The sequence below is a fragment of the Equus asinus genome, chromosome 17 (assembly GCF_041296235.1).
Source record: "Equus asinus isolate D_3611 breed Donkey chromosome 17, EquAss-T2T_v2, whole genome shotgun sequence".
Taxonomy (NCBI): Eukaryota; Metazoa; Chordata; class Mammalia; order Perissodactyla; family Equidae; genus Equus; species Equus asinus.
In genome coordinates, this window is record NC_091806.1 from 44,114,707 (window position 1) to 44,179,801 (window position 65,095).

General features: G+C 59.9%; 6 protein-coding genes across 10 annotated transcripts; 4 read left to right on the forward strand and 2 right to left on the reverse strand.

Annotated features, from left to right (window-relative positions):
* Nucleotides 1–1,786: 1,786 nt before the first annotated feature.
* On the forward strand, nucleotides 1,787–12,222 carry KLC2 (kinesin light chain 2). 4 transcript variants are annotated; one of them, XM_044761971.2, is made up of 16 exons: nucleotides 1,787–1,901; nucleotides 2,752–3,027; nucleotides 5,388–5,618; nucleotides 5,773–5,842; nucleotides 6,437–6,659; nucleotides 7,344–7,431; nucleotides 7,540–7,641; nucleotides 7,730–7,903; nucleotides 8,019–8,118; nucleotides 8,795–8,844; nucleotides 8,935–9,002; nucleotides 9,455–9,563; nucleotides 9,669–9,821; nucleotides 10,451–10,575; nucleotides 10,815–10,872; nucleotides 11,244–12,222. In XM_044761971.2, the coding sequence occupies exons 2-16, from the start codon at nucleotides 2,800–2,802 to the stop codon at nucleotides 11,325–11,327; spliced, it is 1,863 nt and encodes a 620-aa protein (XP_044617906.1). In that variant the 5' UTR covers nucleotides 1,787–1,901; nucleotides 2,752–2,799; the 3' UTR covers nucleotides 11,328–12,222. The 4 variants fall into 4 exon arrangements, with proteins under 4 accessions (XP_044617906.1, XP_044617907.1, XP_044617904.1 ...); XM_044761972.2 differs by having other exon boundaries at nucleotides 1,797–2,049; nucleotides 2,789–3,027; XM_044761969.2 differs by lacking the exon at nucleotides 1,787–1,901 and adding an exon at nucleotides 1,909–2,049.
* A 702-nt stretch (nucleotides 12,223–12,924) lies between these two features.
* Nucleotides 12,925–20,100, forward strand: RAB1B (RAB1B, member RAS oncogene family). The gene is made up of 6 exons (XM_014844793.3): nucleotides 12,925–13,075; nucleotides 14,705–14,777; nucleotides 15,069–15,164; nucleotides 15,277–15,372; nucleotides 18,428–18,559; nucleotides 18,654–20,100. Exons 1-6 carry the CDS (start codon nucleotides 13,062–13,064, stop codon nucleotides 18,846–18,848), a joined length of 606 nt encoding a protein of 201 aa, XP_014700279.1. The 5' UTR covers nucleotides 12,925–13,061; the 3' UTR covers nucleotides 18,849–20,100.
* An 819-nt stretch (nucleotides 20,101–20,919) lies between these two features.
* Nucleotides 20,920–26,956, forward strand: CNIH2 (cornichon family AMPA receptor auxiliary protein 2). Its single transcript, XM_044761976.2, has 6 exons — nucleotides 20,920–21,198; nucleotides 24,966–25,034; nucleotides 25,451–25,498; nucleotides 25,753–25,865; nucleotides 25,965–26,108; nucleotides 26,303–26,956. The coding sequence occupies exons 1-6, from the start codon at nucleotides 21,118–21,120 to the stop codon at nucleotides 26,328–26,330; spliced, it is 483 nt and encodes a 160-aa protein (XP_044617911.1). The 5' UTR covers nucleotides 20,920–21,117; the 3' UTR covers nucleotides 26,331–26,956.
* Nucleotides 26,957–27,325: 369 nt separating this feature from the next.
* On the reverse strand, nucleotides 27,326–31,663 carry YIF1A (Yip1 interacting factor homolog A, membrane trafficking protein). Of its 2 annotated transcripts, XM_014844791.3 has the most exons (8): nucleotides 31,422–31,663; nucleotides 30,527–30,738; nucleotides 30,259–30,363; nucleotides 30,061–30,139; nucleotides 28,455–28,512; nucleotides 28,140–28,295; nucleotides 27,619–27,712; nucleotides 27,326–27,533 (listed from the first exon to the last, which is right to left on the reverse strand). In XM_014844791.3, exons 1-8 carry the CDS (start codon nucleotides 31,450–31,452, stop codon nucleotides 27,387–27,389), a joined length of 882 nt encoding a protein of 293 aa, XP_014700277.1. In that variant the 5' UTR covers nucleotides 31,453–31,663; the 3' UTR covers nucleotides 27,326–27,386. The 2 variants fall into 2 exon arrangements, with proteins under 2 accessions (XP_014700277.1, XP_070344312.1); XM_070488211.1 differs by lacking the exon at nucleotides 28,140–28,295 and having other exon boundaries at nucleotides 31,422–31,630.
* A 2,222-nt stretch (nucleotides 31,664–33,885) lies between these two features.
* TMEM151A (transmembrane protein 151A) lies at nucleotides 33,886–38,846 on the forward strand. The gene is made up of 2 exons (XM_044762389.2): nucleotides 33,886–34,146; nucleotides 36,378–38,846. The coding sequence occupies exons 1-2, from the start codon at nucleotides 34,072–34,074 to the stop codon at nucleotides 37,707–37,709; spliced, it is 1,407 nt and encodes a 468-aa protein (XP_044618324.2). The 5' UTR covers nucleotides 33,886–34,071; the 3' UTR covers nucleotides 37,710–38,846.
* Nucleotides 38,847–52,618: 13,772 nt separating this feature from the next.
* On the reverse strand, nucleotides 52,619–55,297 carry CD248 (CD248 molecule). Its single transcript, XM_014844783.3, has one exon. The coding sequence runs from the start codon at nucleotides 55,219–55,221 to the stop codon at nucleotides 52,900–52,902; it is 2,322 nt and encodes a 773-aa protein (XP_014700269.3). The 5' UTR covers nucleotides 55,222–55,297; the 3' UTR covers nucleotides 52,619–52,899.
* Nucleotides 55,298–65,095: the final 9,798 nt, after the last annotated feature.

Genomic DNA, 65,095 nt, shown 5'->3' on the forward strand with positions numbered 1-65,095 from the left:
GTCACCAGGAAAAAAATCATCGGCACAAGCACAGGATGGGGGAGAAGAACCTGGCTGGATATAACCTGAATGAGCGCAATCTAGGGTTTGGGCTGGCAAGCGTATGCTGAGCAGGCACAGCTCAGTGGCTGTCAAGGTCAGCCTGACATGCAACTTCACGGTGGACAGGTGGCATGCTCATTAAGGGGGGACTGCCCCTCTGTGATCTGTGCAGTTCACTCCCTGTCTGGATCCCTGGGCCATGGATTGAGCACCACATTCTGAGCGGTGTCTGAGCTGACATGTTAAACTATACCCAGAAAAGAGAAATCAGGATGGAGCAGAGTCAGGAAACTGGAGCAAGGGTGGGTGAAGGGACCGGGATTGTCAGCCCAGGCAAGAGGAAGACTGGATGGGGCCCCATTGCTGCCTCCAAATATCTCAGTGACAAAAGGGAACAGACTGCTCTTTCTGAAGACAGCTGCGGTTTGGTGTGGGTGAGCAATGCAGGAAGGGACTTTGGGGCTATCAAAGGAAAACGTTCTAACCTTTAGAGTAGCCACAGCAGAATGTAGTAAGCTCCCTGTCACAGGAAGTACTCAAGCTAGGGGCACCGGACCATTTCTCCGTCAGAGATGATGCCAAGGGGATTCTCGCACCCACCAGGACACAGAACCTGGGGAAGCCTGAGTCTGAACCCATCCTGACTCATGAGGAACATCCCAGATCCCTGGTAGCAGTGCCAGGCCTTGTCGTGCAGGTTTTGTCCCTTGGGGTGGTGATCCTGCTGTCACCCACTAGTGACATCGACCTAGAAGCAGTGGGGGCAGTGCCAGGTAGCCACTAATCCAGGGCTGCAGAGCACCAGGTCAAAACTTGGCCCTGGCAGGGACTCGGCAAGGCCCACAGGTACACCCTTCTGCCCTGCTTAAAACTAGCATTTACTGAGTGCTATTATGTAGCTGGCCAGGGGCTCCTCTGGGAGTGAACAAGACTACATTCTAGGGAGGAAACAGAAAGCCGCAAGAAAAATGTTGGAAGGGATAAATGCCATAGGCAGAATTAAATGGGTGCATGACATGGACTGGAGAGGTGCTCTCCACGCGGGGTCGAGAATCAAGGAAGGGCGTGAGCCCTAAATGACATCACCTGCCTTGATCCTCGGTCAGCAGCATTTGTTGTGGTCTTCACCCACAGGGGCACGAGTCTTTGTTTCGGCAGATGCCCAGCTGCCCTTTGCCACTCTCATGTCCCTTCCGGCCGGAAGCCTCCGTCCCTTGCCCCAAGAAGCAGCCCTAAGATGCCATGAATCCCCTACAGGAACATGGACAGCTCCGAAAGAGGTGAGTGGGGGCGTAACCAGCCTCTAAAGACAAATGAGCCTGGGATCAGATCTGTGAGATGCGGATAATAGCAGTGCCCCACTTCATAGAGTCTTTGTGAGCATTGAGCGAATTAACGCACGTAAGGCACCAAAGCGCCCACAACGCACTTTAAGCGCTCAGAAAGTGGCAACTCTCTCAATAAATGTCAGTGTCAAAGGTTTCGCTCTGGACTCCGAGGAGGCCGGGCCTGCCCCCTGAGCCTCAGTTTCTCCCGCCATCTTCTCTGGCCGCGGCACTGGGTGCGTTCAGGTTCACAATCTCCGAGCCTCTCCCCACCTCTGTGGCCTGGGGGCGGTTTACAGTCGAGGAATCCGGCGCTGCCAGAGCGTGCGAGTCGGCTGCCGGGAACCTGCGCCTGGGGCCAGCCCACGCCTGGTCCTCGGTGACCACGCCCTCCACCTCGGATGGCCACGCCCCTATACCTCGAAGGCCACGCCCCCGATTTTCCCTCTAGCCTGAAGCGGCCGGGCCAGCACGCTCCTTTAAGGCAATCCCGGGCAGGGAAGAGCGTGTTTCGCCCCCTCCGACCCTGCCGAGGTAGCAGCTTCACCTTTAAGGCGGCGCGGGGACTGCTGGGAAGGCCGGCGGGATGGAGGCTGCGGGCCCGGCTCACGGCTGCCGGTCCGGGTGAAGCGGGGCGGGAGCCAGAGCCGGAGCGGGAGCAGGGCCCGAGCGGGAGGCGCAGGTCCGCGCGGGCCGATCGGGCCGGGAGACGGGGCTCTGGGTCAGCGCACGGGAGGGGTCGTCGTGGGCGCGGCCTGTGGGAGGACTGGGCCGGCCCGCGGGGAGGGGTCGCCGTCCTGGGTGGCCGGGGCCGGGAGCTCGGCCTTTTCAGGGGAGGGGTCCGCAGGGCCTCGCGCCGGCCTGTGGGGAGGGGTCATCGTGGGCGCGGCCTTGGGGGGCAGGGGACGGAGAACCCGAGATCTCAGCTCCTCTAGGGGAAGGGTCTCCCAGGGTCGGCCTGCCCAAGAGGAGGGGCTCTGTGGGCTCTGTGGCTCGGCCTGCCTGTTGCCGAGGGGGCTGCCCCAGGGGCTGGAGCCGGATCTCCGGAGGGGCCGGGGTCTCCCGCACGGGAGTGAGCCCCCAGGAGCCCCCTAGGACCGTGCTCCGGCGCACCCTGCCCCGGCTAAGGGAGTCCCCGGGGAAGCCCCGAGATCGGGCCACCTAAGCCGGCCTGAGCCGGTGGTCTGGGCCGAATCCGGGTCCAGCCTCACCGGCCTCACCGCATTGCGTCTCCCGGGCCGAGAGGAGTCGGGCGCGCCCCCTGTAGGCCGAGCGCGGGCACGGTGCGGGCTGCCGGCTGGGGGACCTGGGCACCCTGGGGACCCAGGCGTCTTGGGACCGGAGGTGTTTACCTAATCCGGGGCGGACGGCGGTGTGGTCCCAGGCCCGGCACCCGCCTGCCCGCCCCCTCGCCTTCACAGGTGGCGCGGCCATGGCCACGATGGTGCTTCCCCGGGAGGAGAAGCTGAGCCAGGATGAGATCGTGCTGGGCACCAAGGCCGTCATCCAAGGGCTGGAGACCCTGCGCGGGGAGCATCGTGCCCTTCTCGCTCCCTTGGTCGCTCACGAAGCCGGCGACGCTGAGCCAGGCTCACAGGAGCGCTGTGTCCTCTTGCGCCGCTCCCTGGAGGCCATCGAGCTGGGGCTGGGGGAGGCCCAGGTAGGCGCGGCTGGGGTGCTGAGGTGGGAGGTCATGGGAGGGAGGGAGCGTTCCAGAGGAATCTTGGCAATATACGAACAGAATCTGAGCAGGGAACCGTCTGTCCCCTGGAGCCCTGTGATGGGACCCCAGTAAATATCTGTGGAAGAAATGAATGGGATTTGGCGAACCCAGTCATGCCTTGCTGCAGGAGAACCTGATCATCCTTTAGCTCCCACACAGAACCTTGTTCCTGCCTTCTCTGCTAGGTAGCAGAGAATGAATGGTCTAGGAGATTAGAGGGGAAATCCTGAAGGAAACACCCTTCTCCCCGGTTCGTTTTTTAATTCATTCGTTAACAGGTAAGTTATCAAGTGCCCACAATGTGCCAGGGATACAAGTCCAACAAGACAGACAAGATCCCTGCCCTAGTCCAGTAGGAAGAGAGTCAGAAACACACATACATTTGTTACTCATTGTGATAAGTTCTCCAAAGCAAACAACAAAGTTTATGATAGCTTATGGCAGGAGGTCTTATATATTGCTCAGGCAAGACTTCTGAGGAAATGACATTTAAACAAGGACCTGAAGAAAAGAATGCAGCTGAAAAGGGAGGAGGGCGAAAGGTTGCACGTGCAAAGGTCCTGAGGTAGGAAAGATGTAGTGGAAGAATTGAGAGAAGACCTGTCTGACTGGAGCTTCATGGGGAAGGAGAGAGGGACAGAAGAGGCCTCTGGAGAAGGCAGGGCCCAGATCATGCTGCACCTTATTAGTTTGGGTTTATTCTCGGGAAATGGGGAAAGCTTTGGAGAGCTTTAAACAGGCAAGGAACACAGTATGACTTAGGGTTTAAAAGCTCCCTCTGGCTGAGGTGTGGAAAATGAATCATAGTGGTTCAAGGGTGGACACAGGGAGCACATAGTTTGGAAGCCGCTGTTGGAATTCAAATGAGGAATAGTGACTTGGAGAAAAGGAGTGGCCATGAGGGTGGAGAGAAGGGGACCAGTTCTAGGTGTTCTGGAGGTAGCTCCAGCAGGGATGGAGTGAGGGAGAGAGAGGAGGGCAGGGGAACTCCCAGGTTTGTGGTTTGAGCGGGTTAAGGGGATGGGAGAGCCTGCATGGTCAGGAGTTCTGTTTCGGCCTCTTAAGTTGGGGCTGCTGGGACAATGGGCAGATGGAAATATCCAGGAGGCAGTGGGGGTAGAAGGAGTTAGGCTCCGGGGGAAAGAGTCTTGGCCTCCTCAGATCCTGGCTGAGACACCGCCTGGCTCCGTGACTCCTGGGCAGGTGGTGTCATCCTGGTTTCCTTGTCTTTAAAATAGGGATCATGCCATCTGCTGTATATACCGCCAGGCTGTTCAGGAATTTTTTTAAAGCTAGTGGTTGTGAAAACACCTGTCACTTAGGCATTTGCTAATCAACTAGAGAGCGCAGGGTCCCAGACTGCCTGGCCCTCTGGAAGGGCAATGTGCTGGTCATTCACTCCTCGGCCAGTTGGCTGCCAGGTGCAGAGATGAACACACAGGGGCTCCCCTCCCGGTGTGCGCAGGCGCCGGCACAGATGGGCTACAGGATGGCGTGGACACGGGAAGGTGCCCTGCTCTCCTGGGGCGGAGGACATCAGAGGGAGGAGGCTTCACTGCAGACATGACCGTGACCGTGAAGGATGGAGGAAGGCCCCAAGGCAGGAAGAGCCTGGAAGCTCAGGAAAGGAGTCAGAGAGTTTGAGGAGAGGGGTAGGGCTGAGGCCTCTGGGTCCCCTTGCCATCTGGGGGTTTAGGACACACACACCTTCCCTCCTGGGAGCTGCAGAAGGGCAGGGGCAGCCCTGGACCCTTGGGCTGGACCCTTGGGACCCTGGACCCAGAAGTCAGGTTGGGGTCTTTCAGCCACCTCTTGGGTTCTTTGGGAAAGTGCTAGCCCTGGGGCTGGGGCAGTGGGATGGCAGCTGTGGCTGCAGAGGCTTGCGTACAGCCCCCAGGAGAGCCAGGGAAGAGAATGGCTAGCTCGGGAAAGCGCAACCAGCCTTTTCGTGATCAGCCCAACGAGCTGGGAACTGGACCGTCAATGTGGAGGGTTAGCTGGAGACCCAGGAAAGGGGATGGACTTTTTCAGAGTCCAGCAAAGCAGCCTGGGAGCCCAGGGCTTCTGACCCCAGAAGGAAGGAGATGGGGATCCCCGAGCCTTCTGGGCTTGGATCTTGGACTACGGTCTGTTTGGAGCCTTGGGGAAAACTCCTTTGATGACAGGAGAACTTCGAGGCCCTCAGCCCTGCAGTTCCTCACAGGGCCAGGCCTGGTCCTTGCTGGGCCCCAGGGCCCCAGGAGGCCCAGGCCGGGGGTGGCCAGGGCTCTGACCCTCATTCCTGCTGGCTCCCGCAGGTAATCCTGGCACTGTCGAGCCACCTCGGGGCCGTAGAGTCAGAGAAGCAAAAGCTGCGGGCTCAGGTGCGGCGCCTGGTGCAGGAGAACCAGTGGCTGCGAGAGGAGCTGGCAGGGACGCAGCAGAAGCTGCAGCGCAGCGAGCAGGCCGTGGCCCAGCTCGAGGAGGAGAAGCAACACTTGCTGTTCATGAGCCAGATCCGCAAGTTGGATGACGACACCTCCCCCAACGTGAGCCCCTACCACGGCCACCGCAAGGCTACTGGGCAGGGGGCCCTGGGAGCGAGGAGGGGCAGCACGGAGCAGAGTCCACTCCGACCCAGCCGCTGACATCTGGGCTGCCTCGTGCCTCCTTCCCTGACGCTCGTCCTGTCTTCCCCCCTAGGAGGAGAAGGGTGACGTCCCCAAAGACTCCCTGGATGACTTGTTCCCCAACGAGGAGGAGCAGGGCCCAGGTGCGGGGGGGGGGGGGGGGGGGACAGCCGGTTCTGGGAGTGGGGGAAGGGAGGGCTGTGTGAACTCCTTGGGACCCAGAGATCACCGGGAACGGGGACCAAGTGGGTGCCATGTTCTTTCCTGCCTCGTTTCTGATCATCACATCCCAGCATGTTCGAGCATAAAAGGCAGGTTTCACATGTGGCTTCTCTCCTCCCCCCAAGCTCTGTGAGGAGCAGGCATCATAGTTCAGAGCTCCAGAGCCGCCCAGCCTGGGTTCAAGTCTCGCTCTGCCACTAGTTGCTCTGTGAGCCCTGGTAGAGTTTCTTTTTCCTCTCTGAGGACGCATGCGCAGGCTCAGCCCTGGGCCGGTGCTCACCTTGCTGATGGTGTGGAGTGTGTCTCAGACGTTCCCTTCTGCAGATGCGGAGGCTGAGGCTCGGAGGTTGGGTGCTTGCTCGAGGACGCATAGCTTGCAGTACTGGAGCTGTGACTCTATTCATTCTTGGGGTTGCCTAGACCCACTTCACAGATGGGGATACAGAGGCAGAATAGTGACTTGCCCAGAGCCACATGTCAAGTGAGGCTCTGACCTTCTGCCCTTGGCCTTGCAGCCCCCAGCCCTGGAGGAGGGGATGTGGCTGCCCAGCATGGAGGCTACGAAATCCCGGCACGGCTCCGCACTCTGCACAACCTGGTGATCCAGTACGCCTCGCAGGGCCGCTATGAGGTGGCCGTGCCACTCTGCAAGCAAGCCCTTGAGGACCTGGAGAAGACATCAGGGCACGACCACCCTGATGTGGCCACCATGCTGAACATCCTGGCGCTGGTCTATCGGTGAGGGCTCCTCTGGCCGCAGCCATCCACGGGAGCGCCTGCACTCCTCCCGGAGGCTCTAGCCCAGGTCACAAATCCTCCATGCCTGCTGTGGACCAGGACTCAGGCTCCACGGGCACTTGGGTGGCAGAAAGAGAAGGAACTTGTGCCCAGAGGGGGCTGAGCCCACAGAAGGCCTGGCCACAGACGTGAAGAAGCCTCAGTGTAGTGGAGGAGAACAGCTTGGACATAACTGGGAGGGGGCAGCACATGAGGACTCCGGGGGCACCGGGAGTTGGCACAGCTTCTCCAGGGACCAGGCTTAAGTAGGGTCTTTGGTGCAAGATGAGTTTGCCTAGAACGTGAGAGGGTTGGAGAAGGTTCCCTGGCTGAAGCAGCATGAGCAGGGGCCCTGGGGAATCGAGAAGCAGATGCATTGGGCATGAAGCCTTGGAGGTGTGTCCTGGGGAGTCTGGGCAGTCCCGAAGCACGACTTGCCCTGGTGAGTGAGTTGAGAGTGAACTGCCCAGAGCCCCCGAGCTCCCGGAGGGCAGAGGCCGACCACGTCTCCCCACGCTTTGGGTCACACCCTGCCATGCCCGCTGGTCAGTAAATGCAGGAGGAGTGACCACAGGGATCTTGGGCCACTAGGGGGAGGGTCTTGGGCTGGAGGACAACCCTCACCATGCTCCTGCCTGCCCCCAGGGACCAGAACAAGTACAAGGAGGCTGCTCACCTGCTCAACGATGCCCTGGCCATCCGTGAGAAGACGCTGGGCAAGGACCACCCAGCTGTGAGTGAGGGTGGTGGGAGGTGGTAGCTGCCCCTGCGCCCTGCAGCTCCCAGAGCCCCTGCCCAGCTGGGCCCTAGGTCACGGAGCCTCCGTTCTACCACCCCTCAGGTGGCCGCGACACTCAACAACCTGGCGGTTCTGTACGGCAAGCGGGGCAAGTACAAGGAAGCTGAGCCGCTGTGCAAGCGGGCGCTGGAGATCCGGGAGAAGGTGGGAGCAGGTGGGGCTGGGCGGGCTGGGCGGGCAGGGGGCCTAGGCCGGCCCTCAGCCCAGCCACCGGCTCCTGCTCCCATCCCAGGTCCTGGGCAAGTTTCATCCAGACGTGGCCAAGCAGCTGAGCAACCTGGCCCTGCTGTGCCAGAACCAGGGCAAAGCTGAGGAGGTGGAATACTATTACCGGCGGGCACTGGAGATCTACGCCACACGCCTCGGGCCTGATGACCCCAACGTGGCCAAGACCAAGAACAACCTGGTGCCCTGGGCCGGGAGGGGCTGGAGGGGGAAGGGGGGGAAGAGGCTAGAAGAGGGAAGAAAGGAAAAGGCTCAGCTCCCTGCATCCTGTTCACCCTCTGGGCCTGCTCCTCCAGGCCTCCTGCTACCTGAAGCAGGGCAAGTACCAGGATGCAGAGACCCTGTATAAGGAGATCCTCACCCGCGCTCACGAGAAGGAGTTTGGCTCTGTCAATGGTGAGTCCGTGGCTGCCATGTGCCCCCAGCTCACCCAGCACAGGCCCACTCAGCCATCAGCGTGCAGGGCAAACACCTCAGCCCGGCAGGCCCTCACGCCTTGGGGCTGGCAGGTCCCCAGCCACTTGTGTGCACATGTGAGCAGACACACTGAACTGGCTTGGCCCCCTGGGCTCTGCCCCTGCCATATACACCCTTTGCATAGCCCACGCCCTTAGCACAGAGTCTTTTCCTCTTTCTCTACTGGGCAACTCCTGTCCACCGTGAGAGCCCAGCTCTGATGTCTCCCGCTCTGGAAAGCCACCTTCTGGCCCCCGACAGCCAGTCATTTCCTGCTCTGGGATCCCTCAGCCTGGCGCATCATTTAGGCCTAGCACATATCTCGGGCTGTGGGCCCGAGGTGTGTAAGCGTCGGCTCCCCGCAGCCCACAATCACTAGCCCCTCAAGCACAGGCCTGTACCACAGTCATCTCTGTGTTCCAGAGGAGGGTCAGTAATGTTTGGGGTCTGTTTCTTGTTCGTTCATTCATTCATTCATTCATTCATTCATTCAACAAAGCCCAATCCTGGTCCTGCCTGGGCACCTCTGACCCCCACCCCAGACCCCAGTCCTGTGTCCAGCCCAACTAGCAGAGGCCTACATGGGAGGCTGGTGACAGCCCCTTTCTCCCCCCAGGGGACAACAAGCCCATCTGGATGCACGCAGAGGAACGGGAGGAGAGCAAGGTAGCTCTGTGGGGCAGGACTGGGTTGGGGGTCCAGGGAGGGAGGGTGAGGCTGGGAGGTCCCACCTCCCCTGACCATTCCTTCCCCCAGGATAAGCGCCGGGACAGCACCCCCTATGGGGAATATGGCAGCTGGTACAAGGCTTGTAAAGTCGACAGGTGAGGACAGTGGGGCAGGGAGCAGGGAACCAGCATCCGGGCTGCGGGCCGGGGGCTGGGGACTGCACCAGGCTCCACTCTCCATGCTGCTCACCGCTAGAACACACTCCTTTTTTCTGTCAGCTTGTCTTTCAAGGCCCGGGTCACAGGCCACCTGTCCCAAGAAGGCTTTTTGCACCTGGACAGCCTGATTATCTTGCTCCTGGGTTTCCCAGCTTTTAGTCCTGGTGGCAACATCCTCCTTAGGGTCCTGGAGCCAGGTCCCCAACCCTGGGGTGATTCCGCCAAGACAGGAGAGTCCGCGCGGGCCTAGCACAGGGCTTAAGACACAGGAGGGGTGAGATTCTGGTTGGCTGGATGGTTCCTCAGAGCCCAGTGGGGGTCGGATGCCAGGAGGGGCCCTGGGTACTGGGGACCACGGAGTTTGAGACTATCCCATGTCTCACCCACAGCCCCACGGTCAACACCACCCTGCGCAGCTTGGGGGCCCTCTACCGGCGCCAGGGCAAGCTAGAAGCCGCACACACGTTGGAGGACTGTGCCAGTCGCAGCCGCAAGCAGGTGGGGCAACAGGCACGAGGGCTGTGGGCAGGGACCTGCGGTGGCCCTGTGTGTGTGCCACTAGGGGCACGTCGCTCCGCCTGACGCCCCCTGCCCCTCCCTCAGGGCCTGGACCCTGCGAGCCAGACCAAGGTGGTGGAACTGCTGAAAGACGGCAGTGGTGTGCGGGGAGACCGCCGTGGCAGCCGAGACGTAGCCGGGGGAGCTCGGTCTGAGTCCGACCTCGAGGAGGCAGGGCCCGCTGCTGAGTGGAGTGGGGTGAGTCTAGGGGTAAGGGTGGGCCACGAGGGGCCAGCCCAGTGGTGCAGCGGTTAAGTTCGCACGTTCCGCTTCTCGGCAGCCCGGGGTTCGCCGGTTCGGATCCCAGGTGTGGACATGGCACTGCTTGGCACGCCATGCTGTGGTAGGCGTCCCACATATAAAGTAGAGGAAGATGGGCCCGATGTTAGCTCAGGGCCAGGCTTCCTCAGCGAAAAAGAGGAAGACTGGCAGTAGTTAGCTCAGGGCTAATCTTCCTCAAAAAAAAAAAAAAAAAAAAGAGAAGTTGTATAAGGCAATACGAAAGAGACTTTAACATAAATATCTTCAAAATTTTGGGGCTGGCCCCGTGGCTGAGTGGTTAAATTCACACGCTCTGCTGCAGGCGGCCCAGTGTTTTGTTGGTTCGAATCCTGGGTGCGGACATGGCACTGCTCATCAAACCACGCTGAGGCAGCGTCCCACATGCCACAACTAGAAGGACCCACAATGAAGAATATACAGCCATGTACCAGGGGGCTTTGGGGAGAAAAAGGAAAAAAATAAAATCTTTAAAAAAAAAAAAAAAGGGTGGGCCACAAGTCCTGGCAGCCAGTGTAACAGAGGGACAAACCTGTCCCCCCTCACAGGACGGCAGCGGCTCCTTGCGGCGCAGCGGCTCCTTTGGGAAGCTCCGAGATGCCCTGAGGCGCAGCAGTGAGATGCTGGTGAAGAAGCTGCAGGGTGGCAGCCCCCAGGAATCCCCTAACCCCCGGTGAGCCCCTGCCCCCGAGGAGCCCCCCACCCAGAGGGAGCCTCTCAAAAACCCACCCAACAACCCAGCCACTCCAGACGAGCTCCTGACCCAGGGTGAACTCCCTCATCTCTCTCAAGCACCACCACCCACCAAATCTGCTCCCTGCCCACAGCCCCCCTCCCCAGCCCCAACCTGACCTCTCCCCCTAGGGTCCCCCAGTTCCACCAGGGGCAAATCTGGCTGTCCTTTCCCCTCAGGATGAAGCGGGCCAGCTCCCTCAACTTCCTCAACAAGAGTGTGGAAGAGCCAGTCCAGGTATGGGTGGGTGGGTGTCTGGGCACTGAGCAGCTGAGGCCCAGGCCCTGGGGCCCAAGGCCTGCATGTCCTGTGTACCTGCCCAGCTTCTCCTAAGCATGTCTGTTCATCCAGCAACATTTCCTGTCTCCGTCCCAGGCCTGGCTTTGGCCTGGACACTGGGGGAGACAAATGAGGGAAACCCGGCCCTTGCCTGGGGTGGACATGCAAGCGGCCAGTGCCCACCCAGTAACTGGAGGTAGGCGGGAGTGTCAGAGCATCAGGCTGTGGCCGTCAGCCCGGCTCAGAGACTCTGGCTGGTCTGGCCCCTTCAGGCCAGGGAAGCACAGCCATCAGCACGAGGCTGAGCCATCTGCCCCTTCTGCCCACAGCCTGGAGGCACAGGCCTCTCTGACAGCCGCACCCTCAGCTCCAGCTCCATGGACCTCTCGCGACGAAGCTCCCTCGTGGGCTAATCCTGAAGGGGCAGCGGGTCACCAGAGCCTCCACTCGGCACTGCCCTCACCCCCAGCCCTGCGCATGGGCCTGCTGCTTGCCCCCCTGTCTCTCTGAAGGACCCCTGTCTTTTCTGTTCAATCTCAGGGTAACCTCCTCCCTTGTCATCTCAGCCTGAGCCCTGGAGGCTGGGCACGCCCGCTCCAGCTCTACCCCTTATTTATTCCTTCCAGCAGGGCCCCCTCTTCCCTAGGTTCAGGGCTGCGAGAGGGGCTGGCTGGGCTCTCTAAGGTAGAGACTCGGTGGCCTGCCCTCCCCAGACGCCCGGGCCAAGAACACTAAGCACCTGCCGTCCTTTCAGCACCCTGCCCTCCCCACGGCCGTTGCTTCTGTATATAGAGAAATAAGTTATTGGCCGCGCCCCTCCCCTCAGTCCGCGGTACTACCGGACCTCCCCTCGCCCCGCCCTTCTCTAGTGGTACCGCCCAGGCCTTAATCACCCCCATTCCGCGCGGTGGTATCTCCCAGGCTCCACATCTTGGGACGGTGCCTCCCCAAAGGGTTCCCTGGGCCGCCTGGCGCCCCTGTCGGCCTCTGAGGGGTGCGGCCTGCCCCGCCATCGCCCCGTGTCCTAGGACGGAGAGCCCTCCCCTCGCCCGTCCGCTCACCGCCGGGCCCTGCCCTGCATCCCGGCCTTATGCACTGCCCCTCCCGCCCGGCTCTGCCCAGGCACGGCCTGACCCCGCCCAGGGCACCGCCCGTCGAGCCTTCCTGCCACGCCTCTCCCACGCCTGCAGCTTCTCCCGGGGACAGCGATGGCCCCCTGTGGCAGGAGGGGCTGCCCCAGGTGGGGGGTGAGGCGGTCGCTCTCTATTTTCAAATGTTGCTGTAGAAATAAAGACGGTTTGAAACTGAGCCGGGCTTGTTTTGGGGCGGAGGCCGAGGGCTCCTAGCGTCTCTAGGTTGGGGATGGGGTCGGGAGAGGTGAGCGCGGGGTGTGTGTGTGTGTGTGTGTCGCCCACGTCTGGTTCCAAGCAGTGGAGCCAAGATACTCTGCCCCTATCCCGGAACTGTTTGGGGGCCCCACAGGTTCAGGATGTTTTCCGACAACCTTCATCTCTGAAGATCTATAGACCGAGGGCTTTGATTGAGCTCTACCTCTCACTGAGCTGTTTGACCTTAAGCGAGTTACCGAGACTGGATTTTTTCATCTATAAAATGTGGGTGACCACATCTTCCTCCTGGGGCTTACGCTGTAAGTTAGGAGCGCCAGCACACGAAGAACTCTGGATAAATGAACTTCTACTAATGCTTACAACTCCGGGACCTGGCAGGGTAGGGATGACTACCTCTGTCAGACAGGCGTGAAACGTGTTAACCCTAGCCCTAAATTGAGTTTCCAACGCTGGGACGCCGTCAGGCTCCCGAGAGCTGTCAAGCTCAGGTACGTATAGGGAGCGAACTACAAGCCCCAGAGGGCAATGCGCTGCGACGATAGGGATTGCGCTAGGAGGCGCGGGCTCCTCGGTTTGCGCCTGCGCGGCCGGGGGGGGGGGAGGGGGCCGGGGGGGGGTGGTGAGCAGGATAACGTACCGAGACTACAAGTTCCGAGAAGCAACGCGGCGAGGCCCGAATCGGGAATGTTTGCGCCTGCGCGTCGCGGGCGGGGCCTCTGGGGCGGAGCAGCCACCATCTTGGAACGGGAGGCGGAGCAGAGCTGACTGGGAGCGACCGAGCGGGCCGCTGCCGCCGCCATGAACCCCGAATAGTGAGTGAGCTCCGCCCGCGCCGTCCGGCGCAGCCTCGATCCCGAGTACGGGGCTGTATGCTTACCGGGGTTGTCCAGCCTGGGTCAGGACTGCGCGGCGCCCCCACATCCGGGTCCCTCTTCCGCTGACCTCCCTCCCCCCACATCCGGGTCCTGCCCCTCCCCCTGGGGAGCCCCAGGACCCCAACTTGACACCCCAACTTCTTACACGCGGGGCGCAGAGACTGCAAGCCCGAGGGGCACCGCTTGGAGTCCGAGGCACTGGCCCTACCAGGCCTTATCGGTCCGGTGACCCCGCAGCCCCGGTCTCTCCAGGCCTCAGTTTCCCCACCTGCTGCTGGAGAGTGGCGGTCCGGGTGCTGACGGCGGTCCCGGCGTCTTGGAGCCCGTCACCAGATAGTTTCTGGTCTCGGTGCAGACTCGGGCCCTTTAGGTCGGGTCGTAAATCCTTCTGCTCTACCCGTTCTCCCGGAATCCAGTTCCGGGGCCGGCGCAGGGCCAGGCAGACGCGGGAGACCCCGAGGCGCCGCTCGGGGTCGCTCTCCAGCAGGTCGTCCCGTCGGGGGCTGTCGCTTTGCTCCGTGCCCGGGTCGAGCTGCCCTGCCGGTCCCTTCCCGCCCTTCCTCACCTTTGCGCAGGCCCCCGGCGCCACCGGCACACCCCTTCCCTTCGCCGTCACACTGCCGGTGAAGTTCAGATGAATGTGGCATTTGCTCCCCCTTCCAGTGGGATTCTCTGTTTCTCAGACTCTCCTCACTTCTTGGTCCCTTCCCCTCCGGGTAGATGGCCCACATCTCTGCCCCAGACTGCTCCTTGACGGTTTTCCCCAAAAGTCAGTTATCTTCTTCTTCTGCCCCTTCCTTTTTCTCCTCCAGATCCAGGCCTCACATTTCTTGGGGGAAGGGTGAAGCTCTGAGCTGGATCATAAGGGGAACAGAGAAGGGAACCAGCAGGCTCACAGAGACTGGAGTCTGAACCTGGTTTCCAGTCTTAAAGTTAACTTAGGGCAAGTCGCTTCCCTTCTCAGACTTCTGGTTTCCTCAGTCGTTGGAATAACAGCACGCACTTCATTGGACTGTTGTGAGGCTTTAAGATGATGCATTTGAAGTTCTTAGCACAGGGCCAGGCCCACAGCAGAACTCAGTGTGTGTTAACTGCTGTTGTCATTGCCACTTGTCGGCCGCCTCTTCTTAGAGGCTTTGTCCCAGGCTCTTTACGTAGACATTCACTTAACAAGCTGGGTACGCCACGGGGTGGTGTAGGAGGGGTTCCCTAAATAGCCCCTACTGTAGTCCCCTACAGTCTGGGGACTGTGGAGTCTGTCAGGAATCAGGGTGGGGTACCCAGCTCTGTCCCCTGATTGCGATCCTTGACAAGTCATGTCCCTTTCTGTGCCTCGGTTTCCTTCTCTGTAAAGTGGGAATTCAGACTCAGCCCTTCAGGCCAGCTGTGTTATGGGAGGTGGTCGGGCCCCCCTCTCCCGGGATTTGTGGGAGGATCTTGGGAGCACCTTAGTACTCTAAACGGAGGCCCGCCTCGCAGTGTGGGAGAGGGCTGTAGCTGTTACTCCAGGGTGACGGCGGGTGGGTTCCCTGCCTGCCTTCACGCCTTCCCATCCTTTCTCTCCAGTGACTACCTGTTTAAGCTGCTTTTGATTGGTGACTCGGGCGTGGGCAAGTCGTGCCTGCTCCTGCGGTTTGCTGTGAGTAAGAAGCCTCCCCTGGCATCCATCTGGGGTCCTGGCTGGTGGCTGGAGGGAGAGAGGGCAGCCCAGAGCACAGTAGTTACAAGACCTGGGGAACCAAGGATGAAGTTGCGTGACTTGCTGGCAACATATCTGACTGAAAAAGGGCAAGGGGCTGTCAAGCTGGGGGGCTGAGAACTGGCGCTCAGCAGTTAGGAGCGCTGCTGGGGCGGGGAACTGGAGGGAGATTTTCCAAATGGGCCTCAGGCCTGCTCAGTCAGGCCATTTCACTGGGCCACGATGTTGCAGGATGACACATACACAGAGAGCTACATCAGCACCATCGGGGTGGACTTCAAGATCCGAACTATTGAGCTGGATGGCAAAACCATCAAACTTCAGATCGTGAGTGTCACTGTCCTCAAAGGCCCTGGTGCAGAGGCATCTGCCTTGGGAGGGGAGGGGCTCTGGGCGTGGAGCCCTGGGCTGACCTGCCCTTTTTTCCTGCTGTCTTTAGTGGGACACAGCTGGTCAGGAGCGTTTCCGGACTATCACTTCCAGCTACTACCGGGGGGCTCATGGCATCATCGTGGTGTACGACGTCACTGACCAGGTACTCCTGGGCTCACCATCCCCAGCTTTGCCTCCTCAGCCTCAGGCCTTTGGCGCTTGCTTCTTTCTGCTCTTTCCGTCCTCTCTTTTTGGTGCTGCCTGGAAAGGAGAGTGTATTCGGACTCATTTCGCAAGGAGGGAAACAGCCGCAGAAGTGGATCCTCCCGAGGCCCTGCTGCAGGGTCTCGGCAGAACCAGGCGTTGCACCTCCCGCCAGACTTGCCGCCTTATTCTAGGCCTTCCAGACGCCTGTGTTTTGTAGGGGTTTAGTCAGCCGATTGGTTGCTGTGCTGGGTCCCTGGCCGCCTGTGTGAAGACAGTGTGGAGAAGCAGTTGGAGGGCTGTAGGCAAGGCGATGAGGGAGCCGTGAGCTCTGGGGCCAGTGTGCGCAGAGGACTGGGAGCCCTGTGTCTACTGCGGCAGCATTTGTCGTGTGTTCTTGGCAGCAATGGTGATGTTAACAGCCGGGAACAACCCCCCATACCCTGTAGTTTACAGAACGTGTGCCGGCTTTTTGATGTTCACAACACCCTGCAGAGGTCTGTACTGTGTTCCCATTTTACAGATGAGGGCATGGGTTGGAGTGGTGAGGAGACTTGCTTAAGGCCCAGCAAGTTAAGTGGCAGAGACAGAAAGCCTGGGACTGCTGACTCTGCCAGCTCTGTTCTTGGTCCTAAACCTTGTTGCTTAATGGGGAGCAGGCCCTGGAGACAGGGAGATGCTTACATCAGCCCTGGGCCAGAAGAGGGGTGACTGGGCTTTTCAGCTCACCGGGGACTTGTGATGGCCTTTGGACTACAAGCTGTGGGCGAACTGCACTCCTCTTCACACAAAGGTCACCGAGGACCTCTAACTGCCAAGTCTCGTGACCTCATTGCAGTTCTCGCCCTGACTGACCCCTCATGGCTTTTAACTCCATTCTTTTCCCTCTCCTTGAGAAGTTGACCATCTCCAGCTCTCCCATCTCCTGCTGCACTGGATTCTCTTTTCGGTGCCTTTTTACTGTTTCGTCCTGTGCTACTCCCCACGACTCCAAACTGTGTGCTTCCTAACTCTGCCCCAAGCCTCCTGACTCTCCCTGCCTGCTTCTGGCCACTTTGTGGTTTGGCTTCTGCCTGGTGTTCTGTGATTCCTGTGTCTAAACAGCTATCACTATGGATCTCCTCCTCTGTGCCCTGCATTCTGCTGGCGCTTTCTGTTTAATACAGAATAAATACGATTCTAGTGAATTAGAATTAATATAGTTCTGATCTTTGCAGCATCACCCAGTGAACTACCGGGTTGGGTCTCCTGTTTGCAGATGAGGAGACACTCTCCGAAAGGTGTTAAGTGACTCACCCGTGGTCTCGCAGGCAGGAAAGAGAAAGCCCATGTTTGAAACCAGGGTTCTTTGCTACTGCGTGACCCCTCTCCTGCTCCTAGACAGCCTCTCCTGAGCTCCAGACCTTTTGCAGAACTCAGCATGTCCAGCACTGGCCTCACCGTCTCTCCCCGATCTAGCTCCTCTGTCCTCATCTTTGTAACAGAGTCCCTATCGGCCTGACCAGAAAACTCCTCCTTCCCCCATCCAGTCAGTCCCAGGGCCCCTCTTTGTCCCCCTCATGATAACAGTAGCGATGAGGATAATAGCAGCTCCCACTAATTAAGCACTTGTTATGAGACAGGCCTGCATTCGTTAGCTCATGATCACAATGGCCCCACTGGGAGGTACTGTTTTGCAGAAGTGAGTAAACTGAGGCTCAGAGAGGTCAGGTGACATGTTTAGGGTCACACAGTAAATGGCAGAGTGGGGCTTAGCCCAGGATGGTCTGACTCTAAATCCTGTGCTCTTCCCTGCCTCCTTCCTGGCTCAGGGCACCTCCTCTCTTACCTAGATTATTCCAACTACCTCCCCGGTGGTCTCTGTCTTGCGGGTCTGCTCTGGCCTCTACGCCCCTGCTGGGCCTAGCTTCCCAGGGCATAGCTGCTCCTGCCGCTCCCTCAGGAAGCCCCCACTGGCTTCTATTGTCTAAGATCTAGCCAGGCTAAGGTCTTCCGTGCACTGGCCTGCCTCCTCTCCGTCTCCTTCCCTGCTCAGGGCCTGCCTCCCAGCAACGTCCAGTCTCTCCTCCCAAACACACCTTGCCCCTCCCATTCTGTGAACTGGCGTGTGTTGTCTCCTCCCCTTGCACTAGTTCGAGCCTCGCCTGGCAGGGGCGGTCCTCTTGCCTTCTGTCCCCACAGTGCTGGTCACCCTGTCTTGCCATTGTGTGGGTCCTGGTCTAGGCTTCCACTGTCTCCTGGGTGCTTTAGGGCAGGGCCCAGGTACGATTCCCATCTTTGTCCCGAGGGCCCAGGCTAGGACATGGCAGGAGGTGTAAGTTTGAAGCCAGTGTCATATCACCAGGCCTCCAGCTCCTAAGAAGGGAAAGTGGCTGTAGCTCAAGCACGTTCCTAAAAGTTCTGTCCTTTGTCCGCATGCCAGGGGTGGGGGGTGGGGCGTGGCAAGCTGCCGGGAGAGCCAGGCTGAGGAAGCAGGCTGTCGGTGCCAGAAGTAGGACGAATGTTAGGCTCTGTTCCTGGGATGCTCGTGTCTCATAGTCCAGGGTCTCCTCTGCGAAGACCCTCCACCTACCACTGGGCTCCACGACTTCAGACTTTAAAGGGATTTTGAGGCCACCGTGGGAACTTTGTGATTCCTGCTAACCTGTCACCCTGCGTTCCTGTCTTCCTCTCCTCTGGCTTGTTTCTTGCTCCCCACATTTGCTTAGTCCTTTTCTCTGTGTCAGGGAGAGAGGAGCAGCTGCAGGAAGCAGAGGCCGGCCCTTAGGCTTAGGCTGTTTCAGTGCTGGGGCTGTTGGCAGACAGCTGGGGCTGCACTGGGCCTGCCTTACTGGGGACCCAGATGGAGGAGAGCTAAGCCTGGAAGGAGAAGGGACTTTCCTCCGGGTCGCTGAGCCCAGCGCTCCCGCCTCTCAGGAGCCCAGGGCACCCCCTTCCCCTCAAAGCCCCTGATCTCCAGGCCTAGGGTAGGTGGGAGTTGGGAGTGAAACAGTTTTTGACCTTGGTCCCTCTAGGAATCCTATGCCAACGTGAAGCAGTGGTTACAGGAGATCGACCGCTATGCCAGTGAGAACGTCAATAAGCTCCTGGTGGGCAACAAGAGCGACCTCACCACCAAGAAAGTGGTGGATAACACCACAGCCAAGGTGAGTGGGGCCTGGGCCCGTCCGCCCAGGGTGGGCCGGGGTCTGTGTGCCTCACCTCACTCTCCCCTCCTCTCTTCTCCTCTCCCCTTGTCAGGAGTTCGCAGACTCTCTGGGCATCCCCTTCCTGGAGACGAGTGCCAAGAATGCTACAAACGTAGAGCAGGCGTTCATGACTATGGCTGCTGAGATCAAAAAGCGGATGGGGCCTGGGGCAGCCTCGGGGGGTGAGCGGCCCAACCTCAAGATCGACAGCACCCCCGTGAAGCCCGCTGGTGGCGGCTGTTGCTAGGAGGGGTACATAGGGTGGGACAGGAGGGGCACCTTCCAGATGATGCCCCTGGAGGGGGCAGAAGGGGCCTCCTTCTCCTGGGGCATTTGAGTCTGTAGCTTTGGGGTGTCCTGGGCCCCCCATATCCCTCTGGCCCATCTGCCTGCCGCCCTGAGCCCTGGTCTGTCAGGGCCCCCAAGGGAGGACACCCAGGACCTGTGGCTGGGCTAGGGGTAGGGGCTCGCTCTGCTGCTGCCTCTAGGTAACTTTAAAAGATACCCCACCACACACCTTTCTTTGGGATGAGGGCTTCTCTGTCTGTCTCCCTCCCCCTGCCCCCCATTATGCTGCAGTGGGTTTCTCTCCTTACCCTTCTTCCTTCTCGCCCCCGCCCCCCCGCCCCAACAGTTGATTGCCTCCCTGTCCTCTACTGCCCCTGGCTGCAGTCAGTGCCCAGGGCCAGGCATGGAACCAGGGGATCCAGGGCCCTGGGCCAGACCTCAGGACAGGCACGGGGGCCGCAGAGGCCTGGCAGCCCACCCTCTCCTCTCCTCCCACCCCTCCCACACTCACAGCTCGAGCCGTCCAGCTGCAGTGGGGTCTGAGCACATCTAGGGCAGGTGGGCGGGCAGCCGCGCTGGGCCTGTGTCTTGAGCCCAGAGGGAGCCTGCTCCTTGCCGCCCCCTGCCCTGCCAGAGCCAGGCCCATGTGCTGCCTGCCCACCGTGCCCCTTTGTCCCTAAGGCAGGCGGAGGCGGAAGGCCCACCGTGCCAGAGCCCGGGCACCAGCCTTAACCCTCACTCTGCCAGCACCTCGTCCCTTTCTCTGAGGCAGCACATCTGGCTTTGTCTCCCTTTCCGTCCCTTGGAGCCTGTGAGGGCAGATCCTCATCCCCTGTTGCTACTTCTCCTTTGGGGAGTGTGGGTGCAACCCAGGGTTGGAGGCCTCTCTGCTCCCCGCTCCCCCCAGGATCCTAGTCCCCTGCCCTCTGGCACAGCTGCTTCCTGCAGAAAAACAAACCTTTGGTCTCTACCTGAGAAGCCATGTTCCTTGTGCTGTCTCTCGCCTGTCCCACCTGTGCCCTGCCCTCCAGCTTGTATTTAAGTCCCTGGGCTGCCCCTTGGGGTGCCCCCCCCCCCACTCCCAGGTTCCCCTCTGGTGTTATGTCAGGCATTTTGCAAGGAAAAGCCACTTGGGGAAAGACGGAAAGGACAAAAAAAATAATAATAAATTTCCACTGGCGCTCGGATGAGCCGAGGGTTTTTGCAAGGAAGTTGTGGTGACTGAGTGTGGTCTGTGGTGGGAGCTGCCTTGGGGTTGGGGGATGGACCTGGAGCCCTGGGCTTGCTGGGCTGCACAGGGGTCCTGGTTTGGGCTGTGTGTCCTAGGGTTGCTGCTGAAAGTCCTTGACCCACTTCCTGAAGCCAGGAGAGCTGCCTGCTTGTGCTTCTGTGGTCTGTCCCCACGGGCCCAGCACGGTTCCGGCAGGGAGCGAGGCAGGCGGCCATCAGCGAGTACCTGGTGAGCAGCGCCAAAACCCACACAGGCGCACATCCAGGATGTGAAGTTGGGCGGCCGCCAGAGCCCAAGCCGCCGGGCCGCAGATATTGTGCCCCAACGCACTTGGCCCGAGTCCCTTCCAGCCCCCTCGTTCAGCCCCCTCTCCGGGCTTTGCTCTGGGTTCAAGCCAGGTGTGTCTGCTCCCTGGGACAGTGACAAGTGCTTTGCACTTAAGAGCTCAGTCCGGCTGGGCGCTGGTGGGTGAGGCGTGGTGTGTAGGGTAGGAGTGTGTGTGCCCGTCCGAGTGGACCAAGTGTGGTTGTCGGTTCGTTGTGTGATGTGGTGGGCAGGTGGTGGGGGGACATGCCAGGGGTGGGCGTCCACGGCTGCTTGTCCCCGAGGTTGGGGTGGGGGGTGGCGCCCGGGCCGGCGGAGGGGCGCGCGGAGACCCAGCCCCGCCCGGGGCCGCTCGCACGCCGGCCCCGCCCCCGGCTCCGCCCCGCCGGCTTCGCGGGCTGGAGAGCGAGGGAGCCGCGGGCGAGGGATCGCAGGATGAGCGATCGCGGCCCGGGCAGCCGGCAGCGGACGCGCCCCCCGAGCCCACCGGCCCGCGCCCCGCGCGCCCCACGGCCCCGCGGCCCCGGTCCCGGCCGCGCCGCCCGCGTCCCCCGAGCCCGCGCCCGAGCCTTGCGGGCCATGCCCGGCCGGCCCTGAGCGCGGGCCGGGGGGCGTCCCCTTGCGCCCGGGCCCCGCGCTGGCGCCCCCCGGGCCGCCGCCCGGCGCGGGGGCCATGGCGTTCACCTTCGCCGCGTTCTGCTACATGCTCACCCTGGTGCTGTGCGCCTCCCTCATCTTCTTTGTCATCTGGCACGTAAGGCCGGGCTGGGGCTGGGGCTGGGGGCGGGGTAGGGGGCAGGGGCTGCACGGAGCGGGAGGGGGCCGGGCGGATGGTCTCAGGGCGCGGGGAAACTTGGGGCCTCCTCTCCGCTATCCCCCGTCGTTCGGCCTCTGTTCGCCCCTGTTAACAGCCCCCATCGTAGGCTGCCTCCCCGGGCCCCCTCCCTCCGCCGCCCCCGCCTGTCTGTGGGTATGTCAGTCGGTCCCTGACCCACCTCCCTTGCCCCATGCAGCCTCGGGGTGTGGGGCGGAATTCTGGGATTCCTGCTGCTTCCCTTTTCCTACCCCCACCATCCAGTCGCCCCCGTTTGTCCGTCGGGCGGTTTGTCTGTCTGCCCCCCCCCCCCCACTTTGTGGGTTTTTCCAGCCAGAGTGATGGAGCGGGTTGCTATGGCAACTGCATCTGTTTACAAGACCCGCAGATCGCAGAGCCCATTAACCCTTTCCCTTCTTACCCCCCTCCCTGACCCAGCAGCAGTTGGCTCTAAGCGGCCCCAGAGACCTAGCCCCCACCCAGCTCGCCTTGGGTCCCCTACCCACTCGCGTCCGAGCTTCCCCCCACCAGGTTTCCTCCCCACTTTTCCTCTTCCTGTCGCCACTTTCCCCTTTGTCTCCTGTCCCCTTAGTCTGTCTCTCACTCTCGCCTAGACTCACACCTGGTCCTTCAGAATGTCCGTTTCTCATCCCACATCTCGATCACCTCTCCTTAGAGAGGGTCCCTCTCCCCCTTCTCTCTCTGGGGCCCTCTGTTCAGTGATACCCCTGCCCGGTTCCCTTCCTCTCATCACAGAACTGTCCACCAGCCTCAGGCTTATTGTTTGGGCCCCTTACTGCCCTGCCTCCTCCTCTGTCCCCCCGCCCCGATCCCTTCCATGCGGCCTGCCTGTCTCAGCCCTGGCCCCCTCAGCTCAGCATCCTCCGCTCCCAAGTCCAGCACACACCTCCCTTATCATCATCCCTCTGGGGGGTCCCCTTACCCCCCTGCAGTTTCTCCCTTGGTACCTCCATCCTTTCTTGCTCTCACTTCCTCCCTGTTGCCGCACCTGCTTCTTTCCTGGCTTCCCCACTTCCTCTCTCCTTTCTTTTCCTGGGACCTGCTGCCTGCATGCTCTGGGGCCTTCCCAGCTCTTGACCAGTCTCTCCGTCTGCCATACCCTGCTGCTCCCCTGCTGCCTGTCTCTTTTACATCAGGATTCCATGGACTCTGTGCCCCTTCTGTGAGGAGTGAGGCCCCACAGGCACCTTCAAACACAACCCACCCCCCCCCCCCCTCCAATCTCTAGCCCTCTCTCTCCCTGGCTTTGCCTCTCTCTCTCTGTGGGTCTCTCAGTTGCTTTTTCTTTTCTCGCCCCCTTTCTCTGTTTCTCTTTCCCTCTCTCCATTCCCGCTGGGTCCATCTTGACCTCTCTGAGCCTCCTATCTCATCCCCAGGCCTTGGCCGATCCTGTAGGGTGGGGGTAGGGGGGCTGGGTTCTGAGGACTGGAAGGAATTGAGAGTCACAGGCTGGGAACGCAGAGCTCACCAGCTCCTGGGAGAAAGACTCCTGGAATTCCAGAAGCACCTTTCCAGGCCCCTCCCTACCCAGGGGCCCCCCACAGCCGCTTTGGGGGTCCCTGTCCTTAGAGAATCTCAGAACAGTCCTCGTCCACACACCTGCATCCACGCTTCCTGAGAACCAGGCTCTGGGCGGCTTTGGGGGACCCGAGGATGAATGAGACTCAGGCTTTGCCCTTGGGGGCTCCCGGGCTGGGAGAAAGGGCCTCAGCTTTCTCGACAAGTATTTATCAAGCACCTACTACGAGTCAGGCGCTGTGCGCGCTCAGCTGTTTAGCTGGGTGGTCTTAGCCGGTCTCTCTCGTCCCGAGTGTGTTTCCTCACTGCTAAAGTGGGCTTGTACCTACATCAGAGTACCCACAGCAGGCCTGCTAAGGGCTGGGGCTGGGGCCAGGAGGTGTGCTCCTCAATCCAAATTGGTAAGACCTAGAACCTTCCAGGGCAGTACCCCAGATCCCACCACAGACCCCGAGCCCGGGCCCCACTGGTCGCTAGGCAACCCTGGTGGTGAGTGACGCGTGTCAGCTGTCACCATGGGGGGTTGTTTGTTCCAGGGGGCTGAGTCAGCGCCAGGCAGCCTGGGGGGTGGGAGGCGAGACACCCGCCACCTGCTGGTGGTGCCAGCTCTAGGGCAGACAGACGGCACCCTTCCGCTCCCTGCTGGACCCTGTTGCTGTGCCTGGCAGGCAGGCGGCTGCCCAGAGTCAACGGGGAGTTGGGGGGGCTGCTCCAGATGGCCCCAGCTCCCTCCAGGAAGCCCATGTTCTCTCCCTCTGAGCCGTCTGGGGTCCAGGATGCTTGGGGGTGGTGGGCCTGCTGCCTCATCCCAGGGCTAGTGCTGAGGAGAGGGGACCCAGGAAGGCTCCTTTGGCAGCCCTCTTCCCATGCCCCACCTCCCCCCAGGTCCGTCCCATCATCCCCTCAAACACCTGCCTCCCCCCTAGATTTCCCCATCCCAGTGAAGACATTGCCGTCCACCAGATGAAGGCACGTTGGGCCCCTCTGCCTCGACTCCGCCACCACTTAAGCCTTCTGCAACTTGGCTTCTAAATAGCTCTGGAATTCCTCTACACCTCTCCATCGCCACGGCCCCTCTCCTCACTCAGATCACCGTCAACCCCTCCTCCTCCACAATACTCCAGCGGTCCCCTCACTGGTCTGGCCTGAATATGATAAAGTGGTTAAGGATTTTGACTCTGGGGTCTAACTGGGTTAGAATCCTGGCTTGCCACTAACTAGCTGTATGGGCTTGGACAAGTCACTTAACCTGTCTGTCTCAGTTTCCTCATCTGCAAAACGGAAATGATAATACTAGTATCTATGTCATCAGGTTGTTGCAAGCATTAAATGAGTTAATAAATATATAAAGCCTGCTGGCATAGAGCAAGCATCATGTATGTTTTGGCTGGGACTATTAGCCAGTTTGTACTTCCTGCTCCATCAACCTGACCACCCCACTCTGCAGCTTTATATCCCTCAATGGCTCCCCATTACTTTTGTGTTAAAGTCCAAACATCTGGTCTGGCCTCACAGGGCCCCCATGTCTGGCTCTGCAGACCTTGGCAGCTCACCTTTCACCATTCCTTTCTCTCTTGCCCCTCACCTCACTTTCACTCTAGCCCTGAGGAACCTGCAGCTTCCTGAATGTCCCTTGTTCTTTCAAACTCTGCCTTTGTACCTGCTGCTCCGACTGCCCTTCCCCCATTTGTTCACCAGACAAACGCCTACTCAGAGTCCAGCCTGCACCCCCCATGACCCCCCATGCTGGATCAGGCACCTACCCTAGGCTCTCCCTGTACCTCTATCTCACCGCCCTGACCACCCTGGGATGCGGTTCACGGTTCCCCTCCCAAGCATGAGGTTCCTATCCGGGCAGGGGCTGTGTGCCTGTGTGCTCCAGGGCTCAGCTCAGGACCTGGCACAGAAGACACCATCTCTTGGGATGTGTTGGATGGAGGTGCAGTGGACATGGCCTGAATTGGGCATCAGCACACTAGGGTTCCATTCCAGACTGTTGGGTGACCTTGACCCAGGCCTTGTCCCTCCCTGGGCCTCAGTTTCTCCACTTTTGCAGCAAGATTCACCTGGCCCGGTCCCCATGTATGAATTCCTATCACACAGAAGGACGGGTAGGGGGGGCCATAAGCTGCTGCCCCAACCCTGACAGGCACACGCCCTTCCCCCAGATCATAGCCTTTGACGAGCTGCGGACCGACTTCAAGAACCCCATTGACCAGGGGAACCCAGCGCGGGCAGTAAGTGATACATGTGCTGTGCCGAGGTGTGTCCGTCCGTCTGTCTTTCCATCTGTCGCGAAGGGGGGTAGGGACGGGAAGACAGGGTTGGGGGCCCAGCGGCCGTGCCCCTTTCTCTGTCTGTTCCCGCCCCCAGCAAACACCTGGCGCGGGCTCAGGGCTCGGGTTCCTCCTGGCGGGGCGGCTGTTGCCAGGCTCTGGGCCGTTGCCGTGGAGACGCGGGTGAAGGTCCCTCCATGGTGACGGTCGCCATGGGAACGGCGCGGCTGCTTTCCTGCCGCGCCGACACCGCAGACACTGCTCTGGCGCCCCCTGGCGGCCACGTACAGAGCGGGAGAGGGCGCAGGAGGATGGTGGGGCGCCTCCAATGCCTGCTCCTCCGCCTCCCCCATCGCGGCTTTTTCCTTCCCCTACAGCGCGAGCGTTTAAAAAACATCGAACGCATCTGCTGCCTCCTGAGGAAGGTCAGTGTCAGGACTGGGGGCAGGAGGCTCCTAGCCCAGCTTAGCCTCACTCTCTGTGACTCAGAGCCAGGCCTTCTCTAGGACATTTGATCCACTCTGCTGCCTGGGAGGGAGTGGGAAGCTAGAGGCCCTTTTAGTCCCCAGAGGTCTCCGTGGGTGGACACCTCCCAAACCCCAGCTCCCCTATGTGCCCTTGAAGCTTGCTTGGGTCTGTCTGGGCACCAGGCCCCTGACCTCTCTCCTTCACTCCCCAGCTGGTGGTCCCAGAATACTCCATCCACGGCCTCTTCTGTCTGATGTTTCTGTGTGCAGCAGAGTGGGTGACCCTGGGCCTCAACATCCCCCTTCTCTTCTACCACCTCTGGAGGTGAGGGGAGCAGCTGGCCAGGGAGGGCCACATGAGGGGGCAGGGGCAGGATGGGGTGGGAGCCTTGATGGTGGGCACTCAGGCCCCTCCCTCGCCTAGGTACTTCCACCGCCCTGCGGATGGCTCTGAGGTCATGTATGATGCGGTCTCCATCATGAATGCTGACATCCTCAACTACTGCCAGAAGGAGTCCTGGTGCAAACTCGCCTTCTACCTGCTCTCCTTCTTCTATTACCTGTACAGGTGAGGCCTTGCCCACAGCAGTCATATATCAGAAAAGGGATGCTCCAGGCACCATGCCTCCAATCCCAGGAATCCTTGGGCCCCAAATTCCTGCCTTTGCCCTTGAGAACTGAGGGCAACCCAGGGTGTGATAGGGTGGGTGGCCAGTGGCTGGGCCTCCTCAGGACTCGGCTCACTGCCTCATCTTCCCACAGTATGGTTTATACGTTGGTGAGTTTCTAAGGGGGAAGCCGGCCAGGGAGTGAGCCCAGAACGGACCGGACGCCTGTGCACCCCCAGCCCTGCCCCTCGGCCACAGAGGCCTCAGCCCTGGGGAGGGAGGGGGCACTGGTGCCCCCAGCCTCCTCTCCACCCCCCAAACTGCTGCTGCGGGGACCTCCCGCCTTCAGAGCCCCCTCCCCTTGGACTAGGGCTGGGCAGAGCTCTAAATAGGGGCAGGGGCTCCTCTGCCAGCCTCTGGGCATGGCAGTCAGTCCTGGAAGGGGTGGGACCTCTGGCCTTGTCCACTTCGGGGGCACTTTGGGCCCTGCCAAGGGGCAGGGCTTGACCCTGGAAGTTCTGGGCCGCCCCTCTCCACCCCCACCCTGAGGCTCCCCCTGCAGGTGGGGGGGTACCCGCACCCGGAATGAGCAGGCTCAGCAGGGGGGCCCAGACTAGACCCCCACCCCTAGTCTGCCCTCTCCCCTCCCCCAGGCTCTTTCTCCAGACCCCCTCCTGTCCCCACTTGCCCCAAGCCAAGCCTACCCTGTCTCTTGGACCTATTTTCTATGTCGCCTGGAGGAGTCCGGCACCCCCTCCCCGGCCATTTGTGACAAAATATGAATAAACGACTGCAAACATGTGGGCCCCAGTTCTGCTCCTGAAAGGCTTGGAGATGAGGGAGGCAAAGGGACTGGATAGGGGGCACCTCTGAGCCCTGGGCAGCACAGCCAGGCTTGCCCCACTGGCCCACAGACCCCTCCAGGGACCCCCTCAGATGGATCAGAGGCCTTCAAGGTCTCCTTGGCAGCTGCCCCCTTCCATCCTCACTTTCCCGACCACAGATAAACAGCTATTCCTGCTGAAACACTTCCATCTGCCTTCCAAGGCAGTATCAAGGTCACCAACCCCAGGAAGCCCTCCCTGGGTCTCCCTCCTTATAGACAGTCCTGAGCCGGGTCACCTGGACAAGAAGGGGTGTCAGCAACTCCCCTCAGGCCTCAGAAACAAGGGTCAAATGAAACCAAGGAAATCAAATCTTCAATGTATGCAAAAATCAGTGCCAGTGGGGGCCAGGGGTCACCGGACCAGGTGGAAGGTCAGCCAGTATATGATGAGGGGCTGGAAGGCTGCAGCTCCCAGAGTCAGGTAGAGCTGGAGACGTTGCCGGGGGGCTGAGCCCCCCATGCTGTCGGGACCCAGGGCTGCTGTTCGCAAAGAGCGTACCTGGAAGAAAGGAGAGAGCTGAAGCTGGGCCAGAGGGGAGGCTCCAACCCCAGGGGAAGAGGGGGAGGGGACAGCCCAGACTCACAAGGAAGTACATGAGCGCAGACGAAGTCCAGGCCAATGCCACGTAATAGCCATCGCTGCCAAAGAGCAGCCCTGTGAGTACACTGAGGATCATCCTGTGGGGGGGGGGAGGAGGAAGAGAGGCTAGAGCCCTCAAGGTGGCCCACCTGCCACAGCCCAGAGTCCAGCCTACACCCCACCCACCACCACCAGGGCCCTTTACCCCCAGTCTGCACCCACAGGGACCTAAACTCAAAATGAATCTCGAAGGCCCAGGACTCAGTCCCTGGACCTGCACCTGAGACTCCCTTCACTGCCCCAGCTCAAGGCCCTTCTCTGCTGTGCTCCCAGGCGAGTCTGAATACATCCCTGACCTCCTGAACAACACTGCACAGTTCCTGAGGAGACTGTTGGACACAGCCGGTCCCTCTAATAAAGAGGGCCGAGAGAGGGGCAGAGGGCTGCCCAGGGTCACAATTCAAGGCTACAGCTATGCAGGCCCCTCCCCCAGGCCAGCCTCCCATCTAGCCCACAGGTGCTCACCCCACGTATTTGTAGCCGCTGTAGGCCAGCAGGTGGAAGGTGCTCAGGTCACTGCGCACGGTGGCCAGGTAGATGCCCAGGAGCAGGGCTAGCACCTCCATCACGACCCACACCAGCGCCGTGCTGGCACACAGGCCCAGCACCTCTGGGGAAAACCTATGGCCATGTCGGGGTGGGATGGGGGGAGTTCAGAACCAGTCATCCTGTGGCAGGGATGAGACTAGGGGCACGGGGTAGGCTGGGGACCTGGCACAGATCCCCTCAGGAGGTGAGGAGTGGGGAGGTGGTGGGAACGGGGAGGGGGTTGGCACTGACCTTTTCTGAATGCCCAGTGCTATCCCAGCCAGCAACACGTAGGTGATGAAGGCCATTGCTGCCAAGAGGCAGAGATGTGCCATCAGCCTGGTTTCCTCAACCAAGACCCCCCACCCCTACTACGCATTTGAGGCCACCGACACCCCCTACCTTCCCCCCATACCTCCTTCCCTGTGTACCCCAACATGGCCGACCTCCACTCTCAGCTCCCCAGTGCCCTGCCTGGGATGCCTTTCCCACTCAGCCCTCTCCCTGTGTAAATGCCACCTGACCCTTCTCTCAGGACCACCATGCCACCTCCTTCCCTGTCCCTGTGCTAGGAAGCTCACCTAAGTTTCCTGCTGTGTCTCAGAAACCACAGCACCGGCCAAGGCCATTGCTCTTCCTAGACCAACAGGCAGGGGCCAAATTGCTCTCAGGCCCCAAAATGCACAATACAGGAAGGACCAAAATGCAGGCTCAGGGGACAGCGAGGCTGTCACTGGAGCCTGGGCCGTGGGGATGACCTTGCCTCAGCCAGAAATTCTGAGTCTGGGCATTGGCACTGGCTCTGGCTCCGGCCGCTTTGCCAACGCAGAGAGCTCCACGTTTAACTCCATTGTTTGCACAAAAGCTCGGAGCCAGAGGGAGCTGGGCTTTCACAGCAATTTTAACTCGTCAGTCCTGTCCTCTGCCCCCCTGAAGCACCAGAACGGATGCGCCCGCCCGAGGGCACAGTGTCTGGAGTCAGGAAACCAGCTCTACCACCTAAGCTGCGTGGCCTCAAAGATACTCAAGTCTCTCTGAGCCTTGGCTTCAATATAAAATGGAGCTGGCAGTGCCCGCCTTACATGGTGGTTGTGAGAGAAAACGGAGTGAAAGATGGAGGAAGAACCTGTGGCCCTCCTGGGCAACTGGGCTGGCTGGCTGCCCTCACTCCCAGTGGCCACCGTCCTGGTACTCCTCTGAGGGCTGGCCCTGACACACTCACCTCCTCCAGGGTGTCCACCACGGCCTCACCTTGTGCAGGCCCCAGGACAAAGAGGAGTCCGATGCAGAGTCGGCCAGCCACAGCACAGTGTGGGCAGCCTGCCCAGTGCCATGTGGATGGGCAGTCGTGGGAACCCAGAAGGAGTGAGCAGATCCCCAGGGGAGGGGATGTAGGAGCAGGCCTTGGGGGCTGGGCAGGAACAATGATAAGAGCTGGTATTTTCGGTGTGCTTCCCGCGGGCCAGTGCTGAGCGCACATCCCCTCACCAAATCTCCACAACTCTCCGCTGAGGCAGGGACTCTCGTTATCGCCTTTTACAGAAGAGTGAAGGAGCCGGCCTGAGGTCCCACAGCTGGGAGCTGCAGGGCCAGGTCTAAACTCAGGGCTCCAGGCAGGGAGGGACACGGTCCAAGTCAAGAGGCAGAAAGGTCTCCAAGTGGGGTACCCTAAGGGCACTGAAGGCACCTCCGGGAGGCTCCTCCCTCGTCACCCTGCTCCATCCACCTGGTGTCTAGCGACCACCACGTACACAAGCACCAAGAGCAGGTGCTGAATCAACGCACAAGCCTCTCTCTTCTCATTGGTGCCTCAAGGCACAAGTGCCCACACGTCCCCCAGCCCAGGTCAGAGACTCACTAGGGATATAGAGGTCTGGGGCGTTGAGGTCTCGCCGCGGGGGCAGAGGCGCATCACGACTGTACTGCACTTCCCAGTTCTGGCAGTGGCAGCAGCGGCCAGGCCGGGAGGAAAAGACAAGAGAGGAAAGAAGGAGGTTGAGGTCTGGGGCCAGACTCTGGGGCAGCATGGGGGAGGCAGGGGAGCCTGCCCGCTCACCTGGTGTGTGTAGGGGAAGACCAGTAGCCCTAGCTTCTTCGCCACATAGGCTGTGTCCACAGCAAAAAAATACTTGAGTTTGTTCACAGACACAAAACGGTGCAGCTGGGAGGGGAGAAAGGAGGCTGTGGGCAAGCTGCACCCCAAACCTCTGGGTGCTTCTCTGTGTGCTCCTTCCCTGAGGGCTGCTGTGAGCATTAGGTGGGATCCCATGATGCCCAGCCCTGGCCAGAAATCCTGCCACCCTTGCCCAGGGGGCAGGCCACACCTCCTTGTGCACCATGTCCTTCCCATGGGATGCGATGGAGCTGCCATAGGCCATAGCCACGTTGGCCATTGGGTCCCCAAGCAAGTGGTTGACATTGAAGGCCACATCGGCTCCTGGGGCTGGGTATCCCCCTGGTTGGCTGGAGTAACCACCGCTGGTGTCATCGAAGAGGGGAGGGGGATCCGGAGCTGCGCGAGCCCTGTGCTTGGAGCCTGTGGGTTTGTAGGTATCAGAGTAGGTGACAGGAATACTAAGCATGAGCCCAAACCACCGCTCCCTCCCCAGGGTGGGTAGCCCTGTATGGGTCCCGCAGGCACCAAAGGGGGAAACCCTGGCCGGATGCGGGGTAGCTAACCCAGAAAGAACTTTGGTGAAAGATCCTTCTCGAGAGGTGCTAAATGTAGGCAAAGAGAGAGCCGAGGCAGCACCTGGAAAGTGGTTGCCCAGCTGGGGCTCCTGGGGGCCTTCTCAAGGGAAGTGATCTCTGAACTGAGCCTTGGAGAGCGAGTAGAAGTTTGCTAGGTGGAAAAGATAACTGAGAGGGCATCCCTGCATGAACAAGGGTGGGAAAGGCGACGGCTGGGTACCCAGAGGCCGTGGGCAGTGGTCAGGGACCCTGCCAGGGCTATGACAAGGAAAGGAAGTTCTGGAGGCAGACCCTGTTCGTGCTCGGGTCGGGCATGGGGATCCCAGCTGTGCTGTCATCGCCCGATGATTGGGCAGAGAGGGCGAAGTCCGGGACGCGTTGCACAGTCGCGTGGGGCAAGAACCCGAATGACATCCGCCGCCCGGGCAGCGGGAACGGCTGCCACCCTCCCATAGGGTGAGCGGGCTGCGCAGCCGACCCTCCATCGGCCCGTCGGACCGCGCCCCGCCCACCCCACGCCTCACGCACCATGGGCTCCGTAGCCCGAATGATAAGCCATGGCCGCGACGCTCGCTCTCCCCGAAGGCCCGCTGCGCCGCCTCGTGGGTACGAATACTAATGAGGCTGCTGTTCCGCTCCCTGAGCACCGGCCGAGGTTACGGAGCAGCTCGACACGTCCCCTGGCTGGCCGACCGTAGCCGCCATGTCCGTAGCGTCATCCTCCGCTGCCTGCTATTGGCTCCCCGGCGGCGCCGGCTCCCTCCTCCCCTCTCCCAATTGGCTACTGATGCGCCCTAGCCGCTGCAGATTCGGCGGTAGTCAACTTCCGGGGGGCAGTAGGCGGAGCAACTCGAGGCGCTCTTGGATTGGACAATGGATTGTTAGTTCGCGGCTAGAGCAGCCAATAGATGGGTTAAGGTAGGAGGGTGTTGAGAATTATTTCCGCGCCTGCGCAGTGAGGCAGTTGAGGCTTGCACTGCCACGACTACACCAGGCGGAGACCCGGCGGAGGCGGGCGGCAGCCGGAGTCCGGGAACGAAGCTTCTCTCGCGGGACGTACTCTAGGAGGGAATGTGGTGGTGGGGCTCTGACCAGGCCCTGCCCCTTGGGGCTTCTGCTCCTCCCTCTCTATGCTCGCTTTCCTCCTCTGTCCTCCACACTTTCCCTAGTCCTGGTGCGGAGCGCGTGCAGACAGGGAGGTGTTGATAGGAGGTCGGGCGGAACAGTGACAGCGAGACCAAGCGAGCCTCCGGATGCTGACTCCGCCTCCCGCCTCCCACCCCCTCCTTTCTGCGCGGGTGCTGTCCGTCGTCTGGTGCTGAAATGCCTTACTGGCACTGCAGCCATCCTGAAGACCCCAGGGGCCTGCTGCTGAGGGGTAGCGGGGGAGCCTGGGCTCTCGATCCATACACACACCCATTACATATATTGAAAAACTGAAGTCCAGAAGATCTGAAGTCCAGAGATTGGGTAGTAGAGTTGGAACAGGATCCTGCACCAGGCCTGCTCGGTGGACTGTCCCGTGGTCCAGCCGATTTGCGCGTGGAGGTGTGCTGATCCGCCTCCTGAAGCTGCGGTTGAAACTCCTGAGTCATTGTCAGCCCTGTAGTCATCTCGAAGTGAGACCCCCGAGCCTCACTCGTGATCCTGGAGGCTCCTTTCTCTCCACCCAGTTTTGACCACTCTCACCATCCCCAGAGACAGTCTTCAGGGGCCTCCCTTGTCAAGACCTTCTAGAGAGCAAGATCAGGTCCTCTGCCACCTGCCTCTAGTTAGCAGCCCAGTGTCCAGTTACACCGGGTGACTTTCCTGTTCTCCAGACTCAAACCACGTGGTCCAATCTCAGTGCCTCTGCCCAGAAGTCCCCTCCACCTGGGATGCCCTTCCTCCTCATATCGACTTGTCCAAAGGTTAGTTATCCTTTCAGAGTCAGTTCAACTTGTGCCTCTCAGAGAGACAAAGCGAACAGAGAGGCCTGACTTGGCTTAGGGTGGAGGCCACAGGCCAGGTTCTAGCCTCCCTTTGGGGCACCAGTTTGCCCTAGATGTAAATTCCATGAGGACAGAGCTTGTTGTCATTCTCGACTCCTACCCTTGTCTTCACAGTGCCAAGCACAGTACTTGCATATAGAAGACACACAATAAACATCTGTGCCCAATAAATAAATAAATAGGTGAAACCCTGGACCAGTCTTTTACTCTCTCTACCATTTCAGTTACCTCATCTTTAAATGGGTAGGGGTGTTGAACCGAATGGTCTTTGAGTTGCCCTTTGGGGGAAAAAAAAATCACAAACCAAAACCAAACCCATATAGCATTGCAGCTCCCTATGTCCCAACCACTGATTGTCTAGTTTGGAGGCTAGGCCCAGACTGGGGGTAGGTGTGGAGGTCTGAGGCCCCTGAGGGCCCGAGAACAGCACTGGGGCCATGGGTACCTGAAAGGGGATACTCCCGTGCAAGACAGATCCCACTCTCCTGTACGGCATGATGAGTACTTGCATACTGAATCCAACACCTTTCATCCCCATTTCTCAGGTGGGAAAATTGAGGTTGGGGATGGAGAGCGCCGGCCCAAGGTCAGGCAGCCGAGGGCTCCGAGTGTCCTGGCCGCGGCCTGCCTGCTCTTAAGTGGAGCGTAGCGCGTCTGTCCAGTTAATGAGGCTCATCACACCTTTCTGGGCTGGAACTAACCCCTCTCCTACAAGCGAGCCTTCTGGGGTGGGGTCTGGGTGGGTTTAGGCCCCGGCCGACTCCTCAGAGACGTGACCCCGCCACTGCCCACCCCCTTCGAAATGCCCCCTTCTCATTAGGCAGCGGGGGAAACGCAGGCCCCAGAGAGGAAGGACTCGCCCAAGGTTGCAAGCGCGAGAGCAGCAGGAGGGGACCCCAGGAGTGGTCTGCCCAGCCGGGGCTTCTCGGGGGCGGGGGCGGCGCCCGCGGTGCCAGGCGCGGCCGGCGGCGCCGCCGGTGCCGCGGGGGCGGGGTCAGCCGGAGGGCGGGGCGTCGGGCCCCGCGGCCGCCAACGCCGCCGCTGCCGCGCTAGGGCTCCAGCTCGGCGCACTCCCTGCGCGGCCGCCGAGCCGAGCGGACGCCCTCCGGGGCCGCGCCGCAGCCCTCCGCGCTCCCCTCTATCATGCCCCGGGCCCGGGCCGGGGCCGCCCGAGCAGCCAGGACACCATGCCCGAGGACGGCGGTGGCGACGGCGGGGAGGTGCCCGCGCTCATCCTGGACGGCGAGCCGCTGCGGGAGGAGGTACCGGTGCTGCGTGGTGGGGGCCGGAGCCCGGGCTGGAGCGGGGTGAGGGGGACAAGGGAAGGGGCGAACCCCAGGATTAGGGGGAGAAGTCCCGGAGCCCCTGCGGCCAGTGACGTCATGGGAGTAGCCTGCGTCCTGAGAAGGGTCCCGGGGCCCAGGGGCCCGCGTGGGGGTCGGGGTGGGGCGGCTGGGAAGGGATGAGGAGGCGACTCCCGCCCGCGGCGCCCCCTCATCCAGCCTCACCCTCCTGTGACGTCAGCCCCAGGCCCCTGCTCGTCCCCGTCCGCGTTCCGCAGCGCTGCCCCTCACCCCCGGGCCCGGGGTCAGGCCCCCAGCCCGGCCCCGCCGCTCACGAGGTGCCCGGGCGGCGCCTGCAATGCAGCAGCGGTAGCAGGGACTTGTGGGGGGGAGCGGAGGGAGGAGGGAAAGGAGGAAGGGAGGCGGCCTCTGGTACCCCTTCTCCCTGTCCCCGGAGTGAGGCCGGAGGGCCCATCCTGCTGGCTGGGACCCCCAGAATGGCCCCTCCTCAGCTCTTGCCAGGAAGAGGATCTGCAGGGTTGTGGGGCCCCGTGTGAGGTGTTGGGGTGATAGGTGGTGAGCGGATCTATGTGTGTGGGGGTGAATGTAGTGTGCTTGTGGGTGTGTGAATGCCAGTGAGTGCTCCCCACACCTTGGGTGGGATGTCCGCGTCCCATGGCCAGTGAGGGTCTGGTGGAGCCCTTGGCTTGGGTGAAGTGGTGATGTGTGAGTGCACATGAGTGCCTTCTGCCCTGGGTGGGTCTCTCCTGTAGAGTCTCTAGGGTGTGGGTGTCAGGTTGCAGTAGGGGTGGGGGTAGGCGATGTGCACCCTGGTCAGGTGAGGGTCCAGTGTGTCCTGGGCTTCAGTGAATGTGTAACAGGCGTGTGCATGTGTGTGTCCTGTGGCGGGGGGTCTGTGGGGTTTGTGTATGTGTGTGTGTGCACGTGTGCCTGCAACTGTGCCCCAGGTTATGGTGTGTGTGGGGGGGGGGGGTGCCCTGTGCACAGGTAAGGGTCTGATGTGTCTTAAATGAACAGGCAGCGTGCACATCGGTGTTGGGGGGGGGGGTGTGAATGGGTGTGTGCATCGGACTGGCCCTGCATGTCATGGTGGTGGTGTGCACCTGTGGTGGGTGATTGCAGGGGAGGGCAGGCTGCCCTGGGCTGGGGGCACTTCCTCTCCTCTTGGGTCTCTCAAGGTCTGGTGAGTCTGGGGTGGGAGAGGTGGCCCCTTAACCCCACCTCTGCTCTTTCCACCAGACCACCTGTTTCTTCTCCCCACGCCCTCCCCTCCTTCTCTCTCCATAGGCACCTGAGGGTGAGGTGGGGGCCAGGCTGGCAGCCCTGCCAGGGAGGGTGGGCCAACCCTCTGGGGCAGGGAGTGGCCCCTGTCACCCAGCAGCTGTGTCCCACCCCTTCCGTCCACACAGATGGGGAGTGGAGGACGACACTCCATCTGCTCCCCCTAGACTCACACCTCCCCCGTCCCCCGCTCTTCCTCTTTCTCACTGACTTTAAAAGCCTCTCCAAGTCTCCCACTGTCCCTAGTGGAACCAAAGGACCAGAAGGAGTCTCAGGGTAACAGTAATACTATTTATTCCCATGGCCAGACCCTGTGCCGAGACCTTCACACACACAGTCTCATTGAATCCTCACAGCAACCCAGTTTACAGATGAGGACTTTGTGGTCCAGAGAGGATGAGGGCCTTGCCAAAGTCAGGCAGTACGTGCTGGAGCCAGCACCGGATCCTGGGCAGTGGGGCGCCAAAGCCCATGCCCTTCACCCAGACCCCTGCCACCCTGGCCTCCCACACCACCAGCTCCAGGAATCAAGGCCCAGAGAGGGCAGGGATATGGCCAAGACCACACAGCAAACTAGGGGCAGAGCCAGGGCCAGAACTCGGTTTTCTCAATGGCCAGTCAGGGGGCCCTTCCTTCTCTTGGCAGAGATGGGTCTGTTTGTCCCAGGTGCCCTCGTCTGAGAGATGACAGGGAGGACGGGCGCGGGGTGCGTTTGAATCCCCGCAGCTCCACCGTGAGTTAGCCAGAAGGGTAAGACCTGGGGCGGGCTGCGCGGTTCCTTAGACGCTCGCTGCCTCTTCTGTAAGGTGGGGAGCGCAGCCCCACCTCCTTCACGGAGCTTAAGGAGAGTGGCAGGCACAACTGACCCGCGTCCTGACCCCCGCCTCCGCTCTCTGCGCCCCCTGCAGCAGCGGCCCCTGAAACAGTCCTTGGGAAGCTCCCTGTGCCGCGAGTCGCACTGGAAGTGCCTGCTCCTCACGCTGCTCATCCATGCCTGCGGCGCCGTGGTGGCCTGGTGTCGCCTGGCCACCGTGCCACGGCTGGTCCTGGGGCCGGAGGCAGCCCTGGCCCGCGGGGCTGGGGGCCCGCCACCCACCTACCCAGCCAGCCCCTGCTCCGATGGCTACCTGTACATCCCGCTGGCCTTCGTCTCCCTCCTCTACCTCCTCTACCTGGCTGAGTGCTGGCATTGTCACGTGCGGTCCTGCCAGGCGCCGCGCACCGACGCCAACACAGTGCTCGCCCTGATCCGCCGGCTGCAGCAGGCGCCGCCGTGCGTCTGGTGGAAGGCCACGAGCTACCACTACGTGCGGCGCACGCGCCAGATCACGCGCTACCGGAACGGCGACGCCTACACCACCACGCAGGTCTACCACGAGCGGGCCGACAGCCGCACGGCCCGGGGCGAGTTTGACTACTCGGCGCACGGCGTGCGTGATGTCTCCAAGGAGCTCGTGGGCCTGGCCGACCACGCGGCCACGCGGCTGCGCTTCACCAAATGCTTCAGCTTCGGCAGCGCCGAGGCCGAGGCTTCGTACCTCACCCAGCGCGCGCGCTTCTTCAGTGCCAACGAGGGCCTGGACGACTACCTGGAGGCCCGGGAGGGCATGCACCTGAAGGACGTGGACTTCCGCGACTCGCTCATGGTCTTCGCCGACCCCCGCAGCCCGCCCTGGTACGCGCGCGCCTGGGTCTTCTGGCTCGTGTCGGCGGCCACGCTGTCCTGGCCGCTGCGCGTCGTGGCCGCCTACGGCACGGCCCACGTGCACTACCAGGTGGAGAAGCTTTTCGGCGCCACCTCGCCGCCCCCGGGGGCCGTGCCCAGCGGGCCCCCGCTCTCCCGCGTGGCCACGGTGGACTTCACCGAGCTCGAGTGGCACATCTGCTCCAACCGGCAGCTGGTGCCCAGCTACTCCGAGGCCGTGGTCATGGGCGCGGGCTCCGGGGCCTACCTCCGTGGCTGCCAGCGCTGCCGCCGCTCCGTCAGCAGCAACTCGCTGCCCCCCGCCCGGCCCAGCGGGCCCCGCCTGCCCTTCAGCCGCAGCCGCCTCTCCCTGGGGGCTGGGGGCCGGGCCACGCCTGGGGTCTTCCGCAGCCTGAGCGGAGGGCCGCTGGGGCGCCGTGGGGAGGACACGGAGCCCCTGGAAAGCCCGCCGTGCTACGAGGATGCCCTTTACTTCCCGGTGCTCATTGTCCACGGTGACAGCGGCTGCCAGGGGGACGGGCAGGGTGCGCTCTGAGCCCCACGTGGCCCCCAGAGTGGCCCCTCCCCACCGTCCCACCATGGGCTTCCATGCCTGAGTAATTGTTGTCCAAAACGGGAGGGAAAACAGACCAGCACACACGGGTGGGGGTGGGGATGGAGTCCCTTCACAGACTAAAATGCAGTGACCCGTGGGTCACGTTGGGGGCGAACGGCCACCACTGAGGTTGAGTCTATGAACTGTCCCAGCATGGCGCCCCCCACCCCCGCCACCACCCTGTTCCACCCCCTGCCACGGCAGATGGTCTAGCTTGGGGGCTTCTCAGGCTGGGCAGGTGAGGAAGTTTCTAGAAAGCCCAAGATGGGGGAGGAGTCCTGGGCACAGCTGTTGCCTGCAGCAGAGGGCTGTCTGTGGGCTCTTCTCTGCGTGGCTGAGGTCACGTCTGGAGCAACCCTCGAGCAACCCAGAAGCACAAATTGGTGGTTTGGGGCCACACCCAGCTGGACTGGCCTCCATGAAGCTGAAGAGCTGGCTATGGCAGCACCACAGCCTGGGCCCCACTCCCCGCCCCAAGTCCCCATCTCCTCCCCGACAGGCCCCGCCCTGCCCACCCTCCGGCCTCTGCCCTGGGCCAGTCCCTGATCAGGCCCTGCGGGGCAGACCTTCTCGGGGAGCCTGGTTCTTGGAGCACAGCCTTGTCCCGCCTCCACTGTTTTCCCTGGTGCACCCTCCCCCCCACGTCCCGCTCCCCCTGTAACCCCGGGGTCCTTCTCAGGGCCCCGCCTCCATCCCATCCCGTGGTCCACGTCTGTTGTCTGTCCGTCCGTCCATCCGCCTCTGTCAGCCACACACACACCCTCTGGGTGTCGTCTGCTCATCGCTCCCCCGACTTCTCTGCTCTTTACCTTCCTGATGACCCTCGGGGCCTAGGCCCACAGGGCATCCGAGGGGCCTCAGCCTCGGCCACAGCCTCTTGGACGATGCCCTTGCTGTGAGATGGAGGCCCTGCTTCCTCATCAGAGGGGCCTGGCCCCGGGGACATCATCCCTCCCCAGGGAGGAGAGAGTAGTCCTTTCCTTTCCAACTGGGGCTTCCACCCCGCTCAGGGGCCGCTGGGGGAGGGAAGAGGCAGAGAAGATGCAGATAAAATAAAAAGGTATGAAATGGCTGGTCTGCTCATGTGCATTCCTGAGCGGTGGGTCCGAGGCTTCCACCACAAGTGCAGTGGGCCACCTGGGTCGGGGCGCGATGCTGGGTTGTGGGATGGGATGCAGGGTCAGGCTCCAGCGCGCCCAGGAGCAGGGTAAGCCAAGCAGGAACCTCTCTGCCTGGCCTGGGGCCTCTGAGGCTCAAGTTTGAGTCGCTCTGAGCAGCTGACTCCAACCGACTGGTATCTGCATCACATCTAAGGCATTGTCCAAGCGGCCCCTCTTCCAGCCCAGTGGGGCATTCCTTTCTGCTGCTGGGCGTGCTGAGGACTAAGGCAGTGGTGGCCGATGCCCAAAGTGGGGAGAAAGAGCTGTGGCCTGTGCCAAAAGCTCAGTTCCCCCCATGGCTGTTGGTGTTATGGATCCAGAGGAATGGGCGCTGAGCAGGTTGGAGGGCACAAAGCTGGAAACAGCCAGCCCCAAATCAGAGCATGGGATCCAAAGACAGAGAACAAGGCCAGAGGAAGGCCTCGCTCACAGATGGAGCTAGAGGGGTCCCTGGAAGTGGTATCCTCACATGTACAGCTGTGCAGGGTGTTCACTGTGCAAGGGCACTGGGCTGAGGCGGAATCCAGCCTGTGGGCTGCTCCTCAAGCCCTGGCATGAAGCTGCATCCACCTGGGTAACGGGCACCCTTTTCTAATCTGTGCAAAGACGCATTAAGGGCTAGTGGTGGCCCTGGAAGGATTTCCCCAGGCAGAGACTGGCAGAGGGTGCTCTGGGCAGTGGGAGCTGCCGACACAAGAGCCTGGATGCAGGCAGGAAGCAAGGTGCTATGAGCGGGCAGAAGCAGAGCCACGAAGAGTGGCTGAGGCCTTCATACCAAACCCCAGGATTTGTCCTTCAACTGGGGCAAACTGGAGGCAACTGGGGCAAACTGGAGCCACAGAAGATGGTTGAGCGGAGAAGCGATAAGGTCAGGGCTGTGTGTTAGGATTTTTAGCAGAAGTCCAGCTGCCTGCTGGCCACGTGGGGAGGGTGGCATTGGAGACCAGAACTTTCCCTCTGCATCCGCAGCCTCATTTTTCTGGGGGTGACATCAATTCCTTGTTCAGAAGCAGCTCAAGTGGAAAACTCTGTGGTGCCCAAGCACTCAAGGAGGCCGCAGGGTGCCAGTTGCTGCTCCAGCTCCTCCCCGTGGGGAAGATGCCCTCTCCCATCGTCCTGCTCGAACACCACACCCCAACTGCCCACCACCCACTCTCCACGCTCCTCCCCTCCTCAGTAACAGAATCCCAGTTTTTCTTCAGACGGCAATAAGCCCAGCTAAAAGGCAACATTTCCAGCCTCCTTTGCACATATGGTGTGGTTGCATGACTTAGTTTTAGGATGAGATATAAGCAGAAGGTGTTGAAAGGGATTTCTAAGAATGCTCCTTGAAATAGAAACAATATTGGTGAAGGCTAGTTCTGTCCTTTCTACATCATCCTCCATTCAGCCTGGAATGCAGATGTGATAGTTGGAACTCTAGCAGCCACTCTGGATTAGGAGGTGACCTTGAGAATTGTAGCCACGGGCTGAGGATAGCAGAACAAGATAAAAGACCCTGGGCTTCTAATGACACCATGGGAGCCTCCATATCATCCCTGGGTTGCTTACTTCCAATCTCTCTAAATGAAAAAGAGAAATGATCTTCTAGTTTGTTAAGCCGATGTTTTCTCTTGTTTCTATTACTAGTAGCCTATGTTATTATCGACTGCTGCTTAACAAATTACCCCAAAACTTAATGGCTTAATACATCAATAACCTTAATTATCTCTCCTGGTTTCTGTGGGTCAAGAATTCAGACAGGGTGTAGGGTGCATTTCTGCTCCAGGACGTCTAGGGGCTCTGCCCGAAGACTCGAACACCAAGGGTGGAGTCATCCAAAGGCTCATTCACTCATGTCTGGCAGCTGATGTTGGCTGCTGGTGGAGTGCCTAACAAGGGCTATTGTCTGGAGCAGCCAACGAGGGCCTCTCCATGTGGCTTAAGCTTCCTCATAACATGGTGGCTCCAAGGGCAAGTGTACCAAGAGAGGGGAGGCTGTATTGCCCTTTATGATCTAGCCTCAGAAGTCACATCTATCACTTCTGCCCCTTTCTCTTGGTCAAAGTGATTACAAAGGTCCACCCGGTTTCAAAGGTGGGGAGCATAAGATCCCACATCTCGATGGAGGCTTGTCAACATCACATTGTAAGATTCGCATGTAGCATAGGAGATATATTAGTGGCCATCTTCAAAAATGCCATCAGCCACTGAGCCAAAGCCATTCCTAACTGATCGACGTCTACAGAGTGGCCTGCAGAATGAACGCCAACTGTTTTGTGTTGCTGGTTTGAGGGAGGAAGGTGGCGTTACGTCAGATTAGGCCTACTGGGGGCAGGATGGCCTGCTCGGGTCGTTTATTGGAGCCTTCTGGCTTGTGGCAGATTAAATATGGCCACGAATTCTTTGCAGCTCCTCCCCTCAGGAGGTGGAATCTGGTTCTGCACTCTTTAAATCTGGCTTGGCCTTGTGACTTGCTTTGACCAATAGAATGTGGCGGAAGTGAGGCCGTGCAACTTTGGAGGCGAGGCCTCAAGAGGCTTTCACCTTCCACCTGTGCTTTCTTGGAACCCCGAGACCACCATGCTGTGAGGACGCCCAGCGCAGCCTCCTGACAGGTGAGAGGTCACGTGCAGGGGAACTGAGGCCTCCAGCCAAGAGCCAGCATCAGTTTCCAGACCCGCGGTTGAGGCCATCTTGGACATGTCAGTCCCAGTTGAGCCCCAGATGACCATAGCCACAGAGGCGACCCCAGCTGAGACCAGCAGATGAACCACTGAGCTGATCCCAGCCCAAATTGCTGATCTACCGAATAATGAGAAATAAGAAATCCTTGTTGTTTAAGCCACTGAGTTTGAGGGTGATTTGTTACATGTAATGAACAGCGGATAGAAGGCCCTGGACCCACTTCCACCTCATGATGGCCAGTCACGAGGCTGGGACAAGCAGGGAACCAGAAATCCCAGAGTCTGCTGGACAGCTCCCTTCTCCTGGTCTCCTGATGTCACTTGGTCACGTGTTTTGTCTCTAGTAGAGCCAGCATCCAGCCAGGATGCTCCATTCTGAACGATTCTCAAAAGGAGCATCACGCCTGAAGAAGGAGGCAGAGCTTTGCTCCGGAAGCCCAGAGGCCTCTGCCTCTGCTCTCTGATCGAGGCCTGACGCGGGCTCCGCACGGCATGGCCCAAAGAGAGCACCTGATTTCTAACCCCCGCCCCAGCCCTGCTCCCCTCTCCATCTTTTTCATCTCAGTAAATAGTGTCACCATTCATCCACTCACTTAAGCCAGACACCTGCCCGGCCATCCTCTTCTTTTTTGTTTTCTTAAACTCTGTATTGCTGTATGTGAGATTTCAAACACCACCAAAGTAGAGACATGGGTGCAGTGAGGCCCTTTGTCCTCAGCGCCCGGGGCTACAGCCGTGGATGGTGCGCCACGACCACTCTCCCTTCATCCGCACCCCCCTCCCTTCTCTGCACCCCCACTGGATTGTTTTGAAGATCTAGAAGTTGTAGCACGTCATCCATGCACAGCCCCCTCGCCCCCAACGTGAAACCCACCACCCAGGATTCTACCTACCACACGTCTCGCTAGACAGTCCCGGGTCCTTGCCACCCAAGCCACCACCTGGCTCCAGGCCCCCAGGGGTCCTTGTCCAGGGACTGCCGTGGACTCCAACAGGCCTCCTCCCCCTCATGCCCTCCAGCCCACGCAGCATCGCCTTAGGATGTAAATCTAATCACGATTCCACCTCGCTCATAACATGCCCATGGCTCCCAGCACACATCAGGTGAACTGCGGAGTCCCGCCCCTGCACGCAGGTCCCTGTGGGGTCCGGCAGACGCCCCTGAATTCCCCTTGAGCCCGCTCCCCTTTCCTTACAAGCCCAGCCACAGTGGCCTGGTGCCTGATCCTACAACAAGCCGAGCTCCTTCTGCCTGGAGGTCTTGGCACACGCTGTTCCACCTCCTGGAGCGCTCTTCCTTTCCTCAGCTCTTTCTGTGATCCCCTCAACGCTCGGCTGGGCTGTGTGTGACTCCTGACCGCTCTGTCTAAAGGCAACCTCAGGGGCCAGCCCAGTGGTGCAGTGGTTAAGTGCGCACGTTCTGCTTCGGCGGCCCAGGGTTCACCGGTTTGGATCCCGGGTGCGGACATGGCACTGCTTGGCAAGCCATGCTGTGGCAGGCGTCCCACGTATAAAGTAGAGGAAGATGGGCACGGATGTTAGCTCAGGGCCAGTCTTGCTCAGCAAAAAGAGGAGGATTGGCAGCAGTTAGCTCAGGGCTAATCTTCCTCAAGCAAAAATAAATAAATAAAAATAAAGGCGACCTCACCAACCACGCCACCCTTCTCTACCACAGCTCCCTTTGTGTTTCCTTTCTGCCACTCGCTGAGTGGCAACAATTTTTATTTACATATGTATGAGTTTATTCTCTCTTTCATCTCTTAGATCTAAAGTGATGGGGGGGCAAATGGTCACAGGCGCAGAACTTCGAGTCAGGCAGAGTCCCAACTCGCCACGACGACCCGAGTGGCCCTGGGCAAGTCACTTAGCCTCTCTCTGCCTCAGTCTTCTCAGCTGCAAAATGGGGATAAAAATAGAATCTCCTGACTTTGAAGGGTTGTCATAGGATTAAAGAAAGTAACGTGCTACTGTGCTTAGAACAGGGTCTCAAACGTGGTGAGGGCTCACCGAATTCAGCTCTCATCGCCATTTGTACTGTTATTAGTAGTGATAAATAGGCACTCCATACCACACACACATGCTCACCAGCAGCCAGCACAGTGCCGGGCACACAGTAGATGTCCGATCAACACGTGTTAGGTGAATGATTCCTCGGCTCCTACTGACACTGCCAATGTCCTGGGGTTGCTGGTCCTGCGGATGGAGTAGAGGAGCCCCTGTCCTGTGGCCCAGACCAGCCAGCGGAGCTCCACACGGCTCAGCCTCGCCTGAGGTGGAGCTTTATGATCTTTGGTTAATGGGCCTGAGAAGGGCACGCAGGGAGGTGTCTGCCGCCTCCCCAGTCCAGAGCGAACCAGGAAGTTTATGTCTCTTCCATGGATCCAGGCCCAGAACCACAAGACCCCTTGGAGCTTCCCCGACGTGGCAGGCCCCTGCATTTTTCAGGAGTTTCATCTTCCTTCGAATGTCACACATTCTGCCATCTGTTCTCCAGAGGCCAGGAGTATGCAGTCATTGCTGGGGGGCCCAGGGTGTATCTGGAAAGGGCATAGAGGATCAGGCGTCCAGCCAAACGCTGAGTGAGGGCGGCAAGGGCGATGCTGTCCTGCTGGGTGAGGCAAAGGCCCCCGGGAGACGGATTCAACAGAAACAAGGACAGGCGGCCCGGCCAGACTGATAACTGCTCACAGGTGCCAAAGGCCGTGCCACGTCTGCGCCACGGCGGCGTCTCCGTCCGGAATGTCAGCTGACACCCAAATCGGCTAGTTTTCCGTAACCCCCAGTGGTACTCCAGAAGACGGATGAATTTTTCTCCTCTTTCACTACTGCTTTAAAAACTTATGGAATGAAATGGACCAAAATTAAATACTGACTTTTTTCCGTAGAAGAGTTTCAATGTAGGTGTTATTGAGGCATGGTATGTTATAAAAGACAAAACAGTGTTATAAAAGGCTGCAATAATAAAGACAACTATTTTAGTAGCGATCCAGCTCAAACCTCTAGAAAACCTTATAAAACGAATATAGGGTCATTTAAAAATTCAAATATGGGCATTTACGAAGTAGGAGTCAGAGTTGCCTCCTGCACTCCCGGCCTCGCTCCATCTGTTTCTCTAGCCAAACTGGGAGAGCAAGACGTGGAGGGTGCTTGGACTCACCAGGTGAAGGTGGCTATGCTGGAAGTTACTGGAATCCCCCAGCCATGGGGTGTAAAGAAAATTCAAATCTCTATCTTCAACCTGGACCTCTGTTTTTTTGTGTTTTTTTTGGTGAGGAAGATTGCTCCTGGGCTAATATCTGTTGCCAATCTTCCTCTTTTTGCTTGAGGAAGACTGTCGCTGAGCTAACACGTGCCAATCTTCCTCTATTTCCTATGTGGGACGCCACCACAGCGTGTTTTGATGAGTGGTGTATAGGTCTGTGCCCGGGATCTGAACCCACAAACCTCAGGCTGCCGAAGCAGAGCGTGGGAACTTAACCACTACGCCACTGGGCCAGCCTTGCTGGACCTCTGTTTTGAGCTCTGGATTCAGGCACCCACTTGCCTTCTTGAGCAGTCTACTTGGTTGACCTCCAAACACAGCATACTCCACAGATCCCAAACTGACCACATCAGCCATCTCCCCAGAGTGACTTCTTCTCCTCACATCCCCACCTCCGTGAATAGCACCACCTGGGAGCCAGAACCTGGCCGCCATCGTTCCTCTCCTTCACATTGACCCACTGGGTCCTGTTCAAATCTACTCTCCAGCCACCTCTCAGTTTTGCTCTCTCCTCCCATCCAACTCTGCCTCTGCTTCGGTTCAGGTCACCATCATCTCCTGCCTGGGCAGGGCCCTGAGCGGCGTCACCTGTGTGTCCTTGCTGCTCTCCTATCTGGTTACCCTGTATCCCCTGATGCCTTGTGGAGTCTCTGACACATAGTAGGGTCTCACTAAATACTGGATAAGTGAGAGAACGGGTTATTATTTTAGTGGGCAGGAGTGGCCCCTGTTTGACTCTTTGTCCTGTAACATCTCTCATTCCGTGGGGATATGGGGCTCTGCGTGTGTCTAGTGTTCTGAGTTACACCCACAGGAACCAGGAAAACCATCCTGGGCGGGTTCTCTGTGAGCAGATCCCATAGTGGAACACCTACGAGGGCAGAAAATAAAATCTATTTTTTTATGATTTACTTAATAGCGAGAGAAACTGACACTTAAAAGTTGCCTCCCACTTTAAACCCAGCCGGTGGGTCTATAATTGGCAGACTTCCCCTCCTCTTCAACTGACAAAATTGCAGGCACATGACCCAAGAAACGCCAAATGGATGCTCCTTCCTTGGAATGTTCACTTTAGGCCAAGTCTCAAAGATTCTGAGAATGGTTGGGGACAAGGATCTGGCAGTGGCTTGATCACGCTATTCCGGAGTCCCTGCTCCAGGCTTCTAAGCTGCTCCAGCTTCTACGTGTCTCCAGGTCTGAGTTTCAGCCCATGTTAACCCCACAGCTCCCAATAGTCTACCAAAGACTCCTTTTTGTTTGTCTTGCCATTAAAGGACCCTGACTGGCTGGGGTCAATGCGCCCCTGGGAGACGAACATTGGCTCCTCTCCTTTGGGGTTTAAAGGATTCAATAGCTCCAGAAGGCTAGAGGTGGATGTGAATTGAGGTCAGATGACAGGAAAGAACCTCAGGAAGCCCCAAGAGAGGGACGGCCACGGGGGTTGGGGGGACTGAGCTAGACACACAGTCAGTAGCACGGTCTAGATGGTTCCTGGATGAAGGCTGAAGCTGGGAACGTCTCCTGACCCAGCCCCTCGCTGCAGTGGCTGTGACAGCTGTGGCAGCACACTGTCCCCTCAGCCACACGGCCACACGCGGGGAGACTCTTGTGTGATAATCAGCCGCAACAGCACTCCCGAGGGAGGCTCTCCCAGCCGGTGGGACTGCAGCAGGAAGTGGCTGGCAATTTTCAGGTGGCAGTTTCTCTCACTCATAAGCAAGCCAACAAGAAAAAGTCGATTTTATCTTCTCCCATGGGTGGAAACTGAAATCCAAGCCGGCCTGTGGGTGCTGTGCACAATCAGGTTAGGAAGAAGAGATCACATGCAGGATGAACGACGGAAGCCTGTGGAGAACACGCAAACGTGGATTTTGGTGAACATTCCAAGGAAGGAGCATCCATTTGGCGTTTCTTGGGTCATGTGCCTGCAATTTTGTCAGTTGAAGAGGAGGGGAAGTCTGCCAAGATTTTATCTTCTGTCCTACTGGGTGCTCCGCTGCAGGACCGGCTCCCTGTGGCTGGTGGGATCTCACACCAGCCGGGAACTATTTTCCTGGTCCCTAAGTGTGGTCGGCAGAATCATGGCCCCAAATATCCACATTCTAACCCCTGGAGCCTGTGAACACGTTACATAGAAAAAGGGTCCTTGCAGATGTGGTTAAGGTTAGGGACCTTGACGTGGAGAGATGATTATTCTGAAATGTCCAGGTGGAGCACCCACGGTAACCAAACTTCCAGAGGCTTCTCTGATCAGCCTATTTTCAATGGCCACCAAGGGTCGGAGACTCATTGAGACCTGGTGACACGCTAGTCTGTGGGTTGGGCAGTTAACGGGCAGGACAGACTGCTTTTACTGTTCCTTTCTCCTGAAACCTTGGAATTCTTTCCTCTGTATCATTCCAAGGGGAGTCTGACTCTCCCCAGCGTGGGCCAGTGCTAGATCCAGGCCTGAGCAAGCCCTCGGGAGAAAGCTGCCACCAGGTGTCTGTGTTACAGCAAGAAGATCCAGCGTCCCCTAAGGCCCCCCAACCATCCAGGTGTCAAGAGCTAAACATTCGCTTTCTGCTGCCTGGCCGTACACCCCAAAATCCGCGTTTGCACGTTCTCCACAGGCTTCCGTCGTTCATCCTGCATGTGATCTCTTCTTCCTAACCTGACTGTGCACAGCACCCACAGGCCGGCTTGGATTTCAGTTTCCACCCATGGGACAAACCCGGCAATGGAGTCGAGAAAGGGGGGAAGGGAGGGGTTATAGACATCCCCAATCCCACACCTTCTTCCCGGTCCTCCTAAGTGTCCTCCATCAGGATCCTGGGGTCCTACAAGACCCTTCCTTTGATGTCGGGCCCCATGCACTGCAGCAGCTTCACAGGGACGCCATGAAATAGTATAAAACTTTGAGAGAAACACAGAGATACTGGACATCTGTCAGACAACTGGCAAACCGCTAGCTGGAGGCAGTTCACAATTTCAACACTGGATTGCACTACGTTCCTTTTGATGACATAATATCTTTGCAAAGCCGGGTTTTTGGCAGCCTCGAATACCGCGGGGAAAGTCAATGTGGAACAGGAAACGAAGGTGATGATGTCCGGTCTGATTCCAAGTTTTGAGAAGTTGTGCAGTGCCCAACAGACACACACATCCCATCAGCAAGCTGTTGTGGTTATTTAAGAATAAAATAAAATATTCTTCTATCTTTCAATGTATGTGTATTAGTTTTCCAAACAACTACCGAGGTGTTAAGACACAAGTACTTCTTACATTGCTTGGATCTAACTCTTTTTAAATGGAACTGTCAGGTGTTTTCTTGGCCCAGGGGTGCCACAAAAAACTCACTGGGACACTCAGGATATGGTTGAACCATAGTTGTTTGAAAACCTCAGCCCCAGGGGCTTGTGGGTTTGGGACGTCAGTTTCCACAATTTGCCTCTCCCATGATCAGTTTCGGCTTCTTGTAGCAGGTTCAAGCAGCCGCCATGAAGGTCCTCACTGGCGTCCAGCAGGAAACCTGGACTCTCCTCATAGAGTCCTTTCTCCTGTCTAACAGATCACGGTAGCTGTAGTGGGCACTATAGGATGCCCGTTTTTGAAATGAGGAGGCAAACACAGAGTGAGTAAGGAACGTGCTGACGGTTCCCAGTCCTCAAGCAACAGAGCAGGAATCCAAGACAGTTGGGTACAGAGCGCCTGCTCTTAACGGCTGCCAGTTGGGCTCCCAGTGAGACATCTCTGAACTCAACAAGGCACGCTAAAGCGTGGCCATTGCCGGGTGCCCTAAGGCTGCACCTCGACTGGGCCCCTTGTCTGGATCTCACCAGGTCACTGCCAATGCCTCACTTACCAGCATCATTCACCCAAACCACAGACAACTGACTCCTCCTGGGTGAGGAAGGCTTCACCCTGCCCCCAAACCACAGCGTAATCAACCTGGGCATCCGCATCCTGCAGCCTTGTGCTAAAAACGAGCGCCCTGGGAGGTGGGCATTTTCTAGGCGGCCATGGCTATCGTTATGGACTGGCTCTGCTCTAGGGGTGAAGATTACAGATCTATGTGGGTTCAAACCTCCGCTGACTAAGGCAGTCAAATAAATCAGGAAGCTTAACGCCAGGCACTCAGGAAGGTACCTTCTGCTTCTTCACCTGTAAATTGTGGTAAGAAAGGTGCTTACTTCCTGGGGGTTGTTATGGGTTGTAAATGCATTAAGACATGTAAAGCCTTTGGAATAGGACCAGACATAAGTGCTGCAAGCATTCACTATTGTTTTCATTATTATTTGGCACCAAACCCCACTCTAATTGGTAGAGGCCAGGGCACCAGAGCTGGAATCTCATCTGGAAAGCGTCCCACTCCCGTAGGCCTGAGTTTATCAAGGTGGGAAGGCTGCCCAGCTGGGTGCTGGCACCTAGTTGAACTCAGTAGGTGTTGGTTTCGCCCCCCTCAACTGTCTCCCCAGTCTGTCCCAGTAATGGTTGAAAAACATTTTATTGAGCTCCTGGCACTGAACCCAGAGTCTCCTGGCTTCCTGGGGCCCCAGTCAGCGTGGGAGTGAGCAGGCTAGTATTTTCAGCAGTGATGAAAGTGATGTAGAGGTCTGCCCTGGGATCAATCCGGCTCCCCGACCTGTGACTTGCAGCTCCCACAGAGGGTCTCTGAGCCCAAACCCACCTCCGTCAAACACACCCCCCTCGGGAAGGTGTCCACGCTTTGGAGCGCTAGTTGGGGCAGGGGAAGCCCAGCCCTAAGAATTCTGGGCCACCAGGTGAGACGCTGTGCTTTCGGCCCTGCACCAAATTCGTGGGGAAGGGACAGCAGGACTTCCACCAGCCTGTGTAAAGACCGGCAGGGGCCGCCGCAGCTCACAGAGTGGCTCGAGGGCCGGTGTGAAGGCCCCTTGAGGTCTTCCAAATACGACGGAGGGACTTGCGAGTGGATCTGCTGTTTGGCCGGCAGGAGTCGGCAGATATTTGAGGAACACAAACATTTAATAAATTAAGCAACTATTTATTGAACAACTAATGTGCTTTGGGAGAGGGGTCGGACCGAGGCCTCCCAGGGGCTGCAAGCCGCGGCGCCGGAGGCAGGTGGCGCCAAATGCCCATTCATGGACGCCGTCCGCCGGGCTCTCGACTCCGTCTCGCAGCTCCCCCACAGAATCCGCAATCCAGACGAACGGAAACCGTGGGTAGGGAAGGAAAGAGGGCGCCAGAGCTGGGGTCCGGTCAGGGACGAGGGGTTCGAAGGACTGGCGGGTCTAGGCACGCCCAGAAGGTGGAGAGCCGCTCCAAGAGCCCCAGGCCCGGAGAGGGCGGGGCTTGCGTCCTAAGAAGGCGGGGCCTAATAGTGGGCGGGGCTATTCATTAGCAGGAGGCGGGGCCTGGGAAAAGAGGTTGGGTTACGTCTTTGCGTGGGCGGTACTTGTGCTCCAAGCCCCGCGCGAGGGGCGCTCTGGGTGGGCGGGACTTCAGAGACCGCCAGGGGCGGGGCTCGTGGGCATTCTTAGTGGGCGGGCGCGGAGGCTCCGCGTAGGTGGGCAATTACCTCAGCGCAAGGGGAAAGTGTGTCAGCCGCACGTGGGTGGAGCTCTTGCCCTTGTGAGGCGGGTCTGAGACTCCGCCCCTGCCATTTGGGACGCACGGTGAGGGGGCGTGGCTTGTGCTAGGGGCGGAGCCTGCAGAGGCGATTGAGAGGCAAGCGTAAACTCCTGGAGGGCGGGGTTTTCATCTCTCCCGGACAAAGTCTAATATCTCTGCTGGGTTCCCGGCACTCGTGGACCAAGTCCCGGCAAAGTGAGGGGGCGGAGCTTGTAGTTCTGTTAGGCGGGGCACGGAACTCTCAGCGTAGTTCATACCTCCTGGAAGCGGGAACCAATAACTCTGTCAATCTCTGCGCGAGCCGCGCTGAAGAGGCGGGGCTTATGGCACTGGTGGGCGGGGCGATAGGTACTGCCTCGGCCGGGGCGGGGCTGATAGGGCAGAGGGGCGGGGCAATAGGTCTGCGAAAATGTTTGAGCTGGCAGGGGGCGAGGCTCTGCGGCCTTAGTGGGCGGGGCTTCTGGAGAGCTCCGACGGGGCGCTCGACGGCAGTGGGTGGGCGTGGCTCGTAGCTCCGTGGGACCCGGCTGGCAGTGCCGGCGTCTGTGGGCTGGCCGGGTTCGCGCCTGAGTGGGGCGGGCCCTGAGAGCCAGAGGGCGGAGCTTGAGACGCAGCCCGGACCTGGGCGGAACGCCGGCTCGGCGCAGGCGGGGGCTCTGCCCTGGGAGGCCGTCTGTTTAGGCCCGCACGCAGCTCCGCATCTGGTGCTCATTACGGATGACAAAGAGCCGGCTCTGGGCCCCCTTCCCCACTCCCATCCCCTCCCTCCGACAGCAGTGCATTTAACTCCTTCCTGTCCTTGGGGCGCTCTGGATACCCTTCCCAGGGTCACAGGAGGGAGCTCCAGTCCTTCCCTTCCAGGCAGGCTTTGTCACCCCCCCCAGGCTGCGCCCCCACCTCCTCAGACTCAGGCCTCTGGGCCACCTCGCGACCCGCACTCCCATCCAGCGAACTTTTCCGGCAGCATCTCCGAGGTTAAAAGTTTGGGCAGGATCTGGCGGGGGCGTCTGGTTTGAGTTAGGGGAACGTGAGAGCGCGGGGGGGGGGGGGGGGGGGGGGGGGAGGCGGTGCATAGCGTTCTCTCCGCCCCCTCCGCGCCCCCCAGGTTAGTCCCCAGCTCCAGCCCCTCCTCTCCTGGTCCCCTGGGGCCCAGCCCAGGCCCAGTCCCTGGGGCCAGAGGGTGGCATAGGGCACCGGGTAGGGAAGGGGGCTCCGGGCCACCCCTCTTCCCTGCCCGGGTGGTCGTGGTGGTTCTGCTCCGTCCTAATTAGAGACCCCTTAAAGGCTGCAACTGAAAAATTACAGAGGCACTGGGAACTGGCGCCTCCCCCGCCCACCCGGGTCCCGCCTCTCCTCCTCGTCCCCAAGGCAGTGAGCCCAGGATGAGGGCGGTTGCCGGTTCCTCCAGGCTGTAATTTTTGACCATCCCCTCCTCCCGTTCATGGGATACTTCAGCCTTGAGCAGCCTGAACCCTCGGTCAAGCTGGGGGTCTCCTGTGTTCTCTCTGTCTCCGCACTAGGCACAGGGAGAAGGATAAAGTGTAGCCCAAGACTGGAAGGCCTTGCTCAGGAGGCTGCCCAGGGACCTGGGTTCTGTGCTCTCCCATCCCAACCTGCTAGGCTCTGACACCCACCGCCTCCCCAGAGCAGGAAGGAGGAGCGCCTTCAGAGCACCTACAACCCAGAGGGGTGGTGGCACCCTTAAGAGCCCCAGCCACCAACTTCTGAGCAGCCTGAAGGGATGGGAAGAAAAGTACCAGAAGAAAGTTAGGAGGAGCTCACCCACCAGACCCCCTTCACTCTCCAGAATCGCCAGGCCCAGAGCTTACCTTTGATCCCTAAACCCCAATTTGGCTCCTGTTCAGCAAAAGCCCTCATTCCAGAACCCTCCCCCAGATTCAGCCCCACCTTCTTGGAGTTTTGGTAAAAAGAGGAACAAATGTGGAATTCTCTCCATGCCAAACCTCCCACTCCTGGGCTCGCTGTGTGACCTGGGGCAAGGCTCTGCCCTCTCTGGGCTCCTGTTTCCCTGAGAATCCCTGAAGTATACCCTTCCTTAGGGGATCTTACCTTATTTTCTTGGGGGCCCAGACAAGCCGAAGGAAGGTCTCCTTTTTGTCGAGTCCTCCCAGACCCTCCCCTCAGGCACCAAAGAGGGTCAGGAGCTTTGGGAGAGGTTGGCACCCTGTTTATTGGAGCAGAGCCCAGCACCCACCCCCTGAGGTCCTGGGGGCCTCAGCATCTCCTCTCTCGTGAGTGCTGGGGCGGGGAGCAAAGTTCCAGAGAGTCAAGTCTAGTGGTTGACTGAGAGAGGAGCCTGGCTGGGCCCGGGGGAGCAGGAAGCCCTCTGTCCAGCTGGTCAGCCCCCATGGGTCCCTGGTGCAGCCTGACGCATGTGTCCAACACAGGCTCCTTACCTCCACCCCGCAGAGGGGGGCTGTGCCCCATCACACGCTGGTTCTGCAGGTCTGCACCCCTGTGAGGCTGCCCCGGTGGGGCGCGGGTTCTGTTGGGCCCTTGCCCCCAGCGTGGGTGACCCAGCGATAGCAGTCCGTGACGCGCTTGTTGGGCGCGTGGGGGCCACAGCGGGTGCAGTACACGATGCCCAGTGCGAGTAGGACCACCAAGAAGATGCATGTTGGCACTAGGAGTGCCACCAGCAGCCACCGGTCATCCCTCCGGCTGTGCCCTGCCAGACTGCCGTCTCCCAGGGCTGTGGGGGCTGCTGTGGGGGCCACTGAGGGCAGCCATGGGGCCAGCTTGAGGTCAGGGGCACCTTCCCTTGGGACTTGTGGGGCTTTGGAATGGGGGTGTGTAGGGCTGGTGAGGGAGGTCTGGTTAGTGGGGCTCTGAGAGGGCAGGGGAATGTGGGGGGCTGGGGGCAGGGTGGCAGCAGGCACAGGGACTTGATGGGCAGGGGGCACACGGGACCTGGAGGTAGTGGTCAGAGGGGGCTGGACAGCTGAGGTAATGGGAAGGTGGGTGGCCTGGGCTTTGAGGACTGGGACATCTTGGGTCACAGGGGCTTGATGGGCACTGGAGGTGGTGACCAGAGGGGTGTGCTTAGCTGGGATTCGAGGCAAATGAGTGGTGGTCTGGGTATCAGGGACCTGGGTGACTGGAAGCCTGGGGGGCTGGTGGGCAGGGGAGAGTTCAGGATATCTGGCTGAGCTAATGGGGAGCTGGTGGGCAGGGGGCCGTGCTGGGTGAGTGGCAGAGATGATGGGGGGTTTGTGGGCAGAGGGCAAGTCTGGATAGCTGGCTGAGATCATGGAGAACTGATGGTCACGGGGCAGAGCTGGGTGCACGGCAGGGATCATGGGGGGCTGAGGGGCAGGGGCCAGGGGTGGGCGTGTGACAGAGATAATAGGGGGTTGGTGGGCAGAGGGCAGTGTGGGGCGCGTGGCAGAGACCACCACGGGCCGGGTGACAGAGAGCACTGAAGAGTGGTAGGGGACCCTGGGGGCACTAAGCGGGGGTGGCCAGGTGGGGTCCAGGTAGGGCATCGGCGGCTCTCCATCCTCTGGGAAGCTGGGTCTGTAGGCCAGGCCAAAGTCAGGCAGATGCGTGGCCTCCATCCATGGGATCTCAGGCATCTCTGTCCAGCCACCATTGAAGGCCTCCCAGGCCTCATCTTCATCCTCTTCATCCTCCTCCATATCCAGCAACTTGTCCCCAAGGTCCTGGGAAGCCCGAGCACCCATGGCCCCAGCAGGACTGCAGCTGATGCCATCAGCCTCTAGCTCGTGGCCCTCACTGCAGTAGCACTCGAAGCCACCAATGTAGTTGACGCACATCTGCTGGCACACGCCAGCGATCTGGCACTCATCTGTGTCCACGCAGCGATGCGGCTCATCCTCGGCTGGCCGGAAACCCAGGCGACAGTGGCAGCTGTAGCCCTGTGGCCCACCAGGCTCACACTGCTGCTCACACGGGGCATGGGCACAGGGATCCTCACAGCTATGCCCGTCTGCTGCCAGCCGGAAGCCTTCAGAGCAGCGACAGGACACACGACCATCCACCTCCTCCACGCACTCGTGTTCGCAGCCCCCATTGTCCGGGCCGCAGCCGGTCCCCGGGCACAAGGGCCCAGCCCGCGACCAGCCCACGCCACCATCGGGCCGCTTCACGCAGAGCAGAGAGGCTTCTCTGCCAGCCTGGCATGGCACGGCAGCCACCGAGCCGTAGGGCAGCCACTCAAACTCGGTGGAGACCAGGTGGAAGGGTGTGGTGTAGACAGCTGGCCCGGCCTGGCCTGCCTCATCCAGCAGCGCTGGGCAGGAGCCCTCGAAGCCGAACTGACACAGGTAGCCGTCAACAGCCAGCGTGCACGAGCCCTCGAGCCAGCGATGCTCGCCGCCCGCCTCCAGGGCCGCACAGCGCTGGGCCGGGCAGGGCGCCCCGGTGGCCGGCTGGGCCCAGTTGGTGAAAGCTGTGTCCTGGTCCCCCGTGGTCCACGTGAAGCCGCGCAGGGGGCGCTGCGGCTGGCATTGCCGGGCCTGCCGCTGCAGCCCAATCCACAGCAGCCGGCTGGCCGGGCCGGCACCCACCAGGCTGTCCACGCGCTGGGCCTCCTCAGGGGTCCGCGGAGTGGCCAGGTCACCCCCCAACTCGCGGCAGGCCCGCCAGGCCTCCAGGAAGGTGCGGCGCCGCGGGAAGAGCGCGTAGCAGCTGCCCTGGCCGCAGGCAGCGCGGGGCTCGGTGGCCCAGGGGGCCTGGCCCAGCGAGGGCACCGCGGCCGCCCAGGCCAGCAGCAGGCGCAGCAGCATCGCGACGCCCCCCGACTGGCCCGGGCCCGGCCCGAGGCCGCTCTTGACAGGGGGAGGGACTGGGGCCTCCGGCGGGCGGGCCAGGGGCGGGTCCGGGCGGCTCGGGCCTTGTAAGGAGTGGGCTGGGGCTGCTGCCAGCTCCCTGCTCCCGCTCCCCCGGGGCCGCAGGAGCAGGAAGCAGGCGGGCAGGGGGGCAGGGGTGGGGGGCGCTGGGGCTGGGGGGCGGGGGAGGGGAGAAGGCGCAGCTCACGGGCTGGGCTCGGAGTCAAAGAGGGGGACCGCCTGCCTGAGGAGGCTGGACCCCCCTCAAAACCCCAGCATAGTCCGGGGCTCTGGGCGGTAGGGTGAGGTCGCTTCCCAGAGACTCACAGAGACCCAAATTGGGACACACCAACCTCATCAGACCCGTGAACAGTCTCACAGCCCAACTGCTTGTCATCCGTGTGGAAACACGCTCTGACTCATGCCCTCCACATCGCACATGTGTGTGCTCCTCTGCCCACGCAGGACCACTCTCTTGACACTGTCCATTGGTCCCAGATCTGCATATGCTCTGACGCGCTAAGCCCTCCCCCTCGCTGTACCAGCTGGCCTGCAGCCCCCTTCCCACATGTGCATATACAAAAGTGTGGCATTCTACATGCCCTGGCACAGGAAGTCCCTCACATTTGTGTGCAGGCCCTGAATGGGAACCACCTTGATCATGCAGGCATGGGCATCCTTAATCCCTTATTTGTATACTAAGCTCCTGCCTCAACCTCCCCTGCCAAGCCTCCCGGCTCCAGCTGGAGTGGGTGTGTGCAGAGAAGGAGAGGCAGGGGGCTGCCCTCCCTTCACCTCTGCTCAGCCTGGGGCCCTGGGAACCTGGGCTCAGAGGAGGAGGAGGCGGCCCCCAGACAGGAAATGCTTCTCTGGGCTCCTGCTGCAGGAGGGCAGGGTGTGTGGGGGAGGGGTTGGGGCAGGGGCTGGGAGCACTCAGGGTGGGCAGGGCTGGCTGCGAGGGGCCTGGTGAGAGGCCATGTATGGGCATGGGGCACACAATGACACATACGTGTGTGTGACACAGGCATCACATGTGTGGAGCCCTCCCTGCCCCCAGGGCCTGCTGCGTGGGCCTGGCCAGGGTCCTCTTCCCGCCCCTCCTGGAAGCCTCTGGAGGCATGTGTGCTGAGCCCATCATCCAGGATGGTCCCTGGGGAGCTGGTTGTCAGATTAACCCATGCACACCCACTGTACTCTTAGCAGAAGTTTGAGTCCGGGCTGGGGATGTGGAGGAAAGATCCTGCTTCTCAGTGCGCTGCCCTGGTCCAGCTTCCCATGCTGCCACAGATCGGCTGCGTGACTGCGGGAAAGTCACTGACCGTCTCTGTGTTTCCATTTTCCTTATCTACAAAATGGGGGCGATGTGTTGGGGCCTTTCAGCTCAGCAGGGCGAGTGTATCACAGTGCTCACTGTTTGCAAATGTGCTTTGTCAGCTGCAAAGCATGAGGCAAACGTTCCTTGGTCTTCTGAGCAAATCTGGGTGGGGGTGGGAACCGGGGCAGCTTTGCTAACCACCTTACAGCGCCAGGGCTGGCCATGAAGACACAGCCAGTCCTCTTGAGAACCAGGGCTTTTGAGGTGCTTGCTGTATGCCCAGAAGGTGGTTCTTTCAAGGTCTGCATCTGTGAAGCACAGAGAATTATCCCCTTTCTCCTGAGACGAACGTCAACATGGGGCAGTTCATCCTTCCGTTGGCTCAGACCCAAAGCCTTGAGATCATCCTTGACTCTTCTTTCTCCCACACCCCACACCGCACATCCAATCTCTCCCCAAATCCTGTTGGCTTCACCTTCAAAACAGATCCAGAAGCTGACTGCTTCTCACCACCTTCTTTGCCACCCACCTCTGGCCCATGTCATTATCATCTTCCATCTAGGTTCTTGCAACAGCCTCTCCTCTGTTCTCTCTCTTGCCTTCTTCATCCTGCCAGTGGGATCCTATTAAAACCTAAGTCAGATCCAGTCATTTCGCTGCTCAGAACCCTTGAGGCCCTCACCTCACTCAGAAGAAAGGCCGAAGTCTTCCCCACGGACTCCAGGCCTATGTGATCTGCCCCCATACTTCTCCTCCCACTCTCTCCCCCGGACTCCCTCTGCTCCAGCCACCCTGTCCTATGGCTCTTCCTTAAACTCACCAGGCACATGTCTACCTCAGGGCCTTTGCCTTGGCTGTCCCCCTGCCTGGAACACTCTTTCTGCAATAATCGAACGCTCTGCATCTTCACTTTCTTCAGGTCCCAGCTCAAGGGTCAGCGTCCCTGCCCACCTCTCCCCTCCACCATCCCCTGGGCTCCCTGGCCCCCTGGTCTTGTTCCACTTTTCTCCTTTGCACTGACCACCATTTTTACTTGTTGGCCTGAATCCCCCAGTCGCCAGGGTTTCTCAACTTCGGCATTGCTGACGTTCGCGGCTGGGTAATTAGTTCTTTTTTTTTTTTTTTTTAAAGATTGGCCCCTAGGCTACCAACTGTTGCCAATCTTTTTTTTTTTTCCTCCGCTTTATTCCCCCCCGCCCCCCCGCCCCCGGTACATAGTTGTATATCCTAGTTGCAGGTCCCTCTAGTTGTGGGATGTGGGACGCCGTCTCAACGTGGCCTGATGAGCGGTGCCATGTCCGCACCCAGGATCTGGACCCTGGGCCGCCGCAGCGGAGCACACCAACTTAACCACTTGGCCATGGAGCCGGCCCCGGTAATTAGTTATTGTAGGGACTGGGCTGTGCATTGTAAGATGGTTAGCAGCATCCCTGGCTTCTACCTAGATGCCAATAGGAGCCCTCCAGTTGGGACAATCAAAAATGTCTCCAGACATTGCTAAGTGTCATGTCCCCTGGGAGCAACATCACTCCCAGTGGAGAACTCCTGCTCTAGGAGACTGTGAGCTTGTTCCCTACTGTATCCCCTGAGCCTGGAAAGCTCTTGGCCCATAGATGCTGGTCAACAGGGTTTGTCCAAGGAATGAATGAGCGTCAGGTAAGCGAAGAACCTGGCTCAGGGTGATGCAGGTGGAAGGTGGGATTCTGCCTAGAGCCAAACCCCACCTGCTCCCCACACTCACCCAGCCTTCGCCAGGAGTTGGGCCATCCTAGAACTGGGCGATCCCTGGAAATCAGCAAGCCTTTTTGCAGGTGGGGACACCGAGGCCCAGGGAGTCTGAGAGCAGGTCGGTGGCAGGGCCGGGACTCGAACCAAAGCCTCCTGACTCTTATTCCAGTTCCCTTTTTGCTGCAGCACCCTGAGGAGTCTTGTGAGCACAGGCTGAGAGTTAGGCCTGATGTCAAGAAGTGAGGATGGGAGGCAGGCCTGACAAGAAGAAGGCACAGCCTGAACAAAGGTGTGAGGTAGGAGAGCTGAAGATGCTTTTGGAGAATACAAAGAACTCCACTGGGCCTGGAGTGAGGGACATCTAGAGGGACAGTGAGGAATAGAGAGAGAACATCAGAAAAGGAGTAGAGGCTTGGAAGGCAGTGAAGCTGGCTGGCCTCCATCATGGGCGCCATGGGGAAGAGGCATGACGGGAGATCCCTGTGGCTGGTGGTGGTGGGTGGAGGGGGGACCAGAGGCCAGGGACCAGTTAGGAGGTTGTTGCAATAGTCTGGGAGAGGCGAGGGAGCTGGCTGGAGAGCCGGGCAGCAGGGCGGGCCGGGCTGGGGGAGGCAGCCTCTGGAGGCTCCTTAGGGGCGGGCCGGAGCCTGGTCCAAGGGTGTGGCGGGCCCAGTCATGATTCGGGCAATGGCCAGTGCTGGGGCGTCTGAGGGGAGGCTGCAGGCCGTCTGGCGAGTGGGCGGGTCAGCTCAGAGGTCAGGACTCCAGCCCCAGTTGGGGTGAGGGGTTGGGGGGCAGGCAAGGGAAGCAGGAGGAGGAGGGTCAAAGGCCAAATTCCAGATGGTCTGGCTGGGCTTACTTGCAAGTAGAAGGAAGCCCGAGCCAGGAGGGGGGCAGTGTTAGGGAGGAGTGGGGCACCTCCGAGCCCAGCAAGGCTAAGGGTTTAGTAGGGAGAGAATGAGACTTGGAGACGTGCCTGGGTGCCCAGTTTGGGTGGGTGCCTAGCGCTCACCTGCCCCCATCCAAGTGGGAAGAGGTGGGAGTGAGGCTGCCTAGTCAGGACGGGAGATACAGTGGGCACAGCATCAGGGATCTGGAGGTGAAGGGATAGAGAAGGGCTGGTTGTGGTCTTACTCTTCCTGCCAGTTTCTTTCAGTCTCACTCACCTTGGTTCCCCCGTAGCACAGAGGATATGCAAATCAATGCAGTGAATGCTTGGAGGATGGGTGAATGGATGGATGGATAGATGGGTGGATGGATGGATGGATGGATGGATGGATGGATGGATGGATAGATGGATGGTTGGATGGATGGATATATGGATGGATGGTTGGATGGATGGATAGGTGGATGGATGGATGGTTGGATGGATAGATGGATGGTTGGATGGATGGATATATGGATGGATGGTTGGATGGATGGATGGATAGATGGATGGATAGATGGATGGATGGATGGATGGATGGGAGGGTGGTTAGGTAGGAGAATGGGTAGATGGATGGATGTAGGAATGAGTAAGTGCCTGAATGGATAGATGGCTAAATGGATGGGGGTGTGGATGAGAAGATGTTTAGGTGTGTGGGTGATACAAGGATTCAGGCAGAAGTGCTAATTCATAACTGGTCACCACCATGATGGATGGCATGCTCAGAATGTAACTGTGGGTCTGGAGGAGTGCCGCCCAGGAGGGTGGGACAGCTTGGGCTACTGCTGGCAGGGATGGTATGTGATGCTTCCCTGTTCCCACACAGCCTGTTTTCTCTGTGGGGGCCTGAGGTCAATGGGTCTCCCTGACTGAGGTGGGGACAGCTCAGGACACCAGACTCAGCTCGTGTCGGGGGGCAGGAGGATGGGGTTCCCCGCTCTGCTCATGGCCCTTATGGGGAGAGCTCACCTCAAGAGGGGCATGAAAACAGAAGCCCACTTCCCCAGAAGGAGCCTTGTCTTCCAGCTACCGGGACAAGCCAGACAGTGGTTTTGGATGCAGCGTGTGGGCCCGTGGGGGTGGGAGTGAAGGCAGCCTGCAGAGGGGCTGGCCCAAAGAGGAACAGCCAGGATGGGGGGGTCGAGTGGGATTGGGGGGCGCCCCCTGGGCAGGCGTCCTAGAGAGCCTTGGCACGCCCGGCCGCTGAGCCAGCACATTGCTTTGTGTACAAATCACCTCCTTTCCTCCTTTTTCTTTTGTCCCCATCCCCCCACCTCCCTCCATCTCTAAATTCTTCCCAAACCACCCGAGCCTTCAGGCTGTCGGGAGGAAGGGCCGATGGGTGGGCGGGAGGTGCCTGGTTTGGGTGGGAGCCTCAGGAGGGGAGGTGGGAGAAGTCCTAGGGCAGGAATGGGGAGGGAGGGGACTCTGGGAGGGAGGGCAGCGATTGTGCACCCCCCCAACATGCTGGTGCCGCACCCTGTGAGCTTCTGGATGGGAGAGCCCGCAGGAAGAGGGGTGGTGCTGGCGACTGGACAGGGTAGGAGAGAGGCTTGGGGAAGGTGGGGCCCAGGAAGAAGGGGTGTTGTCCAGGCCTGGCCCCTGGGGGTAAAGGATGCTGACAGCTGGAGGGGGCTGGGAGGAGTGTCTTTGCCATGGAGAGAGACTGTGTGTGTGTTCGTGGGTGTACCTGGGTGTCTGTGCATGTCCATGTGCACAGACGTGCATGTGTGTGCACTTGCACAGGCCCAGCATTGCTGTGAGTGTGCGCAGCTGGGTGATGTGTGTGTGTCTCCGTGGGCCCACACCTGTGCCCACAGCTGTGAGAGGAGACGCGTATGGCTGTCGCCAGCTTGCCCAAACTGGGCCCAGCTGGAGACCCAGTCGCTCTCCTGGCAGACACCTAACCTGAACATCTGCCACATTTGCCCACAAGGAAGGGAGTCCTGGAGCCCACATCAGAGCTAGAAGGGCCCAGCCCTTCCCCTCAGTGTACACACGGCCCAGAGAGGGACAAGGTTTGCCCCAGGTCACACAGTGGTGGAGGCAGAGCAGGGAGTGTACCCAAGTCTGGGGATCCCAGGCTGGGACAGGTGCTCTCCCCGGCCTCACCATTCGTATCCTCCCTCTGGTGCCCTTTGGCTGCAAGGCTCCATGGAGAGGCCAGGTGGCTGGCCCTGCCCCGGCCTTGCTGTGTGCTCCAGGGCGGTCCTGGCTGGCCCTTCTTGGGCCGCAGCTTCCTCCTCTGTGCGAGGGGTACCTATGGGAGTGGACTCTGGTCCCTGTGGTGGCTGGCAGAGGCCTGCTGCCCACGGTGACTAACTTGTCCCAGTTTGCTGAGGACTTTCCTGGTCTCAGCACTGCAAGTCCTGTGTCCTGGGAACTTCCTCAGCCCCAGGCAAACAAGGACGGTTGGTCCCCCTGTTGCCAGGGACATTTCTCTTTCCACCACGTCCTTCCCACTGCTACCCCAGTCTCAGCCTCCGCTGTCTCCACCCGCACCCTGGAACTTATCCCTTCTCTTCCTGTCCAGCGCCGTCTTCTTCCTGCCCCCTCGCTGTCCCCAGGGCTCTCTCACATCTCACTGTCCCTCCCTCTGACAGCAGGGCCTCTTTCTCCCTGTTCCTCTCTTCTCTCTCTGTGTTGGGGGTCTCTAGCTCTTCCTGCCTGTCTCTGGGGTCTCTCTGTCTCCTCTCCTGTCCCCAGGAGTGTTACCTTGTTGGTTTCTGGGGTCTGTCTCTCCATTCTCTGCCCACTTCTGTGTCTCCCCTCTCCATCTCTGGTGTCACACTCCCTCTGTCTCCCGGTTCCCGTCCCAGGGTCTCTGGCTCACCACCTTCCCTGGGTGGTCCAGGCCTCTCTCCTCTCCCCCGGCATGCACCCCCAGGGCTGGCTGGGGTGGGAGCCAGGTCTGGGGGCTGTGACCGGGCCGGGAAGGGGAACCCAAGCAGACATGATATTTATGTTAGGACTTCAAAGTGGAGCAGGGCCTGGAGCGGGGGTGGTGGGGGCTGGCAGGGGAGGGACGGGGGGAGGGTGGCGAGCAAAAGCCAGACTAAGGTCAACTCAGGCCCCTCCCTGGTGAAGGTCTCCTTGGTGACACACACCTCCCCCCGTGGGACACTGAGACCCAGAGTAGGGACAGAACGGGCTATTTTGGTGCAGAGTTCCAAGAAAGGCACTTCCTGCGCCCCCATCCTAGCCCCAGCCCCATCCTTTCTTCCTGTCGCCCTGCAGGAGCAGCTGGGTCCTCTGAGCATCAGCCTGGCCTGGGAGGCCGGGTTCCGGGGGTGGCAGGAGCAGAGGGCTCCATCTCAGCACGAAAATCTCCACGGCACCGGGCCAGCCGTGCCTTCTCCACTCTCTGGCAGAGGCCTCGCCTGGCAGTGCAGCCAGGGTTTGTAACCCGCTCAGCCCTGGCGGGCGGGCAGGTCCAGCCCCCCAGGGCCTCTGGGGTCCATTGAGGGCTGCCTGCCCAAGGGCCCGAGGGGCCAAGATGGCGGTGAAGGTCACTCCACCCCTGCCCCCACCCTTGGCCTAACCCTTGCTAAAGACACCCAGCTGCTAGGGCCAGGAAGGCATGGGGTCAGGGGCCCAGGCCCGGGGTGGGGTGGGCGGGAGGGCCCGATTGTCTCATCCGGCTGCTCACACTGTGTCCTAAGCCCCTCCCAGGAGCCAGGCCCAGCAGACACCCCTTCAGGCTGGGCCACCCCCTCGGAAGACCCCCTCTCAGACTAGAGGCTTGCTCTAGACCCAAGACCTTCTGGTCTGAAGTCCACCAGGCCCCCAAAGCCCCCGCCCCTGGGCCATTAACACCGCCCCCCCAGTCCCCCGTCCTCCCCAGGCGCTTGCCGTGAATCACTCAGGCTGGAATCTGATGAGCTCAGGCCTCCCCGCCCAGTGCTGCCGGCCTCGGCCTCCTGCCTGGCCAGTGGGGTCGCCACACCCCCTATGGGGGTCTTCTCAGCAACTCATAGCCCCCACCAGGGTCCACCACGGGGGTGGTGGCTGAGTGGTGGCAGAGACAGGCCAGGGCTGGGAGTGAGGTTAGTCAGAGGGCTTGGGCCTCTCTGCATGATCTAAAGTGTAAAAAGGTATGTGTGCGTCTTTGTGTTGTGTGTGTGTGTGTGTGTACACTTGCTATGCCCGTGCAGAGTGAGGAGGAAGCATGTGCCCTGTCTGAGTGGGGGACTTGGGTGTGTCAGTGGCAGTCCTGCATGGGTCGGTGTAAGTGTGTCGCGGAGTCCCTGTGTAGCAGGTCACCATGTCTCTGTGTCAGCCTGTCCCCATGTGTGTGTGTCAGGGAGTCATGTTCTAAGCCCGAGAGGGAGGGTGTTGAGGGAATATTTCTGAGTCTGTAGATCTACGGATGTGTGCGTCAGGGTGTGGCTCGAAGGCGGGGCTCAGGGGTGTCATTGTCCCATCCCGCAGGGCGTGAATGGCTAACAGTGTCAGGGTGTTCCTAACACCCTGGGTGTTCCAGCTAAGACTGGGGGTGTCCAGATGTACCATACATGACCACCGCAGGCCGGGTGTCACACACTGTGTGCAAATATGAGTCAGGATGTCTTTCAGTGTTAAACTGTGGGTGTGAACATGGGTCACAAGGTCATGGCAGGGTGTTAAATGCTGTATGTTGAAGGTGAGTCAGGGTGTGGTTGTGGGTCTCAGCGGCTGCCTCCCCCCACCACACACACACACACACACACAGGGTCCCCTCTCAGGCTACCCCACAGGCCCTGGCCCTGGGGGGAGGTGGCGCCTCCCTCACCCACCTTCCCAATCTCCATTCACAGGATCCCTGTTCGCAGGAAGGTCCCAGGGCCCCACTGCGGGCCTGCTTCCCTCCTGGCACCAGGCTGGTGCGGGTCCTCAGAGTGCCCTGGGTCCCTGGGTGGTCTCAGGCCAAAAGGGGACGTAGTAAGCGACTGGGAACGGGCACACTCGCCCCCTGGTGGCAGCGATGGAGAATGCGCCACTCGCACCCCGGGAGCTCGGAGCGACTGTTTAAGCCGAGTCATTCTGAATGGATCCTTCCGCGTATATTTACTAAGTGTCAATTCCGGCCAGGCATTGTTCTAGGCCCCCGAGATTTGCCGCGGGAGCAAGGCTGACTTGGCTCTGGCCCTCTAGAGGGGAAGACAGACAATAAACAAACTCACACACAGAACGACGGTGATTCCAGAGGTAAGCGCAACATTTACGAGTGAGGAAATGACTTGGCCGCTCCTCAAGACATCCAAGCGTCAGGGTTCCAGCCCTGCCCAGCATCACCTCTCAGAGCCTCGACTTCCCTTTCCAGAAGGCCAAAGGTGGGAGGGAGGGGTGGGGAGGCAGTACAGAACCCAGGCACAATAGGCTGTCACTGCCCAGATCACACCTGTTTCCCTCTGGCTAGGGCTGTGGGTGCTTGGTGCTTGGTCCCTATGAACCCAATAGATTACTCCTGAGGGGACGAGTAAATGTGTCCTGTTTTGGATGACTGCAGGATCCGAAGCTCCACAGTACCTGGTGTCCAAGCCCTTTGCCCTGTAACAAGCCACTTTCTCTGAGCAAGCCTCAGTTTCCTCATCTGTCAAATGGGGATAATGAGAGCAGTCTTAGACCAGCCTATCATTGCCTGCCCTGCTGGGAGCCCCAGTGCCCTTAGCATGACCCTTGGTCATGCTGATTTACCCGGTCTGGACCCCTGACCAATCAGTCTCCTGAGAAGATAAACCCAAAGGCTCAGGCAGCAGGCAGGGCCTGGCAGGGCCCCGATGAGTTAGGACTGAGCACGGCAAGGGGCTGGGAGGGGTCTGCTGAGGTCTCTAAGGCAGGGGCCCGGAAGCCCTGGCTTGTCCTAGTGCCGGGAGACCTGCTCC

What these genes read in the sequence shown, in the direction of transcription:
- KLC2 (XM_044761971.2), top strand. Translation starts at nt 2,800, where the DNA reads ATGGCCACGATGGTGCTTCCCCGGGAGGAGAAGCTGAGCCAGGATGAG. An exon ending in ATCCTGGCGCTGGTCTATCG is followed by an intron (nt 6,660 to 7,343) that starts GTGAGGGCTCCT and finishes GCCTGCCCCCAG; the next exon opens with GGACCAGAACAAGTACAAGG. An exon ending in GGAGTTTGGCTCTGTCAATG is followed by an intron (nt 8,119 to 8,794) that starts GTGAGTCCGTGG and finishes TTCTCCCCCCAG; the next exon opens with GGGACAACAAGCCCATCTGG.
- RAB1B (XM_014844793.3), top strand. An exon ending in TGTACGACGTCACTGACCAG is followed by an intron (nt 15,373 to 18,427) that starts GTACTCCTGGGC and finishes TGGTCCCTCTAG; the next exon opens with GAATCCTATGCCAACGTGAA. An exon ending in TGGATAACACCACAGCCAAG is followed by an intron (nt 18,560 to 18,653) that starts GTGAGTGGGGCC and finishes TCCCCTTGTCAG; the next exon opens with GAGTTCGCAGACTCTCTGGG.
- CNIH2 (XM_044761976.2), top strand. Translation starts at nt 21,118, where the DNA reads ATGGCGTTCACCTTCGCCGCGTTCTGCTACATGCTCACCCTGGTGCTG. An exon ending in AGGGGAACCCAGCGCGGGCA is followed by an intron (nt 25,035 to 25,450) that starts GTAAGTGATACA and finishes CTTCCCCTACAG; the next exon opens with CGCGAGCGTTTAAAAAACAT. An exon ending in TTCTTCTATTACCTGTACAG is followed by an intron (nt 26,109 to 26,302) that starts GTGAGGCCTTGC and finishes ATCTTCCCACAG; the next exon opens with TATGGTTTATACGTTGGTGA.
- YIF1A (XM_014844791.3), bottom strand. Translation starts at nt 31,452, where the DNA reads ATGGCTTATCATTCGGGCTACGGAGCCCATG. An exon ending in TCTTCCCCTACACACACCAG is followed by an intron (nt 30,140 to 30,258) that starts GTGAGCGGGCAG and finishes TGCCACTGCCAG; the next exon opens with AACTGGGAAGTGCAGTACAG. An exon ending in AGCGGCTACAAATACGTGGG is followed by an intron (nt 27,713 to 28,139) that starts GTGAGCACCTGT and finishes CCCCCCCCACAG; the next exon opens with GATGATCCTCAGTGTACTCA.
- TMEM151A (XM_044762389.2), top strand. Translation starts at nt 34,072, where the DNA reads ATGCCCGAGGACGGCGGTGGCGACGGCGGGGAGGTGCCCGCGCTCATC. An exon ending in GCGAGCCGCTGCGGGAGGAG is followed by an intron (nt 34,147 to 36,377) that starts GTACCGGTGCTG and finishes CGCCCCCTGCAG; the next exon opens with CAGCGGCCCCTGAAACAGTC.
- CD248 (XM_014844783.3), bottom strand. Translation starts at nt 55,221, where the DNA reads ATGCTGCTGCGCCTGCTGCTGGCCTGGGCGGCCGCGGTGCCCTCGCTG.